This window comes from Salmo trutta, chromosome 30, assembly GCF_901001165.1.
Source record: "Salmo trutta chromosome 30, fSalTru1.1, whole genome shotgun sequence".
NCBI lineage: Eukaryota > Metazoa > Chordata > Actinopteri > Salmoniformes > Salmonidae > Salmo > Salmo trutta.
The window spans coordinates 5,699,791-5,762,067 of NC_042986.1; the positions used below are offsets into that span (position 1 = coordinate 5,699,791).

General features: G+C 42.1%; 3 protein-coding genes across 4 annotated transcripts; all 3 read left to right on the forward strand.

Annotated features, from left to right (window-relative positions):
• Positions 1-14,147: 14,147 nt before the first annotated feature.
• On the forward strand, positions 14,148-26,812 carry renbp (renin binding protein). Of its 2 annotated transcripts, none has more exons than XM_029724587.1 (11): positions 14,148-14,289; positions 16,093-16,198; positions 16,383-16,458; positions 17,843-17,918; positions 22,254-22,432; positions 22,951-23,178; positions 23,356-23,437; positions 23,893-24,068; positions 25,764-25,895; positions 26,168-26,255; positions 26,670-26,812. In XM_029724587.1, the coding sequence occupies exons 2-11, from the start codon at positions 16,098-16,100 to the stop codon at positions 26,744-26,746; spliced, it is 1,215 nt and encodes a 404-aa protein (XP_029580447.1). In that variant the 5' UTR covers positions 14,148-14,289; positions 16,093-16,097; the 3' UTR covers positions 26,747-26,812. The 2 variants fall into 2 exon arrangements, with proteins under 2 accessions (XP_029580447.1, XP_029580446.1); XM_029724586.1 differs by lacking the exon at positions 14,148-14,289 and adding an exon at positions 15,617-15,776.
• A 16,933-nt stretch (positions 26,813-43,745) lies between these two features.
• LOC115168995 (ligand-dependent nuclear receptor-interacting factor 1-like) lies at positions 43,746-54,155 on the forward strand. The gene is made up of 3 exons (XM_029724588.1): positions 43,746-44,491; positions 52,101-53,897; positions 54,010-54,155. The coding sequence occupies exons 1-3, from the start codon at positions 44,421-44,423 to the stop codon at positions 54,032-54,034; spliced, it is 1,893 nt and encodes a 630-aa protein (XP_029580448.1). The 5' UTR covers positions 43,746-44,420; the 3' UTR covers positions 54,035-54,155.
• A 3,023-nt stretch (positions 54,156-57,178) lies between these two features.
• LOC115168996 (pinin-like) lies at positions 57,179-60,457 on the forward strand. Its single transcript, XM_029724589.1, has one exon. It carries the CDS (start codon positions 57,411-57,413, stop codon positions 58,377-58,379), a length of 969 nt encoding a protein of 322 aa, XP_029580449.1. The 5' UTR covers positions 57,179-57,410; the 3' UTR covers positions 58,380-60,457.
• The last annotated feature ends 1,820 nt before the right edge of the window (positions 60,458-62,277 follow it).

Sequence of the window (62,277 nt, forward strand, 5' to 3'; positions counted from 1 at the left end):
TCACGTCACCCCGCTCCTCCGCTCTCTCCACTGGCTTCCAGTTGAAGCTCGCATCCGCTACAAGACCATGGTGCTTGCCTACGGAGCTGTGAGGGGAACGGCACCTCCGTACCTTCAGGCTCTGATCAGGCCCTACACCCAAACAAGGGCACTGCGTTCATCCACCTCTGGCCTGCTCGCCTCCCTACCTCTGAGGAAGCACAGTTCCCGCTCAGCCCAGTCAAAACTGTTCGCTGCTCTGGCACCCCAATGGTGGAACAAACTCCCTCACGACGCCAGGACAGCGGAGTCAATCACCACCTTCCGGAGACACCTGAAACCCCACCTCTTTAAGGAATACCTAGGATAGGATAAAGTAATCCTTCTAACCCCCACCTCCCCCTTAAAAGATTTAGATGCACTATTGTAAAGTGGTTGTTCCACTGGATATCATAAGGTGAATGCACCAATTTGTAAGTCGCTCTGGATAAGAGCGTCTGCTAAATGACTTAAATGTAAATGTAAAAAATAATATTCTTCTCTGTCAAAAGCCTTTTTTAAATCAAGGTGCAATACTACACCTCCCTCAACATTCATATCTCTGATAACATCACTTAAAGTGCTTATAATGTCCGCTATGTCTCTACCAGGAACACTGTAAGCCTGTGTCTCTGAAATAATACTTCCCATTACTTTATTAATTATTTTAGCCACTAAATGAGTCAAAAAAATGACAGTGCAATGACAGAGAAGTTGGGACTATGTTTAGGCGTGCGCCTAGTGATTGAACGGGTTATCACGTCTATATTTTTGAATGGTTCTTGACTGGCTTCAGGGGGGTGAGGGAGGTCCATGCCCAGGTAGGGAACACCCTCTAGGGGGCCCCCACCCCCAGGATTGTCCACAAGAGGGCGCCACTGGGCATTTTAAACTGTTTTTAAGCACCAGTACCTGGGAACCCAATGTAAGTCAATGATAGATTTAAATAGATTTAAATAGATTTGCATAGATGCAAAGACTGTGCCCTGCCCTTGCCACCCAGAGATGGACACAATTGGACGTAGATTAAATCATTCCAGAAAGAGAAGCAACGTAAAGGGTCAGCTTCAGCAATTAGAAGTGGATGGCAAACGTCATCCTTTTCATTGCCCTACGAGACATTGAGGTGCAGCAAGAACTGTTATTTGACTATGGGGCTAAACCCCTTTTTAAAATGTAAAACTGTAATTTCTGCAATATGTTTAGCCATGCATATTTGACTGAAAATGTCAGTTTTGGCTATCATACACTTTAAATTAAACAACACATAAATAAACAACCTGCGTATTGTTTTTATTATAAACAGATAATTAAGAAAGCTGCATTGCTCCTCAAGGGTAATTTTATGATTACCCTTGCAAACTCACCTTCAGTGACAGCTCATCAGGCTACTATAAGGATGACCTTCATTGATTTTCATCTATGGACCTGGAGCCACCGAAAAGGCTCAAATTGTCCCTGCAGTTTTGAATTTATTCCCTGCAGCAAATTGTTGAGAGGCTGAGAGTGTGATTTTTGTAGATTATCTCCCCAGCCTGCCAACATTTAGGTTTCAAATGGAATGAATGCAAATACAGCTTGGGACAAAATCTCCAGGCCTGTCAATAGCTTGTGAAACTCCCACTCAGAGGTGTGATATTCCCTTGATGAGCCTCCAACCTCAGAACAATGACCTAGGCAACACCTTGGGTTGGCAATCTATGCAAACTGCATGTACAGTTGAAGTCGGAAGTTTACATACAAATTCTCTGTCTTAGGTCAGTTTGGATCACCACTTTATTTTAAGAATGTGAAATGTCAGAAAAATTGTAGAGAGAATGATTTATTTCAGCTTGTATTTCTTTCATCACATTCCCAGTGGGTCAGAAGTTTACATACAATTAACTAGTATTTGGTAGTTCAAAATGTTGAGAGGCTGAGAGAATCATCTTTAGAGATTATACTCCCAGTCTGTAAACATTTAGTTTTCCAAAAGATTTCATGCAAATTGAGCTTTGGCCAAAAAATTGCCAGGCCTGCCAATAGCTTAGCTTGTGAGCCTCAAACTTTTGAACAACGGACTTGGCCCCACCTTGGGCACCATTTCTATGTAAACTTCTTTAAACCTTTTAGCCTTTTTTATATGGAAGTACTACATTTATCTAATCAATTCTTTAATATGAAAAACTCTCAGAGAGTTTCCCTGTTTTAAATTATGTGAAAATTCTGTTCCAAAAGAAAACCATTTTTTTTTAATGAAATTGCCCTGAATGGAATATTTAAATGTGGAAAAGGGTTGGGCCTATCTGATTGTATTTATAATGATCTTGTCCAGAGTCTGAACTCATTCACAACAGAACTTCATACTGAGAGAACACACTTCAGGAGCTGATTTGGGATTATTGCCTTTTTCCGTATTCTGAAAACATTTCATTAAGAAATTACTTCCTTCTCCTTGAAGCAAGATGGCATCTGCAACTGCTACTGGTTCAAGGTAAGTTCTCTCTTTAATTATTCAATGAATACTACTATAATTATCTTGCTGTTATTAATGATGTTAGTAGTAGTTCTGCCAGATTTAGGAAGGTTGGCAACAGGCAATGTATTCCTATTTTGAGAGATTTAGAGGTCAAGGCATGCACGCTGTTTTAACTCTTAAGGAGGTCCATAGTTCCAGGGTGTAAGCTGCAAATAGCTTAGCTTGTGAGCCTCAAACTTCACTACAATTGCCAAACCACATCTATAGTAAACCTAATTTAACTCTTTTGGCAACTGTGTTTCTGTCACGCAAAAGCACCTTCATTTTAAGTCAGTTTTCAAATGAGAGTAACCCTCTGTGAAACATGATAGAAAGCAATTGATTTAAGGGAGAGCCAAATGAGTATATTCCTTTTACCCAACCATTAGCAATGAAAGTGTGCAGAATGGTTTTGAAATCACTTGGCAACCCAGTTTCTCTGTACAAATCATGCTGTGTATGTTAAGTAATAACTTCATTACATGTACTTTTTATGCATTCCCTGTCGTACAGAAAACGAAGGATCCCTATTGTGTGCAGATTTTGCATGAAGAACCAGGAAAACATCTCTATGCATCTCAGCAGAGCGTGCATGAAGTTAGAATCAAAACAAAAGATTGATGAGGAAGTTCGTATTTCCCGCGAGTCGATGATAGCGCATCTTTTGAATGGCAGGATCATTGACTATAGATTACTCAGCTGTATTGTTACAACAGGACGCACTCCGACTTCTAATCAAGAATCTTGAACAAACTGGTCATTTTGTTACAAACAAGCCAGAAGACAAACAAACAACTGGGTAAGCTACTATTTTACACTTATAAAATAATATGCAATTTACATACTATTGGAGCTCATTTTAACTGTTGTCCAATTATGTTTGACTGTAATATAAATGTTTTTTTGTTCATCTGTTTGATATTTCAGCCAAGTGGAAGAGGCTCAAGTGTTGGCACCAACTACAGATTAAAATTTAGATGAAGAATCAGACGTAAACATGGAAGATGACCAGTCGGCGTTGTACCAACCGTAAGTAAATACAAATCGAAATCATCTGTCACGGTTATCGTCGGTGAAGGAGGACCAAAATGCAGCAGGACTGTGTTTGTTCATCTTGAACATTTATTAACTCAAAATGAACGAACGATCAACAGACAGTCTGTCAAGGCACAAGGCTAAACACAGAACAATCTCCCACAAACACACCCAACTAATATAGGACTTCCAATCAAAGGCAACACCACACAGCTGCCTTCAATTGGAAGTCCACCCCAATTAACTCAACATAGAAACAGACTACCTAGACTAAACATAGAATACATGAATCTCAAACAGTGCCCAAAAACCCCGGAATACTAAATCAAATGCCCTTACTACAAAAACACCACCCTGAACCACATAAAACAAATACCCTCTGCCACGTCCTGACCAAACTAAAATGACAATTAACCCTTATACTGGCCAGGACGTGACATCATCTCATAAACAAGTACTACATATAAGTATATAAGCAAACATGGATGTATTTTATTTATTGTAATCTGCGTACTAAATATTTTCCAGACCATTGAACCAGTCATGGGACAACAAACTGAGAAAGGGGATGCAAAGCAGTGGTTTATATCAAAAGCACCCTCTGGATTGTGATCTGCTGGCTGGATTTGGGAAATATCTCCGCGACAACAACAACATTCCCAATTTTAAACAGGAGGTATGTTCAGAAATATGAATTTCATTTAACTGTTTACATATTTTAAGGACAATTATTAGATTTTAAAGTAGTTATTAACTATGGAATTAATATTCTTTTCATTTTCATGTACAGGTTGCAAATGTGTCAAGGTTTTTGTTTTACATGGACTCAACCAAACCATCACTGGATTTTGTCAATAACTTGGACAGAAGAAGCAAACCATTGCAAACTACATGAAGAATTTGAAGAGATTTATTCGCTACAACATCACCTCAACAAGCCTATTTAAAAAAAGCCCTGTCCGGAATGTCGCTAGTTCGGCATGACCGGAGAATTTGTTTATGGGTCACGAATTTGAAACATATTTTTCAGCACTTTTTCGTGAAAATGGACAAAAATATATTTTTTAGGCCTTGTCCGGAATGTCACTAGTTCGGCACGACCGGAGACATCGTTTCTGGGTCAAGAATTTGAAACATATTTACCATTACTTTTTTGTAAAAATGGCCAAAAATCTTTTTTTAGGTTGTATACGGAATGTTGCTAGTGCGGCATTATTGGAGACATCGTTTATGGGTCACGAATTTGAAACATATTTTTCAGCACTTTTTCATGAAAATGGCCGAAAATCTTTTTTTAGGCCCCGTCCGGAATGTTGCAAGTTCGGCATGAACGTAGTCACGGTTTCTGTGTCACGTAATTTGCAATTCTTCTTGAAAATGACCGGAAATCTTTTTTTATGCCCTGTCTGGAATGTCACTAGTTCGGCGTGACCAGAGACACCGTTTATTGCTCACGAATTAGATTTTTTTTAGCACATTTTCGTGAAAATGGCCGAAAACCTTTTTTTTTTTAGGCCCTATCCGGAATATCGCTAGTTCGGCATGATCGGAGTCACCGTTTCTGGGTCAAGAATTTGAAACATGTTATTCAACATCTTTTTCGTGAAAATGGCAGAATATATTTTTTTTATGAGGCTACATAACATATTACACATCTTTGCAGCGGAGGAGAAGAAGCTGAGGCAAGCTGCCTTCAAGAACCTCCAGTCGGCCTTCACATTACTTCTTCCTCAGCCACCCTACTGCTACACCTCCATCTGTCTGTCCATTTATAAGACGTTCATCCACCTTCTCCAAATGTACATTGTCGAAGTTGCTCCAAACGTCAAATTTCAAAGTAATTTTGTGGCTCCTGCAGCTCTGTATTGTTTTTCTCTCCAAACATCAAATTTCAAAGGTTAAGTTTAGTCGTTCATTCCAAATGGTTGAGGTTTGAGACAGGGTTAAAACACACAACCTTCTGATTCAGTCATGGGATTATGCCCATCCACAACGCTTTAGCAAAACCCAAGCCTACTTGATTGTAATGGCGCTCACTGTTTCCACTAGTGGACAGTTTTGAAGGCATTTGCTGACGTCCTCAGGACATGGATAGACGTCCAATTTGGGCATAAATCTTGAACGACTTGGCTGCTGTGGTACAATGGATTGGATACATGCTGGAGAAACGTGCAGTGTCAGAGAATAGACCTGTGATGCAATGTATCTCCTGTAGATAAGAATTCTTATGTCATTACTTTACGGTTATGTGCCACTGCTGCTGATTTTAGCTCTGTTTTCTGTCATGACTAAGGGATTGTGAATGAAAATAGGAATGCATTTTTAGTAATATGATGTTGTGAACAACTAGAATTGCATTTTAACTGAGCGTTATTAACTTATTTACTTACCGGTGATTCTGAATTGTGAACTTGTGTTCAAAAGAGGTCTTATATAATCCATTGTGTTACTTGGGACCTGTGATGATTGCGCACTATACATTGTCATTTCCTGTAGGAAGCGCTTTCTGAAAGACACAAGTTTCACTGTATCCTGGATGCTTGGAGAGATAAAAAAAAAAAAAACAGCTAGCCAGAGTTGCATTCCGTATGCTTGGAGAGAAAATACATTTGTGCACAGTTCTTTCCAGGCACTCAATCTCATTCTAACGTAGAATAATAGTTAAGTGTTCAATGCCTAAAATAGCTCTATATTTTTTTATGTTTGTCGGGGTAGATGTTGAGAAAGGTTTGGTTTTGGGGAGGGATGTCTTTGCATGTGGTCATTTTGAGCAGTGTGTTTTGCATGGGCACTTAAGTTCAAGTTCTGACAATCTTATTAACCCCCTAAAATGGCTCCTTGGCTTAAGCCTCAACGGCCCCCTGGTATCAACCAGTCCAACTACTGACTGACCATGTGCTAATTTTAATCCTCCCTACCAGATTCAATTGGACTTCTAGAGTGATTGAATAATGTCTGCTAGTTTGGCTCTGTCTTTCACGAAGCAAGTATAGTAAATTACTATCTATCATTGTTTTTGAACATAGTTGGAGAGCTGCGCAATTTGCACTAATTTGTCCTTTTCAAAGAGTTGATTCAAACAGAGCTTTGATATGCTTCAATTTAACCTTGTTTAATGCAAATACGGATGTAGCTTTATTAAATGTAAAGACTAAATCCCAGTAATTTATTAATACATTTATTGACAGGGGTAGAAAGTAGACTATTTTGTAATACCATTCATGTGAGCCGCTATCCAGAAAATGTTACTCAGGTTAAGTTAAAATATCTACATTTAAAAGGAGCTGAATGGGAATATAACAAAATGAGGGAAATTGTTGTTTTGAATGTTTTCATTATATTTTGCCAGCTTCCAATGTAGTGTTAATAAACAGGTATCAACGGTACAGCTGAGAGGTTGTGTATAAAGATATAATATTGTTTCATGATAATATAACTTTTAGTTTTGTATGGTGAGAGATTCTGTGAAATGTTCTGCATGTGGGTGTTGCCCACAAGTGGGTCTCCTGGTAAAAATGTTATAAAAGTATCCACTGGTTACTCCACTTCCTGGTGATGGGCGGTTGGCCAGTTGTAATTTGACCAAACTATGTCACTCCTCTCCTCTTTCGATGTACCTTTACCCTGTTCTGACTGAGGGAAAGAACGGGGTGCAATAAGCCTGGTCCCAGATCAGTATTAGTTGTATTACCATCACAGTCGGAGTTGGCTAATACAGTGTTTCCCAACCCTGATCCTCAGTACCCCCAACAGTACACAATTTTATTGTAACCCTGGACAAGCACACCTGATTGAACTTGTCAACTAATCAAATCAAACTTTATTTGCCACATGCGCTGAATACAACAAGTGTAGACTTCACCGTGAAATGCTTACTTACAAGCCCTTAACCAACAGTGCAGTTCAAGAAGAAGAACATATCATCAAGCCATCAATGAGTTGAATGAGGTGTGTTTGTCAAGGGATACAATGAAACTGTACTGTTGGGGTACTCGAGAACCAGTGTTGGGAAACAGTGGGCTAATACACTTCAAACAGATCTGGGACCAGTCCAGGGTGCATTGTGAGAGAACAGAGAGGGTGTTGAGTGCACACAAAGCAATGACTGTATGTGAAGGGACAAAGCCATCCATCACGTGACACCATTCATTCCTATGTGAAGACTCAATAGTGCATTGAAGCCAAATGAAGTCAGTTAAGATGGCGTTTCATGGAGACATAAAATGCGCAGTTTGAGCTACTCCAGGAAGTGACATTGCAGGCTAGCTCAGGGCTGCCCCCCTCATTGAGTAACTCCAGTTGAAGGCCAACCAGGGTACTGCAGGCTACCATTAGAAACTTACTATAACGGGATCTTGTTTTCTGTAAACAATGCCTGCAGTATTGTAGTCGGCCTTGAACCTCTGTGGCTTCAATGAGAGGGAATATTCGTTCTCCCCTGGCACAAAGCACACAGTGGCAACCACGCTTGTTTCTGTCATTCATCTATATTTTTATTTTCTCCCATGCCTTGATTTCTTCTATGTTGTGTTGTTCGTCATTCCCATGGGTCCAGGGAAATTGTGCCAAATGTTTTTGTCTACTTACCATTCCACTACTCTCATTCCACTGTCAAGTCAGAGGGATTTTAAAGTTGTCTTCATAACATTAGTGGAAATCATTCTATTGACCGTGAAATAGGAGATTTAGATTTAGCATGGTGAACTGGTGTGATGTTCGGGGTACTGTATAGTAAAGTTACAATGTACCTTACTTTAGGTCCCTTCTTTTGGCCTGTAGTTGTAACACTGCAGTTTGAAAGATTGTCAAATTTAGTTTTTACTTCAACTGGTCATACTTTTTCAAAGTTCCATTTTTTCTAATTATTTTCTGTGATCTTTCTTGCAGGCAACATATCTGTTTTGATTTATTGAAAGTATTATATTGACTTCTTTTAGACTGATGATCAAATGTGTGGCTACTCTATAATACACAATTTTTGGGATTTTGTTACTAAAATGTATGATTCTTGTGGCAATAAAAAAAACATTTCAATTTGAAGCGTGGTTACTTTTATTATTTTTTACTTTGTTTCCCTTTGTCAGTGTATGCTTACTGTGAGTTTTACTATACTCCAATCCAGTGAGATTGTGAACTAACGTTTTGAATTGGCCATTTTATTCATCATGTCTGCCAAAAGCTAATATCCTCTCTGTTAGTGGATTTTAGTGGCCTACTTGTATACTTAAAAACACCTGCCATGTCATATCCTTCATCCTTCCAAATGTTACATTTTCTGTTTTATTACACAGCTCTAACCAAAGCTTGATCCCAACATAAGTGAAACCGTGTCCTTGTGTGACAACAATGAGGATGTACAGATAAAGGACAGCTTGGTAAATGAGTAGCACATTCACTGCTCTCAGGTGACAGCATGCTCGATAGTATCACTGTATATCAGGTAAAGGTGATGGTTACTGTTTTCAGATGAGAGCTTCTTCATGAAGCAGTGGCGCAGTTCAGGTAGGTGGGAATGAACACTTTAGCCTCTTTCTAGGTTTCAAAATTAGTTCTAGGAACTTGTACACAGATTCTGGTACATCCGTGATTGTTGTTGCAGAGTTGGGGGTCAATTCCATGTCAATTCAGGAAGTATACTGAAATTCCAATTCCTTTTTTCCCTTTATTGAAAAGTGTTGAGAAGAAGTTGGATGGGAATTTCAGTTTACTACCTGAATTGACTGAATTGAAATATAATTGAACGCAAATTATGTGTGGTGGTGTTGTGTCATCATGGTTATCATCAAGCGAATGCTAAAAAAGCTTGCGATGCAAGAAATTGTTAGAACTAGGAAGTATTGGAGCAAAGGTCATAAGTCCTACATTGGGCTAAAAGAGGCACTTTTGTGTATGGTGTGTTTTGTCATTACATACTTTTTGTGTACAAAAACAAATGTACATACTGGGTGATTGCTCTGTTGCTATGTTGTGTGGATTGCTAACCAAAATACTTACAATTTGTTGATCTATACAACACAAATGAATGCAGGTTTGACAAATGTATATCTTTGTGTATGCATTGCATAATGCATTGTCATATAGTAGTTAACTGTCCTTGTCTTTGAATTGAGATTAGTGTTGTTGATGTCAGCAGTTAGTTATGATCGGGGTTAGAATATAAACATTTTTTCCTTTTTTTTTTTTTAACTATTTATTTAACATAGTTATGTAAATGTGTATCTAAATCCTCACTCAAAAAATGTGATTTCTACCTCAGATATTATCCTCTCCCTTTCGCGCTCTTCTACTTTTCTAATCAGTAAGATGCCAATATTGCCATCATATCTCCGTCATCAGAGTCATCTCACTGCAACTGTTTTCCATCTCTCCTAACCATCCATTTGGGTACTGCAGTTGCCCACAAGATTGAATGAATAATAGATTTCCACTTTAGGGATACCCTACCTACCTAAACATTTGGAGCACCTGCTCTTTTCATGACACAGACTGACCATGTGAATCCAGGTAAAGCGATGATCCCTTATTGATGTCATTTGTTAAATCCACTTCAATCATTGTAGATGAAGGGGAGGAGACGGATTAAAGAAGTACTTTTAAGCCCTGAAACAATTAAGACATGGATTGTGCATATGTGCCATTCAGAGGGCGAATGGTCAAGACAAAAGATTTAAGTGCCTTTGAACGGGGTATGGTAGTAGGTGCCAGATGCACTGGTTTGAGTGTGTCAAGAACTGCAACGTTGCTCAGTTTTTCACGCTTAACAGGTTCCCGTGTGTATCAAGAATGGTCCACCATCCAAAGGACATCCAGCCAACTTGACACAACTGTGGGAAGCATTGGAGTCAACATGGGCCAGCTTCCCTGTGGAAAGCTTTTGACACCTGGTAGAGTCCATGCCAAATTGAGGGTGTTCTGAGGGCAAAAGGGGGTTCAATATTTACATATACAGTGGGGGAAAAAAGTATTTGATCCCCTGCTGATTTTGTACGTTTGCCCACTGATAAAGAAAGGATCAGTCTATCATTTTAATGGTAGGTTTATTTGAACAGTGAGAGACAGAATAACAACAAAAATATCCAGAAAAACGCATGTCAAAAATGTTATAAATTGATTTGCATTTTAATGAGGGAAATAAGTATTTGACCCCCTCTCAATCAGAAAGATTTCTGGCTCCCAGGTGTCTTTTATACAGGTAACGAGCTGAGATTAGGAGCACACTCTTAAAGGGAATGCTCCTAACCGCAGCTTGTTACCTGTAAAAAAGACACCTGTCCACAGAAGCAATCAATCAATCAGATTCCAAACTCTCCACCATGGCCAAGACCAAAGAGCTCTCCAAGGATGTCAGGGACAAGATTGTAGACCTACACAAGGCTGGAATGGGCTACAAGACTATCGCCAAGCAGCTTGGTGAGAAGGTGACAACATTTGGTGCGATTATTCGCAAATGGAAGAAACACAAAAGAACTGTCAATCTCCCTCGGCCTGGGGCTCCATGCAAGATCTCACCTCGTGGGGTTGCAATGATCATGAGAATGGTGAGGAATCAGCCCAGAACTACACGGGAGGATCTTGTCAATGATCTCAAGGCAGCTGGGACCATAGTCACCAAGAAAACAATTGGTAACACACTACGCCGTGAAGGACTGGAATCCTGCAGCACCCGCAAGGTCCCCCTGCTCAAGAATACATATACATGCCCGTCTGAAGTTTGCCAATGAACATCTGAATGATTCAGAGGACAACTGGGTGAAAGTGTTGTGGTCAGATGAGACCAAAATGGAGCTCTTTGGCATCAACTCAACTCGCTGTGTTTGGAGGAGGAGGAATGCTGCCTATGACCCCAAGAACACCATCTCCACCGTCAAACATGGAGGTGGAAACATTATGCTTTGGGGGTGTTTTTCTGCTAAGGGGACAGGACAACTTCACCGCATCATTTGACGGGGCCATGTACTGTCAAATCTTGGGTGAGAACCTCCTTCCCTCAGCCAGGGCATTGAAAATGGGTCGTGGATGGGTATTCCAGCATGACAATGACCCAAAACACACGGCCAAGGCAACAAAGGAGTAGCTCAAGAAGAAGCACATTAAGGTCCTGGAGTGGCCTAGCCAGTCTCCAGACCTTAATCCCATAGAAAATCTGTGGAGGGAGCTGAAGGTTCGAGTTGTCAAACGTCAGCCTCGAAACCTTAATGACTTGGAGAAGATCTGCAAAGAGGAGTGGGACAAAATCCCTCCTGAGATGTGTGCAAACCTGGTGGCCAACTACAAGAAACGTCTGACCTCTGTGATTGCAAACAAGGGTTTTGCCACCAAGTACTAAGTCATGTTTTGCAGAGGGGTCAAATACTTATTTCCCTCATTAAAATGCAAATAATTTTATAACATTTTTGACATGCGTTTTTCTGGATTTTTTGTTGTTATTCTGTCTCTCACTGTTCAAATAAACCTACCATTAAAATTATAGACTGATCATTTCTTTGTAAGTGGGCAAACGTACAAAATCAGCAGGGGATCAAATACTTTTTTCCCCCACTGTATACTAAGTGTACAAAACATTAGGAACAGCTTCCTAATATTTTGTACACTTAGTATATATGTAGACATGCATTTCGCAGATAATGGTGTTAAAGCAGAGTTCAACGACAGAAGCGAGGGCCCCTCAGGGCCATAGTCCAACCCTATCAAGGCATCCAGGACTCACCAGGAGCTGCACAAGGAACTGCTGCTAGCCCACAAAAAGTAGGCCCCACAAAGATGAGTATAAGCATAAGCCCTTTACACAATAAACACTAACTCTGCTTTTATCAGGACACCAGGATTCCAAAGCAGAGTCTGATCATCTGGAAAGACCCAAACAAGTGTTCCTAGTCCAATTTGGAGCTCAAGCGCCCAACGTTCCAGGAGCATTCTGAAGTTCCATGCTGGCCGCTGTTCTAATGTTTTTTGTTGTTGTAGTGGATAAATATCATAAATAGTTATCAACCTAATTTTAAGAGTTTGGCAAACTATGCAGAAGTTGAAGGACATTACCTGAAAACGAATCATGCCTATTACAACAACTCATGATTGAAAACTGTGTAAGAGACATCTAATTCCTAGGTTTGAATATGTTATGTGAGGAGGACTTAGTTGTTGTGTTATACATTTGAAGCAACAAAAGTTTAGATAATTTGTTATGAAAACATGTGTTCCTATTTCTTAGTGTACCTCAAACCTCTCCAATGTCTTTCCATCACCAATAGTGAATCCTCATGTCAAGCACGTCGTGATGTACCAAGCCATACTACTGTATTTAACAACCCGAAATGAACCCATTACACCCAGAGCCACACTACATGGCCAAAAGTATGTGGACACAACTTCAAATTAGTGGATTTGGCTATTTCAACCACACACGTTGCTGACAGGTGTATAAAATCAAGCACACTGCCATGCAATCTCCATAGACAAACATTTGCAATATTAGCTACCGAGTTCCAAACTGTCTTTGGAAGCAATGTCAGCACAAGAACTGTTCGTTGGGAGCTTCATGAAATGGGTTTTAATGGCCGAACAGCCGCACACAAGCCTAAGATCACCATACGCAATGCCAAGCGTCAACTGGAGTGATGTAAAGATTGCCGCCATTGGACTCTTGTGCAGTGGAAATGCGTCCTCTGGAGTGATGAAACAAGCTGCACCATCTGGCAGTCCGACGGACGAATATGGGTTTGGCGGATGCCAGGAGAACGCTACCTGCCCAAATGCAGTGCCAACTGTAAAGTTTGGTGGAGGAGGAATAATGGTCCCTGGCGGTTTTTCATGGTTCGGGCTAGGCCCCTTAGTTCCAGTGAATGGAAATCTTAACGCTACAGCAATACAATGACATTCAAAATTATTCTGTGCTTCCAACTTTGGGGCAACAGTTTGGGGAAGGCCCTTTCCTGTTTCAGCATGATAATGCCCCCATGCACAAAACGAGGTCCATACAGAAATGGTTTGTCGAGATTGGTGTGGAAGAACTTAACTGGCCTGTACAGAGCCCTGACCTCAACCTAATCAAACACCTTTGGGATGAATTGGCACGCCGACTTCGAGCCAGGCCTAATCGCCCAACATCAGTGCACGATCTCACTAATGCTCTTGTGGCTAAATGGAAGCAAGTCCCTGCAGCATCAGTGCACGACCTCACTAATGCTCTTGTGGCTAAATGGAAGCAAGTCCCTGCAGCAATGTTCCAACATCTAGTGAAAAGCCTTCCCAGAAGAGTGGAGGCTGTTATAGCAGCAAAGGGGGGACAAACTCCATATTAATGCCCATGATTTTGGAATGAGATGTTCGACGAGCAGGTGTCCACATACTTTTGTTAATGTATTGTACATGATGTGTACACCCACTTAGTTCTTCCAAGGTTACCCGTTTTGACTGAAAAGGACGTGTCATTCATCTCCTAGCTATGTCCTTCATGCTCTCCTTTTCCCTGTCTCCTCCTCCTTTCCCCTCCCTCTCCCCTCCCTCCCTACCGGTCCTTTCACGCTCTCCTCCCTTCCTCTCCTTCTCTCCCCCTTCCTACTATCCCCCTCCTCCTCTCTCCCTCTCTTCGTCTATGGGCCTAGGGGTAAGGGCCTGTGCAGTAAGCCTGAGCTGCAGCAGGTGCTTGAAAGGCATAAGAAGGAGCAAACCCAGAAAGAGGAAAGAGACCAGGCCAGGACTCCCCTGGAGGAGGTGCTTCTGACGCGCCAACAGAAAAACAGGTGAGTGGGGAACGCTACGGTATCCTATCCCATCTCACACAGCCCACACCTGGGTCATGTTTATTAAGCAAGGGTTTCCTCCATCTGTTGGAGTTTGTCCGAGTCCGACAGAACCTGAAGAAGATCCAGGCATTCCACAAGGCTACAAACTCTTGAGTTAGTTGTGTGGACAGGCTCAGAATAGACTGACACAGAATAGACTGTTGTACTGTACGATGCCTGGGAAAGGCCATGAATCAGCATTGGCTCTCTCCCAACTTTTCCAAAATGGCTTCCTTCCACTTCCACAGTCCCACACATTGACAATACTGTGTTTGTGTGCAGAGACTAGTCAGAAACTCATACAACATCACTGATACGATTTGAAAGCACAAGGATATCGTGAACTTGGAAATATTTTAAACCAAGGACAAACATCGACAAATATTCACATTGAACTAGCTGTGGGGGAATGAAATACTATATTGCTGTTCAATGGGTCAGTCAAAAGGGTGTGGATCTATGGTTGCAATGTTAGGACTCTGGACAGTATTCAGTCAATTGCGGAAATAAAATGGTACATTAGAATGGAGGCACACATAGTATAAAGAAGGTATACTTGTAGATATTGTCCTTTGAATTTGATTATGCATAAAATTACTTTATATTTTTATTTTGACAAATTAAACATAACTTATTTGACATATTTTGTAAACCATGAGCAGGGGCTACTGTATATCAAATCAAATTTAATTGGTCACATACACATATTTAGCAGATATTATTGCGGGTGTAGCGAAATGCTTGTATATAATTCATATGTCATGAAGTAACTATATGTTCCTAACACGTCTTATCTAAATCTCGAAATAATGCTATATTTTGTGTTTCTTTATTTCCATGTATAATATTAGAAACATTTAAGTGTTAACTGTATTTTTCATGCTTATGAACGGTACTGTATTTAAAAGTAGTTATGCATCCGAGGATGTTTCTAAAGCATTGCACAGTATACAGTATGTTGACATTAAATGTTAACACTGTAGACAATAGAAATACATTACAAGCTAAATAGCAAATATGAAATACAAGTTTTTTGTATTAGAAGTTAGAAAACATTGTCATTGAAATGTAGCCCATAACTAAGTTTCGTGATCCTATATGAATTGTGTGTCTTTATTCATAGGTACCAGCGGGGGTATGCTTAGGTTGAGAGGTTCATTGGTTTAGCCTCCTACTACATCCTACCATTGAATAAAAGGGGTTTGCTTTTATTTTGTAATTCTCCCTGCTCCTCACGTGACCGATCTAGGGAAGCACATGACCCCACATGACAAGCAGTCATATGATAAGACTTTAAACGTCCTCTTGAACTAACCAGTTATTCTTGTTGTGTGAACACTGTGTTGATCTACGGTTGCGTTCGCGTCTAAGACGGCATACGTCTGCATTTATCGAATGAAGCTCCGTTACAAGAGTGAAAATCTAAAACTACGTTTGGGAAAAAGGTAACTAAGCGCAGCGCTTTAAAATAATCTACTTCTCTATAGAGCAGAAGTGGGCTGAAGTGTATAGACGAGCCCAACGTAAGGTATCTATTAGAAAGTACATAGTACATTGATATGTCTAACTTGTCACTTGTTCAAAAATAGGATTCACACCATAGCCATAAACCGTTATTATGCTTTCCTGAACGGGTCCTGCAAGATTAGTATTTAGGATATCTGAATAACGGCATTAACATTAGTGTTCTACAAACGTGTAGACCTAAGACCTACCAATTTTCATCTGGCTTGATGATCGATTCAGTCTTGTTTTTGGAAGGTGCGATGTCTGTCGAGAAGTTGCAGCGGTATCGAGAGCAGATGCGCACAGAGCTGGACAAAGTGGTGGAATTCTGGCAGAAATACTCTCATGACACACAATATGGGTAAAACCGTTTGATCAGATATTCACAAATATTTGTCGAAATGTTTTGTTATTTTAACATTTTCTTTATCATAGTGACTTTTTACAAAAATAAAAAGTGTAGTTTTGTCTTGCTGTAGGATAGTATGTATGCCATGTCTGTGAGATGAGATCAATTGACCATGTTAAACAATGTATTTTTCCAGTGGATTTTTCACTTGTATAGGGAAAGATGGAAAAATCTACGATGAGCTGAAATATGTCTGGTTGCAGGGGAGACAGGTAAACTCATCCAAAATGTTCAGTGATTGCCTTACTGCTCAACACCAAACAGCCAGACCAATGAAAAGGGCTGCTAATAACATTGATGTGCATATTCTGCTGAATGTTGCAGTGCACCTTGATTTGATTATTGGGTGGGTTTTCCTATGAATGTACTTTGTAAAAAGCAATAGTCTTTTTGTTTGGCCTTGAGCAAATTTCAGGTCTGCTGAGCGCAAACTTGAACATTGTTAAAATTCAGTGCAACTTCCAGCGCGCATTAACTGTGAACACTGAGGCTGTACCTGCTTTAAGTTACCGTTGTAACAGTGGTCAAGTAGTCTGCTGTGGCTATTTGATCATAATGTAGGCCTACCAGAGTGAAGAAAATGCATCCCATAACATTTGAACACGGAAATAGATGTTCTATCATTCAGCCGACAGTTGCAGTCAATGCGTGGTCTTCAGTGTAGGCCTGACATTAACCGGTCTATCCACTTGTCCTTCAGACAAAGAGGTGACTGGAAATGTTGTGGTGTTTGATGCAAGAAACCACTTTTCAAAATAAAATGCATAATTATTCCCATACCAATATTACAGAGAATCAGACAAATTATGCTGCCCTCTGCCTATTGGCTCCTTAGCTTATTCAAGCCTGTCTCAAAATACAACACTGCCCCTTTTTAAGACAAAAAAAAAGCTCTTTCATTTACTCACTTTTCAAAGATGGCTAGAAATGCACACGTTTTGTGCTTTTGTAGGAAGCAGTCACTCCCCCATTTCTGACTACAAAGTATCTACATCTGGGCTAATAACTCACTAACTAGCAAAGGATATGAACAAATGTGCACACGTGGTTACATGTAGCTCTTGCTTTGAACTCAAAACAAGCGTATCAACTCATGACCCCTCATGCTGTAAACACAATCTAGTTCAAAGTGAAGGGCACAGATCCATATATGGCATTGATCGATTTGCATATAGGCCTACTGCAGCTCTGATTGGTTATGGAGTTCAGGTCTGTGTAGAGTACGGCCCTGATTCAGGCCTCTCAATGCAATAGAATCCTACTCCGATGTGTTCTGCCAACATCATCTCTTGCATAGTTAGTTTTGCACACTAAGTCTTGCATAGTTTATTTTGGTTCAGTATGTTGCATTGAAAGTGGCTAATATTGCATGGATCTGATCACATTTCTAACAGTAAAGGGGAGCTTTGATAGTGTTAACTAACAGGGAAAACTCTAGAAAGTGAACTTCAATTAAATCTTGTGCTTCTCTGCGCTGGCTGATATTTCTTCTGCATGGCAGTAATGGGCTGCACGCCCGCACACTTGCGCAGCTTAGAGGGAACATTGCTCACAATATAATTTCACATTTTCACTTGGATCAATGTATCTTTGCAGGTGTGGATGTATTGCCGTCTATACAGGACAATGGAGCGCTTCAACAAGCCTGAGATCCTGGAAGCCGCCAAATCTGGTATGGGGGTATGGTGGTTGCACAGCATCTTTGTCAGTAATTGGGAGTGAAAATGCATACATATTCAGACTGTTAAAGCATTTTAGAGTGGATTTCCAAACACTTATCAGGTTGTTTCGTTGTTGTGTCCTGTCAGCTTTGCAAGGAATTTCCCAAGTAAGAATTTAGCTCCAAGCTTTTTCCAAAGGTGGTAGATGGTGAAATGTTTTCTGTTAGTGATTTAGTTGATTAATGCGAGTCCTTTAAAGAGGTCACCTCACCTGCTGTGCCAGTATTCTGACTCATTTAACTGATGCAAAGTAAAAACAAATCCAAGATGGTGTAGCAGTGCAGACGTTGTTTGTTCTCCCGTGTACATTTTGTCTTTTTTGTTTACATTTCAATTTATTTTCAGTCTCCTTTCTCCATTTTTAAATTGTGTGTATATATGTCTTCCGGCAACCCGCCTCACCCAATGTGATACTGATCTGCTATTTTTAGACCTTATTGCCAGAACCTCCATCAGAGCTAACCAGCTAATTAGTTACTAGCTATTTAGTCATTGTTAGCCACTGCTAGCGGCCTTTACAGACACCAGCCACTTTTAGCCTGGATAATACTTCCCAGCCTGCCAGTATCGGACTGTTTTCTCCACTACAACACCGGATTCCTGCCAAAAGCCCTGGACCATTTCCTGATTATCACAGCTAGCTAGTTGCCACCGAGTGGCCCAGCCCCGAAGCTAGCTTTGAGCCAGGCCCACCTCCCGGCCTGCTCAGTGATCACTCGGCTACACAGCTGATGCCTTCCGGACTCTTCACTAACACAATTAGAATCCACTACTCTACCGGATTCTTGCCGTAAGCTCTGTAGTGGCTAACACCCTTGTCCCGAATCTAACACCAGTTAGCCGCGAGCCAGGCGCACCTCCTGGCTAGCAAACAAAGATACTCCAGCTACAATACCACTTGCCAACTGGCCTGGACCCTTTGTTGACACGGAGCCCCGCCGTTCCATTGTGACTGGTCTGCCGACGTAATTCCATCCGTTGTGCCCTCAACCGGCCTTTGCCAGACGTCGGAGCAGACGCTTCTACTACCCGGCCTGCTAACTTTTTTGAACGCTGTGTCTCCCGCTTGCTAGTGTAGTAACGACTACCCAGCGGCTTCCCTGTTTCATCTATTGCTGTTCACTGGACCCTATGATCACTTGGCTACATAGCTGATGCCTGCTGGACTGTTCATTAATCACGGTACTCCATTTTAGTTTATTTTTACCTGTTGTTGTCTTAGCTGATTAGCTGTTGTCTTAGCTAGCTCTCCCAATCAACACCTGTGATTGCTTTGTGCCTTGCTTTGTCTCTCTCTAATGTCAATATGCCTTGTATACTGTTGTTTAGGATAATTATCATTGTTTTAGTTTACTGCGGAGCCCCTAGTCCCACTCAACATGCTTCAGATACCTCTTTTGTCCCACACATGCTGTGACCTCACCCAGCATAACGAGTGCGTCCAGAGATGCAACCTCTCTTATCGTCACTCAATGCCTAGGTTTACCTCCACTGTACCCACACCTTACCATACCCCTGTCTGTACATTATGCCCTGAATCTATCCTACCATGCCCAGAAATCTTGCTCCTTTTATTCTCTGTCGCACTAGATGACCAGCTTTGATAGCCTTTAGCTGTACCCTCATCCTACTCCTCCTCTGTTCCTCTGGTGATGTGGCGGTTAACCCAGGTCCTGCGTGTCCACAGGCGCTCTCATTTGTTGACTTCTGTAACCGTACAAGCCTTGGTTTCATGCATGTTAATATCAGAAGCCTCTTCCCTAAGTTTGTTTTACTCACTGCTTTAGCCCACTCCGCCAACCCCTGATGTCCTTGCCGTGTCTGAATCCTGACTTAGGAAGGCCACCAAAAATTCTGAGATTTCCATACCCAACTACAACATTTTCTGACAAGATGAAACTGCCAAAGGGGGAGGAGTTAACCTGCAAAGTTCTGTCATACTTTTAAATCTGTAAACATGGGCACCCTCATAGATATTATCCTGACCAACTTGCCCTCCAAATACACCTCTGCTGTTTTCAATCAGGATCTCAGCGATCACTGTCTCATTGCCTGCATCCTCTATGGGTCCGCGGTCAAACGACCACCCCTCATCACTGTCAAACTCTCCCTAAAACACTTCTGCGAGCAGGCCTTTCTAATCGACCTGGCCCAGGTATCCTGGAAGGATATTGACCTCATCCCGTCAGTAGCGGATGCCTGGTCGTTCTTTAAAAGTAATTTCCTCAACATCTTAAATAAGCATGCCCCTTCAAAAAATGTACAACTAAGAACAGATATAGCCATTGGTTCACTCCAGACTGCCCTCGACCAGCACAAAAACATCCTGTGACGCACTGCACTAGCATCGAATAGTCCCCGCGATATGCAACTTTTCAGGGAAGTCAGGAACCAATACATGCAGTCAGTCAGGAAAGCAAAGGCTAGGTTTTTCAAACAGAAATTTCCTACAAATCCTTGACTTCGACGTCATTTACAAAATAGCCTCCAACACTCTACTCAGCAAACTGGATGCATCCGTTTTGTCAAGCCCCATTTACCACCCACCACTGCGACCTGTATGCTCTCGTCGACTGGCCCTCGCTACATATTCGTCGCCAGACCCACTGGCTCCAGGTCATCTATAAGTCTTTGCTAGGTAAAGCTCTGCCTTCTCAGCTCACTGGTCATAACACCCACCCGTAGCACGCGCTCCAGCAGGTATGTCACTGGTCATCCCCAAAGCCAACACCTCTTTTGGCCGCCTTTCCTTCCAGTTCTCTGCTGCCAATTACTGGAACGAATTGCAAAAATCGCTGAAGTAGGAGACTTATCTCCCTCACTAACTTTAAACATCAGCTATCTGAGCAGCTAACTGATTGCTGCAGCTGTACACAGCCCATCTGTAAATAGCCCATCCAATCTACCTCATCCACATATTGTTTTTATTTACTTTTTTGCTCTTTTGCACCCCAGTATTTCTATTTGCACATCATCATCTGCACATCTATCACTCCAGTGTTAATTTGCTAAATTGTAATTACTTCGCTACTATGGCCTATTTATTCCCTTACCACCTCACACCATTTGCACACACTGTATATAGACTTTTATTCTATTATGTTATTGACTGTACTTTTGTTTATTCCATGTGTAATTCTGTTTGTTGCACTGCTTTGCTTTATCTTGGCCAGGTTGCAGTTGTAAATGAGAACTTGTTCTCAACTGGCCTACCTGGTTAAATAAATGTGGGGGGAAAAAATAAGTCAGTCTTTGACAACCTGAGCGAAGACGGTACTTAACCTGAGCGAAGACGGTACTTAACCTGAGCGAAGACGGTACTTAACCTGAGCGAAGACGGTACTTAACCTGAGCGAAGACGGTACTTAACCTGAGCGAAGACGGTACTTAACCTGAGCGAAGACGGTACTTAACCTGAGCGAAGACGGTACTTAACCTGAGCGAAGACGGTACTTAACCTGAGCGAAGACGGTACTTAACCTGAGCGAAGACGGTACTTAAGCAACAGAGAAAATGGCTGTTTTGAACCACTTAGTATGGTGTAGGCTAAATACAGGATATGAGCAAATACAAAATACAGGTGTCATGAAGACTGTAAAAGCAGAAAGAAGCGCATCCAATGTTATCAACAGCATGAAGATGCGCGCGCGCACACACACACACACACACACACACACACATTTCCAGTAGAAGACACAAAGATGTAATAAAACAGAAAAAACACCAATAGGATTTACTCCAATGTTAGTTTCAGGCTTTTGCAGATCTAGAACACAACCTTCTCCTATGAAATTAGTCTGGGCACGCAACACCTTATTTGCCTATAAAAACCAAACTCGTACTGCTTTTTATATATTTTTTTTTAGATATATATTTTTTAATTTAACCTTTAACTAGGCAAGTCAGTTAAGAACAAATTCTTATTTACAGTGACGGCCTACCGGGGAACAGTGGGTTAACTGCCTTGTTCAGGGGCAGAACAGATTTTTTACCTTGTCAGCTCGGGGATTCGATCCAGCAACCTTTCGGTTACTGGCCCAACGCTCTAACCACTCGCCCCCACTCGCCGAAGATGGTAAACATTGAGTGATCCTCTTTGTTTTTCCGGTTTGCTATTCAATGTGTCATCGGAACTTAAAAATGTATACCACATTTTGAATTGGCTGCAGAAAACAAACAGGAGTGAGGTAATAACCGTTTGTGGTCTCTCTAGGGATTTTGGGACACAATTCTAGTTGTGACAAGCAAACTTTGTTAATGTTTTTTTTCTTCTTCTGTTTTCTTAGGAGGTGCATTTTTGCGACGCTTCGCTCGCATTCCCAATAGTGGCAGCCCATGGAAGTGTGCCTTTTGTTTGACCAGGGATGGTAAAGCCCTGAAAGTGCAGAGGACCATCTTCAGCGAGTGTTTCTATGTCATGGCCATGGATGAGCTGGCTAGGGTCACAGGAGACAAAGACATGCAGGTAAAACAGCCCGGGGCACTAAACACTTCCACAATAAAGTTCTCTGTTAAAGTGGCAATCTGTGATCGATACAACCATGTTTTTAATGTATTATTAATTAGTTTAACTGTTGAGCCCATGAGAACCCAAAATATAAGCTTTTTTTACATGGTTAAAACTATCATTTTGAAATCATGGAATCAACCTTCCATCCATAGTGCTGTCTCTGAATTATAGACAGATAATATTTCTCCAGCCCCATCATTTCGCTGTTTACCAACACAGTGGCGGGGTCACCACTTTGTTATTGTTTTGAAATGCAGATTACCCCTTTAACCTAAAGTGAACCAAATCTTTACTTTTTGTGGGGGGGGGGGGGACACTTCCGGTTTGGCGAAAAGGGCCATGCATCAAAGACCCAGTCAAATTTGAGATGAATGGGGGCAAATATCTGCTAGCCAATCAGAACACAGAACCCTTAGTGGGTTTTGCCTGTATTATGGCCTATTTTATTTCTCATATGCTCTCGTTGTTACTAGGCGGAAGCAGCACAAATGATGGACCAGCTGGTCCACTGGGTCAGGGTGGACCCATCAGGCCTGGGCAAGCCCCAGCTTTCTGGAGACACCCCGGTCTGCAGCATGGCTGTCCCCATGATGCTGCTGTGTCTGGTGCAGCAGCTCACGGAGGCCCGCAGCGGGGAGGAGGTAGACAAGTATAGGGAGGTTGGAGGCTGGTGCGTAAAGCAGATCCTCCAACACCTTCAGGTAAAGAACTGTAGGCCTACTAATATGAAACAGCCAGACCTAGGTTCAAATGTGTGTGTGTGTGTGTGTGATTGATTGATTGATTGATCCCGTTTGGAGTGTCAGATGGGAGGCGTTTGCACTTTTTGTGGCATTTCCATTGGTTCCATTGAATTGTCTATGACTGTCTTTGTACAGAGAGGTGGTACGGCCATTTTGGAAAGTGTCTCATCGGAAGGAAAGGAACTTCCTGGTTGTGCGGGGCGACTGCAGAACCCAGGTGATACCCTTTGTACTCCACTAAAGGAGATTTCTCTAGATCAGGGCTGTTCAATTCCAGTCCTGGAGGGCCAAAACACTTCTGGTTTTTGTTTCTACCTGGTTTTTAATTGCACTCACCTAGTGTCCCAGGTCTGAATTAGTCCCTTATTAGAAGGAGAGGATGAAAACCAGAAATGTTTTGGCCCTCCAGGATCGACATTGACAGCCCTGCTGTAGATAATGTTTGATAAGCTCCATATTACTTATGTCTAACATAGTGGTATATATTACAATGTATTACCTTATTATCCCTAATACTATACGTTTTGTGTAATAACACTAGTTACTTAGTTAGACTGGATACTGCACATGTAGTGATATCGAAGATGACTGGGTTGTTACCATTGTATTGCCTGCCTGTTCTTTCTTCCCTTTCTGGTTTCCTTATTTCCTTTATATATACATTTGCCATAGGCCATGCACTGGAAGCAGGCTGGTTCCTGCTTCAGTACGGTTTGGAGAATGGGGACCAGGAGCTCCAAAGGACAGCAGTGGACAAGTTCATGGAGATCCCCTTTCTGACAGGCTGGGACAAGGAGCACGGAGGACTCCTCTACTTCCTGGATGTGGACGGTTACTGCCCCACACAGGTACATCCTGTGAAAGTAGACTTAATTTATTTCCAGTATGGGCCTCCTATGTGTGCACCAAAACATTTTATGGGCCTAATCATAGAAATACATATAGAATCCCTATTAATTCAGTAGGCTCTCTGTGGGCCTAGTCTTAAAAGAGTTGTCATTTAACTTGTATTATTTTTCATTTTGGCATAAACACAACCAGTCATGTTTATTTATTTGATTGTCAATGTTTTACCGATACTGCGTACCCCCACTATTTATTTTGCTTCGATGCTGTATCGGACCGTAACGCCTTACTTTCACCCCTGCATACTGTTAGTTTTCTAAATAAACAGAGTAAAAAACTGACAGACACTTAGAAAGCTCAAAACAAGTTGATTCACCCACTGGGTCATACAGCTGCATAAGACAAACATATTCACACAAGAACTGGTATTTAACCCTTTCTCCTATGCTGAGCCCCTCCTTATACATCTGGACAGCCAATTGCTGGATTTGAATCCTTGAGCTGACAAGGTAAAAATCTGATTCTGCCCCTGAGCAAGGCAGTTAACCCACTGTTCCCTGTGCGCCGACGACGTGGATGTCAATTAAGGCAGTCCTCCGTACCTCTCTGATTCAGAGGGGTTGGGTTAAATGTTGAAGACACGTTTCAGTTGAAGGCATTCAGTTTTACAACTGACAAGGTATCCCCCTTTCCCTTTTACACGTCTGTTGCTAGACAGAACCTTAGTGATTTATGTTCTTCCTCACTTCATCTGACAGTACTACGTAGAGCCATGACTACATGGAACTCTATTCCACATCAAGTAACTGACGCAAGCAGTAAAATTAGATTTAAAAAAAAAAACTGATTAGAAAAAATAAAATAAAAAAACACCTTATGGAACAGCGGGGACTGTGAAGCAACACAAATGTTGGCACAGACACACAATACACACACACAAAATGTTTGTTGCTTCACAGTCCCCGCTTTTTTTTTTTTTAAATCTTTTTTTTTTTTAAATCTAATTTTACTGCTTGCGTCGGTTACTTGATGTGGAATAGAGTTCCATGTAGTCATGGTAACATTCGCACTATAACACGATAATATACGCACTATACATACACATGGATTTAGTACTGTAGATATGTGTTAGTGGTGGAGTAGGGGGCTGAGGGCACACAGTGTGTTGTGAAAGTATTGTAATGTTTTTAAAATTGTATAAACTACCTTAATTTTGCTGGACCCCAGGAAGAGTAGCTGCTGCTTTGACAGCAGCTAATGGGGATCCATAATAAATACAAATACCTGACCTCGGCCCCAACTCCTCACTTCTCCACATAGGATCCCTGAAGGCTAACATTAACACATCTTGACAGGATGTAAACATTCTACATTTCCCTCTCCCTCAGTAACATGAATAAGTATATTTCATATTAAGTTTGGAAGTCAACCCATCTATAAAACACTGCGCTTGCTGCAAATGCATGAGTCGTTCAACCAACTATAGCATAAAAATCAGTGTGGGAGTCATTTGGCAGCTCAAACCCACACTCGTCACAAAGGGTTGAATGGGTGAAAGTAATATGGATGAAATGGCAACTGAGGGTATCAAACCTTTTGTTTGTCCAACCCTTTTCAAGGCCTTTATTAATTGACTAAATATGGGAACAAAGTACTATAGAAATTTGAACCAGGGCCAATGTGTTCTGTTTTCACAGTTGGAGTGGAGTATGAAACTATGGTGGCCGCACTGTGAGGCTCTCATCGCATACCTGATGGCCTACAGCCATACCAAAGAGCCAGCCCTGCTGGAGCGATTCTCTCAAGTGTACGACTACACCTTCAGCCATGTGAGTGAACTCCAGTCTAATTGTGTGTTTTATTTTTTTTTATTTGCTATCGTTCTGCTAGAAATAGACAATACATGGAAATGGCATGAATATGGGTGTCATTTTATATGTAGAGAATAAATAACACATATTAGATATTGCAGCTAAAATTAAGCTTAACTGCTTTGAGGAGCTAACCTTTTTCAATATGGTGTGCTGTTTGTTTACATTTACGTCATTTAGCAGACGCTCTTATCCAGAGCGACTTACAAATTGTCTGCCTGTTTATGCAGTTTTCTGATGCTGAGAATGGCGAGTGGTTTGGATATTTGACCCAGCAAGGGAAAGTGACACTGGATTTTAAAGGAGGGCCTTTCAAAGGTGAGAATGTTAACAGGCCAGAGAAGGGGTCACTCAGAAACCACGACGGACACAAATAATTCTACCTCCTGTTGTTTGGTTACATTGGTTTGATATATACTCAATCTGTAATATTTGATGTTTTGCCCTTGTTTCTATATGTCCATATCACCCACTCTAGTGGATATAGTAAATACAATGTGGTTGTATTTGATTAAAGTGAATGCAAGGCTTCCTTTCCCCCAACCAAAAAGTGGTGGAGGCGCGACACTCTTCTATTTTATTATGAATCAATTAAAAACAGACGTTTCGGTCATGGTGGACCTTCATCAGACTGGTTTCTTTCCCCAAAATAAATGCATCAGAGAAAATGTTTTGACCTTGTGTACGTCTGTGATTACACTGACTATTAATCTGCCTTTCGTTTTATTTCAGGTTTCTTCCATGTGCCTCGGTGCCTTTATATGTGCGAGAAAATCTTGGACTCTATACTGAACAAACAGGAATCCTGAGGTCACCAACTAGCATGACCTGGACAATGTAATTTTATAATCATTATTTACACTGAGTATGCAAAACATTAAGAACACCTTCCTAATATTGAGTTGCATTTCCCCCTTTTGCCCTCATAACAGCCTCAATTCGTCAGGGCATGGACTCAACAAGGTGTCGAAAGCGTTCCACAGGGATGCTAGCCAATGTTGACTCCAATGCGTCCCACAGTTGTCATGTTGACTGGATGTCCTTTGGGTGGTGGACCATTCTTGACACACACGGGAAACTGTTGAGCGTGAAAAACCCAGCAGCGTTAAAGTTCTTCACATAAACAATATCCCGTTCAAAGACACTCAACCTTTGATTGGCACACACACAATCCTTGTCTGAATTGTTTCAATGCTTAAACATCCTTCTTTAACCTGTCTCCTCCCCTTCATCTACACTGATTGAAGTGGATTTAGCAAGTGCCATCAAAAAGGAAGCATAGCGTTCACCTGGTCAGTCTCATGGAAATGTTTTGTACATTCAGTGTAGGTCTATATTGGACAATGGTGTCAATTTCCAGAGATTCTGGAGACAGTTTTGAAAGCAAAATTGCAGATTACTGCATATGTTCTTAAAGTGAAGATGGCATACATTTTATTAGTAACGGTGAAGGGTAAAGAAAATGGCTATAGAAATAGGGGACACACACTGCAAAGTTTTGTACTAAGATGATTACATTACATCAGCTCAACTGTTTGTGTTAACTAATAAGCCCATATGTTTGGCATCTTGAAATATGAAACACAATTTAATAAATTAATGAAATCATAGGCAAATAAGGGAAATATTGTTATCACGTAAGGTCAATATAAAGGTGACCCAAAATCACTTTGTTATTTACCATAGAGAATATTGCAACAAGTTATTGTGTGTCAAAGCCTGCAAGCTGGAAAGACAGAACATGACCATCTATAACATTATTGTCAGGAGGTCATGTACCGGTGTGCAGCTCTGCATCTCTCACCAAGAGAAGCTTAGACTAATTACACATAATGGCAACAAGGCTCTTGCTTAATTTGAAGTAGTGTTTGAAACTTAAAATCATTTGAACTTTGAGCGCAGCAAGCAGCACCACAAAAATGCCCCAGAACCCTTTTAGACCCAAGACAACTTGTTGTAGCTGTTCTATGATAATTGTATCACATGTAAATTGCGCTTTTATGATCCATAACCCAATTAATATTTTAAAATTGTATACTGTAGTTATATTGTGATTTATTTTCTTTCTATTTTTTCATTTACCGGTATGTTAATTTCATCATTTGTAGTGATTTTTTTTAAGTCTAGGATCTGTATAGTTATAAGGAAATAACAATTTACAGTAACTCATATCTGGTCAATGATTAAATTAACCTACATGCAGCCAAATGTTCTATGACTGTCATTGAATAATGTAATTATATTCTGTGTTATGTCCTATCTGTGACACTTATATTTTCATAACAACAATGGACGAAGTAGAACCGACTGGGACACAAGGCAAAAACATTGTGGCTCATTTCAAGTAAATACTAGGTTTATACTGTAATGAATAATGTTTTAAAATATAAACTCAGCAAAAAAAGAGAGGGTCCTGAAAAAAAGGATGTCTTTCAAAGATAATTTGTAAAAATCCAAATAACTTCACAGATCTTCAATGTAAAGGGCTTAAACATGGTTTCCCATACTTGTTCAATGAACCATAAACAATTAATGAACATACACCTGTGGAACGGTTGTTAAGACACTAACAGCTTACAGACAGAGTTATGAAAACTTAGGACACTAAAGAGGCCTTCCTACTGACTCTGAAAAACACCAAAAGAAAGATGCCCAGTGTCCCTGCTCATCTGCGTGAATGTGCCTTAGGCATGCTGCAAGGAGGCATGAGGACTGCAAATGTGGCCAGGGCAATAAATTGCAATGTCTGTACTGTGAAACACCTGAGACAGGACGGACAGCTGATCATCTTCGCAGTGGCAGACCACGTGTAACAACACCTGCACGATCGGTACATCCAAAAATCACACCTGCGGGACAGGTACAAGATGGCGGCAACAACAACAACTGCCCGAGTTACACCAGGAATGCACAATCCCTCCAGTGCTCAGACTGTCCGCAATTGGCTGAGAGAGGCTGTATTGAGGGCTTGTAGGCCTGTTGTAAGGCAAATCCTCACCAGACATCGCCGGCAACAACGTCGCCTATGGGCTCAAACCCACCGTCGCTGGACCAGACAGGACTGGAAAAAAGTGCTCTTCACTGACGAGTCGCGGTTTTGTCTCACCAGGGGTGATGGTCGGATTCGCGTTGATCGTCGAAGGAATGAGCGTTACACCAAGGCCTGTACTCTGGAGCGGGATCGATTTGGATGTGGAGGGTCCGTCATGGTCTGGGGCGGTGTGTCACTGCATCATCGGACTGAGCTTGTTGTCATTGCAGGCAATCTAAACGCTGTGCGTTACAGGGAAGACATCCTCCTCCCTCATGTGGTACCCTTCCTGCAGGCTCATCCTGACATGACCCTCCAGCATGACAATGCCACCAGCCATACGGCTCGTTCTGTGCGTGATTTCCTGCAAGACAGGAATGTCAGTGTTCTGCCATGGCCAGCGAAGAGCCCAGATCTCAATCCCATTGAGCACGTCTGGGACCTGTTGGATCGGAGGGTGAGGGCTAGGGCCATTCCCCCTCAGAAATGTCCGGGAACTTGCAGGTGCCTTGGTGGAGAATGGGGTAACATCTCACAGCAAGAACGGGCAAATCTGGTGCAGTCCATGAGGAGGTAATGCACTGCAGTACTTAATGCAGCTGGTGGCCACACCAGATACCGACTTACTTTTTTTTGTTGACTCTTATGTTCATACATGTTAAGTTTGCTGAAAATAAACGCAATTGACAGTGAGAGGACGTTTCTCTTTTTTGCTGAGTTTATACATAGATACATACAGTTGAAGACGGAAGTTTACATACACCTTAGTTTACATTCACGGGCCTTCCCTGTGGCTCAGTTGGTAGAGCATGGTGTTTGCAACGCCAGCATGGTGTGTGCAACGCCAGGGTTGTGGGTTCGATTCCCATGGGGGGCCAGTACAAAAACAAATGCATGAAATGTATGCATTCACCACTAAGTCGCTGTGGATAAGAGCGTCTGCTAAATGACTAAAATGTACATTTAAACTCAGTTTTTCACAATTCCTGACATTTAATCCTAGTAAATTTCCCTGTCTAAGGTCAGTTAGGATCACCACTTTATTTTAAGAATGTGAAATGTCAGAATAAAAGTAGTGATTTATTTCAGCTTTTATTTCATTCATCACATTCCCAGTGGGTCAGAAGTTTACACACTCAATTAACCTAAAACAATTTAAACTTTGGTCAAATGTTTCGGGTAGCCTTCCACAAGTTTCCCACAATAAGTAGGGTGAATTTTGTCCCATTCCTCATGACAGAGCTGGTGTAACTGAGGCAGGTTTGTAGGCCTCCTTGCTCGCACACACTTTTTCAGTTCTGCCAACAAATTTTATATAGGATTGCGGTCAGGGCTTTGTGATGGCCACTCCAATACCTTGACTTTGTTGTCCTTATGCCATTTTGCCACAACTTTGGAAGTGTGCTTGGGGTCATTGTCCATTTGGAAGACCCAATTGCGACCAAGCTTTAACTTCCTGACGGATGTCTTGAGATGTTGCTTCAATATATCCACATAATTTTCCTGCTTCATGATGCCGTCTATATTGTGAAGTGCACCAGTCCCTCCTGCAGCAAAGCACCCCCACAACATGATGCTGCCACCCCTGTGCTTCATAGTTGGGATGGTGTTCTTTGGCTTGCAAGCCTCCCCCTTTTTACTCCAAACAGAACAATGGTCATTATGGCCAAACAGTTCTATTTTTGTTTAATCAGACCAGAGGACATTTCTCCAAAAAGTATGGTCTTTGACCCCATGTGCAGTTGCAAACCGTAGTCTGGCTTTTTTATGGCGGTTTTGGAGCAGTGGCTTCTTCCTTGCTGAGCGGCCTTTCAGGTTATGTCAATATAGGACTCGTTTTTACTGTGGATATAGATACTTTTGTACCTGTTTCCTCCAGCATCTTTACAAGGTCATTTGCTGTTGTTCTGGGATTGATTTGCACTTTTTGCACCAAAGTACGTTCATCTCTAGGAGAGAGAACGCGTCTCCTTCCTGAGCAGTATGACGGCTGCGTGGTCCAATGGTGTTTATACTTGCATACTATTGTTTGTACAGATGAACGTGGTATCTTCAGGCGTTTGGAAATTGCTCCCAAGGATGAACCAGACTTGTGGAGGTCTACAATTTTTTTTTATGAGGTCTTGGCTGTTTTCTTTTGCTTTTCCCATGCTGTCAAGCAAAGAGGCACTGAGTTTGAAGGTAGGCCTTGAAATGCATCCACCGGTACACATCCAATTGACATCAATTAGCCTATCAGAAGCTTCTAAAGCTTCCAAGCTGTTTAAAGGCACTGTCATCTTAGTGTATGTAAACTTCTGACCCACTGGAATTGTGATAGTGAAATAATCTGTCTGTAAACAATTGTTGGAAAAATTACTTGTGTCATGCACAAAGTAGATGTCTTAACCGACTTGCCAAAACTATAGTTTGTTAACAAGAAATGTGTGATGTGGTTGAAAAACAAGTTTTAATGACTCCAACCTAAGTGTATGTAAACTTTGAAGAATCTAAAATATATTTGGATTTGTTTAAATCAAATCAAATGTATTTATATAGCCCTTCTTACATCAGTTGATATCTCAAAGTGCTGTACAGAAACCCAGCCTAAAACCCCAAACGGCAAGCAATGCAGGTGTAGAAGCACGGTGGCTAGGAAAAACTCCATAGAAAGGCCAAAACCTAGGAAGAAACCTAGAGAGGAACCAGGCTATGAGGGGTGGCCAGTCCTCTTCTGGCTGTGCCGGGTGGAGATTATAGCCAAGATGTTCAAATGTTCATAAATAATAATAATAATCACAGTAGTTGTTGAGGGTGCAACAAGTCAGCGCCTCGAGTAAATGTCAGTTGGCTTTTCATAGCCGACCATTGAGAGTATCTCTACCACTCCTGCTGTCTCTAGAGAGTTGAAAACAGCAGGTCTGGGACAGGTAGCACGTCTGGTGAACAGGTCAAGGTTCCATAGCCGCAGGCAGAACAGTTGAAACTGGAGCAGCAGCACGGCCAGGTGGACTGGGGACAGCAAGGAGTCATCATGTCAGGTAGTCCTGAGGCATGGTGCTAGGGCTCAGGTCCTCCGAGAGAGAAAGAAAGAATTAGAGAGAGCATACTTAAATTCACACAGGACACCGGATAAGACAGGAGAAATACTCCAGATATAACAAACTGACCCTAGCCCCCCGACACATAAACTACTGCAGCATAAATACTGGAGGCTGAGACAGGAGGGGTCAGGAGACACTGTGGCCCCATCCGATGATACCCCCAGACAGGGCCAAACAGGAAGGATATAACCCCACCCACTTTGCCAAAGCACAGCCCCCACACCACTAGAGGGATAACTTCAACCACCAACTTACCATCCTGAGACAAGGCCGAGTATAGCCCACAAAGATCTCCGCCACGGCACAACCCAAGGGGGGGCGCCAACCCAGACAGGAAGACCACGTCAGTGACTCAACCCACTCAAGTGACGCACCCCTCCTAGGGACGGCATGGAAGAACACCAATAAGCCAGTGACTCAGCCCCTGTAATAGGGTTAGAGGCAGAGAATCCCAGTGGAGAGAGGGGAACCGGCCAGGCAGAGACAGCAAGGGCGGTTCGTTGCTCCAGAGCCTTTCCGTTCACCTTCACACTCCTGGGCCAGACTACACTCAATCATAGGACCCACTGAAGAGATGAGTCTTCAGTAAAGACTTAAAGGTTGAGACCGAGTCTGCATCTCTCACATGGGTAGGCAGACTATTCCATAAAAATTGAGCTCTATAGGAGAAAGCCCTGCCTCCAGCTATTTGCTTAGAAATTCTAGGGACAATTAGGAGGCCTGCGTCTTGTGACCGTAGCGTACGTGTAGGTATGTACTGCAGGACCAAATCGGAAAGATAGGTAGGAGCAAGCCCATGTAATGCTTTGTAGGTTAGCAGTAAAACCTTGAAATCAGCCCTTGCCTTAACAGGAAGCCAGTGTAGGGAGGCTAGCACTGGAGTAATATGATCACATTTTTGGGTTCTAGTCAGGATTCTAGCAGCCGTATTTAGCACTAACTGAAGTTTATTTAATGCTTTATCCGGGTAGCCGGAAAGTAGAGCATTGTAGTAGTCCAACCTAGAAGTAACAAAAGCATGGATGAATTTTTCTGCATCAGTTGTGGACAGAAAGTTTCTGATTTTTACAATGTTACATAGATGGAAAAAAGCTGCCCTTGAAACAGTCTTGATATGTTCTTCAAAAGAGAGATCAGGGTCCAGAGTAACGCTGAGGTCCTTCAGTTTTATTTGAGACGGCGGTACAACCATCAAGATTAATTGTCAGATTTAACAGAAGATCTCTTTGTTTCTTGGGACCTAGAACAAGCATCTCTGTTTTGTCTGAGTTTAAAAGTAGAACGTTTGCAGCCATCCACTTTCTTATGTCTGAAACACAGGCTTCTAGCGAGGGCAATTTTGGGGCTTCACCATGATTCATTGAAATGTACAGCTTTGTATCATCCGCATAGCAGGGAAATTTAACATTATGTTTTCGAATGACATCCCCAAGAGGTAAAATATATAGTGAAAACAATAGTGGTCCTAAAACGGAATCTTGAGGAACACCGAAATTTACAGTTGATTTGTCAGAGGACAAACCATTCACAGAGACAAACTGATATCTTTCCAACAGATAAGATCTAAACCAGGCCAGAACTTGTCCGTGTAGACAAATTTGGGTTTCCAATCTCTCCAAAAGAATGTGGTGATCGATGGTTTCAAAAGCAGCACTAAGGTCTAGGAGCACGAGGACAGATGCAGAGCCTCGGTCTGACACCATTAAAAGGTAATTTACCACCTTCACAAGTGCAGTATCAGTGCTATGATGGGGTCTAAAACCAGACTGAAGCGTTTTGTATACATTGTTTGTCTTCAGGAAGGCAGTGAGTTGCTGCGCAACAGCTTTTTCTAAAACATTTGAGAGGAATGGAAGATTCAATATAGGCCGATTAGTTTTTTATTTTCTGGGTCAAGGTTTGGCTTTTTCAAGAGAGGCTTTATTACTGCCACTTTTAGTGAGTTTGGTACACGTCTGGTGGATAGAGAGCCGTTTATTATGTTCAACATAGGAGGGCCAAGCACAGGAAGCAGCTCTTTCAGTAGTTTAGTTGGAATAGGGTCCAGTATGCAGCTTGAAGGTTTAGAGACCATGATTATTTTCATCATTGTGTCAAGAGATATAGTACTAAAACACTTTAGTGTCTCCATTGATCCTAGGTCCTGGAAGAGTTGTGCAGATTCAGGACAATGGAGGAATACGCAGATTTAAAGAGGAGTCCGTAATTTGCTTTCTAATGATCATGATCTTTTCCTCAAAGAAGTTCATGAATTTATTACTGCTGAAGTGAAAGCCATCCTCTCTTGGGAAATGCTGCTTTTTAGTTAGCTTTGCGACAGTATCAAAAATAAATTTCAGATTGTTCTTATTTTCCTCAATTAAGTTGGAAAAATAGGATGATCGAGCAGCAGTGAGGGCTCTTCGATACTGCACGGTACTGTCTTTCCAAGCTAGTCGGAAGACTTCCAGTTTGGGGGGGCGCCATTTCCGTTCCAATTTTCTGGAAGCTTGCTTCAGAGCTTGTGTATTTTCTGTATACCAGGGAGCTAGTTTATGACAAATGTTTTTAGTTTTTAGGGGTGCAACTGCATCTAGGGTATTGCGCAAAGATAAATTGAGTTCCTCAGTTAGGTGGTTAACTGATTTTTGTCCTCTGATGTCCTTGGGTAGGCAGAGGGAGTCTGGAAGGGCATCACGGAATCTTTGGGTTGTCTGAGAATTTATAGCACGACTTACGATGCTCCTTGGTTGGGGTCTGAGCAGATTATTTGTTGCAATTGCAAACGTAATAAAATGGTGGTCCGATAGTCCAGGATTATGAGGAAAAACATTAAGATCCACAACATTTATTCCACAGGACAAAACTAGGTCCAGAGTATGACTGTGGCAGTGAGTAGGTCCAGAGACATGTTGGACAAAACCCACTGAGTCGATGATGGCTCCGAAAGCCTTTTGGAGTGGGTCTGTGGATTTTTCCATGTGAATATTAACGTCACCAAAAATGTGAATATTATCTGCTGTGACTACAATGTCCGATAGGAATTCAGGGAACTCAGTGAGGAACGCTGTATATGGCCCAGGAGGCCTGTAAACAGTAGCTATAAAAACTGATTGAGTAGGCTGCATAGATTTCATGACTAGAAGCTCAAAAGACGAAAACTGTGTTTTTTTTTTTTGTTGGTAAATTGAAATTTGCTATCGTAAATGTTAGCAACACCTCCGCCTTTGCGGGATGCACGGGGGATATGGTCACTAGTGTAACCAGGAGGTGAGGCCTCATTTAACACAGTAAATTCATCAGGCTTAAGCCATGTTTCAGTCAGGCCAATCACATCAAGATTATGATCAGTGATTAGTTCATTGACTAATTGCCTTTGAAGAGCGGGATCTAACATTAAGTAGCCCTATTTTGAGATGTGAGGTATCATGATCTCTTTCAATAATGGCAGGAATGGAGGAGGTCTTTATTCTAGTGAGAGTGCTAAGGCGAACACCGTCATGTTTAGTTTTGCCCAACCTAGGTCGAGGCACAGACACGGTCTCAATGGGGATAGCTGAGCTGACTACACTGACTGTGCTAGTGGCAGACTCCACTAAGCTGGCAGGCTGGCTAACAGCCTGCTGCCTGGCCTGCACCCTATTTCATTGTGGAGCTAGGGGAGTTAGAGCCCTATCTATGTTCGTAGATAAGATGAGAGCACCCCTCCAGCTAGGATGGAGTCCGTCACTGTCACGGTTGTCGTCGGTGATGGAGGACCAAAACGCAGCAGGTATGTGTATGCTCATCTTGATGATTATTTATTTTCAAAATGAATACAAAAATAACAAAACACGAGAACTAACGAACGAACAACAACAAACAGTCTGGCAAAGCATAAGGCTCAACACAGAACAATCACCCACCAATCACAAACACACCCCAATATATGGGACTCTCAATCAAAGGCAAAGAGAAAACACCTGCCTTCAATTGAGAGTCCCAACCCCAATTAATCACCCATAGACATACACTCACTAGACTCCACATAGACATACATAAACCTAGACCATAAACCAAAACCCCGGAAATACTAAATCAAACACCCTTTAAACAAACACACCACCCTGAACCACATAAAACAAATACCCTCTGCCACGTCCTGACCAAACTACAATACTAATAAACCCTTATACTGGCCAGGACGTGACAGTACCCCCCCCTTAAAGGTGCTAACCCCGGAAGCACCTTTAAAACAAAAAACAAAAACAAAACAACAACCCCAAACAACAAAACAAAAATTCCCCTCTACTAAAGGGAGGGAAGGGAGGGTGGCTGCCGTCAACGACGGCACTGTGCTACACCCCCCCCTCCCCAACCCACCTATATCAGGAGGTGGCTCCGGTTCTGGCCGTTCGGGGCAGTCTGGCCACTCTGGCAGTTCGGGGCAGTCTGGCCAGTCTGGCAGCTCGGGGCAGTCTGGCCAGTCTGGCAGCTCGGGGCAGTCTGGCCAGTCTGGCAGCTCGGGGCAGTCTGGCCAGTCTGGCAGCTCGGGGCAGTCTGGCCAGTCTGGCAGCTCGGGGCAGTCTGGCCAGTCTGGCAGCTCGGGGCAGTCTGGGCAGTCTGGCAACTCGGGGCAGTCTGGCAACTCGGGGCAGTCTGGCAACTCGGGGCAGTCTGGCAACTCGGGGCAGTCTGGCAACTCGGGGCAGTCTGGCAACTCTGGGCAGCCTGGCAACTCGGGACAGTCTGGGCAGCCTGGCAACTCGGGACAGTCTGGGCAGCCTGGCAACTCGGGACAGTCTGGGCAGCCTGGCAACTCGGGACAGTCTGGGCAGCCTGGCAACTCGGGACAGTCTGGGCAGCATGGCAACTCGGGACAGTCTGGGCAGCATGGCAACTCGGGACAGTCTGGGCAGCCTGGCAACTCGGGACAGTCTGGGCAGCCTGGCAACTCGGGACAGTCTGGGCAGCCTGGCAACTCGGGACAGTCTGGGCAGCCTGGCAACTCGGGACAGTCTGGGCAGCCTGGCAACTCGGGAAAGTCTGGGCAGCCTGGCAACTCGGGACAGTCTGGCAACTCGGGACAGTCTGGGCAGTCTGGCAACTCGGGACAGTCTGGGCAGTCTGGCAACTCGGGACAGTCTGGGCAGTCTGGCAACTCGGGACAGTCTGGCAACTCGGGACAGTCTGGGCAGTCTGGCAACTCGGGACAGTCTGGCTAGTCTGGCAACTCGGGACAGTCTGGGCAGTCTGGCAACTCGGGACAGTCTGGGCAGTCTGGCAACTCGGGACAGTCTGGGCAGTCTGGCAACTCGGGACAGTCTGGGCAGTCTGGCAACTCGGGACAGTCTGGGCAGTCTGGCAACTCGGGACAGTCTGGGCAGTCTGGGCAGTCTGGACAGTCTGGCAACTCGGGACAGTCTGGGCAGTCTGGACAGTCTGGCAACTCGGGACAGTCTGGGCAGTCTGGCAACTCGGGACAGTCTGGGCAGTCTGGCAACTCGGGACAGTCTGGGCAGTCTGGCAACTCGGGACAGTCTGGCAACTCGGGACAGTCTGGGCAGTCTGGCAACTCGGGACAGTCTGGGCAGTCTGGCAACTCGGGACAGTCTGGGCAGTCTGGCAACTCGGGACAGTCTGGCAACTCGGGACAGTCTGGCAACTCGGGACAGTCTGGGCAGTCTGGCAACTCGGGGCAGTCTGGCAACTCGGGACAGTCTGGGCAACTCGGGACAGTCTGGGCAGCTCCGGCAGTTCAGGGCAGTCTGGTCGCTCCGGCAGTTCAGCGCAGTCTGGCCGCTCCGGCAGTTCAGCGCAGTCTGGCCGCTCCGGCAGTTCAGCGCAGTCTGGCCGCTCCGGCGACTGTTGACTGGCGGGCAGCTCCGGCGACTGTTGACTGGCGGGCAGCTCCGACGACTGTTGACTGGCGGGCAGCTCCGACGACTGTTGACTGGCGGGCAGCTCCGACGACTGTTGACTGGCGGGCAGCTCCGACGACTGTTGACTGGCGGGGCTGGGTTTACGCACTTGAAGGCTAGTGCGGGGAGCGGGAACAGGACGAGTCGGACTGGGTTGACGCACTTCCGGGTCCGCACGAGAGACAGGAGCTGGAAACCCAGGGCTATGGAGGCGCACAGCCGGTCTAGATCTTACCTCCTGCACAACCCGCCTTGGCTGGATGGAACTAGTAGCCCTGTACGAGCGGGGTGCTCGTACAGGGCAGACTGGGCTGTGCAGGGGCCTGATGGTAGCCGTGCGTAGAGCGGGAGTTGGGTAGCCTGGTCCTCGGAGGCGTACCGGCGACCAGATGCGCTGCGCAGGCATCCTCCTACCAGGCTGGATGCCCGCTCTAGCACGGCACCTGCGAGGGGCTGGAATAACTCGCACCGGACTGTGCGTGCGTATGGGTGAGAGAGTGCGCTTCTCAGCGAAACATAGCGCTCTCCACCCCATACGCTCCTCCATATAACCACGGGTAGCTGGCTTCCGGCTCTTCCTACGCCTAGCCAAACTACCCGTGTGCCCCCCCCAAAAAAATTCTTGGGGGTGCCTCTCGTGCTTCTCCCTCAGCGCGTCCATGGCCTCGTACCTCCGCCTCTCTGCCTTGGCTGCCTCAATTTCCCACTGCGGGCGGCGATAATCCCCAGCCTGGTGCCAAGGTCCGGCCCCGTCCAGAACTTCCTCCCAGGTCCACTTCTCCCGCCAGTCCAACTCGAAGTCCCTCTGCTCCTTCCTCTGCTGCTTAGTCCATAATTGGTGGGTGATTCTGTCACGGTTGTCGTCGGTGATGGAGGACCAAAACGCAGCAGGTATGTGTATGCTCATCTTGATGATTATTTATTTTCCAAATGAATACAAAAATAACAAAACACGAGAACTAACGAACGAACAACAACAAACAGTCTGGCAAAGCATAAGGCTCAACACAGACCAATCACCCACCAATCACAAACACAAACACACCCCAATATATGGGACTCTCAATCAAAGGCAAAGAGAAAACACCTGCCTTCAATTGAGAGTCCCAACCCCAATTAATCACCCATAGACATACACTCACTAGACTCCACATAGACATACATAAACCTAGACCATAAACCAAAACCCCGGAAATACTAACTCAAACACCCTTTAAACAAACACACCACCCTGAACCACATAAAACAAATACCCTCTGCCACGTCCTGACCAAACTACAATACTAATAAACCCTTATACTGGCCAGGACGTGACAGTCACTCCTCAACAGGCCAGGCTTGGTCCTGTTTTTGGGCAATTAAATAACTGAAATAACTAGAAAATTACCTTCCCTAAAGAAAATGTTTGTTTGTTAGATTCTTTAAAGTATTTATATTTTTCAAATAAGTTCTATTAGTGGTTGTGACTGCAGTAGTAATCGTAACTGGTTAGAATTGAAACGGTAGGTAGATGACAAGATTGGTTGGTTGATTGATTGAGTTGATCGATAGGAAAGCCTGATCATGTGAAAGTTGGTTTGGTGTCTAGCTTGAACAGTTCAAGATTTACCATTATTGTTGATGGATATTATATGCTAATTTATGCCAATTTAAATAGTTATAATTTATAATGTTTTGAAATTGTTTGTTTTTTGTTGTTGGTTGAAATGGTTAAAGAACAGTAGCATTTAAAATGTCTACCACGGTGTTCATATGTTTGGCATTGAATCCATGAAGTGTTATGCTAATTAACATTGTTTATAGTTTATAAAGGTTTTAAGGAATTTGAAGTTCGGATAGCCTGCAAGTTTTAAAGTTGGTCTTGTAGCATTGGCCAAAGAACAGGCGATTTTGAATACCAACTACTGTATACTTATAGTTGGATCAGTCTGCCCATTTGGAGGTTGCTTTCTTGATAATAGCTTAAATCGTTTAAGCTCTTGAGCAGAAGGAAGAAGTCAAATAATACTAGAAAAGTACATTTCCTGAAAAAAATGGGGTGTGCTAACTAGTCTGTTATTATATGGCTGGTTATGACACCTACAAAAGAGTGTCAAAACCTACCACACAAGGCAAAACATTCCATTACACCACAAACTACATGTCAACAGTAAGTTTTTGTTACTTTTTTTTAATTGACCATATTAAATTATCATTGTAATTGCACACACATTGATGTCAGGCATGCACCTACCCCAATGCACTATTGCTGATGACTGAGATGAATGCAGGATTAGATTTCAAGAGCAGGACAAGACACCCTCTTTTTGACTGATGACTGATATACTGGGCTATCAATCTGGAGTGCCAGAGCTCGCTCAGAACATTGTCATATTGTCAGTTAGTAAATTCTGAGCATTTTGCTCTCGGAGTGTTCAGAGCGCCAACTGGACGCTCTGGCCGAGGAGTAGGGTTGATCTGAGCGTTCTGACCTCACAACAGCAGTCAAGCTAACTGCCTAAAGTTAGCTAGATTGCTAGCTACTTACAGACATAAATGAGAGAACACCTCCCTCTGACCATTTTGCTCACCCTAGCAGAGATGGTTAGACTGTTTTCATGTTATCCAGAGCGTTGGTGACTGTAACTTTGCTGCTGGCAACATTTTAATTACGCTTTTTTTGCTGAGGTTTACTGGCACAGGCCATATTCAACAAGTGTTGAGCATTTGTAAATTCATGAGTTATTCTGCGCTCTGGCACACTCAGACGAGAGTGCGGAGTAGATGGCAAGAGCGAATTTACGAACGCACCTACTGTAATGCCATGTACATGATAGCCCTATCTGGCGTTATGATGGTCATAATGCTTCTTTACAGTGTCATAAAGTGTATTTTCTTAGTCCAAGTAAAGTGACACACGATGGTCATAATGTTTCATGGCAGTGTCATAAACTGTATTTTCTATACATTTTGTAAAATATGGTGAAAAAAAACACGACTGTAAAGAATTCATTACAACTAAGGAAACAAACTTTCAAATGAAAGGAAACTTCTTGGCAGGGAAAAAACTAATTTGAATAAATGTGGGATTTGACATTCTTAAGTAGGTGTCATAATCAGCCATAAAATAATGCAATATATGTCACAAAAGGTGTACATATATGGGTCTTGAAAGTGTTATGACAGATTATGAGAAGTTATAATATATTATGACATGGCTATGACAGTGTTATGACACGGTGTCAAGTAAAGTGTAACCGAAATATCAACGTTGGTTTGGAGTTGATAGCTTAAACGGTGAAAGAGGAGATATGTCTAGATTATTATAAAAAAAACATATACCATTCTATGGCCCTTTTTTCCTCGATTGAAATGCATTGGGAGACCGTTTAAATATTGTTATAGTTCAAAAAGTATAAATGCTATCAAAAATATTTTCTCAAGCATCCCGAGTTGGGGCAGTCTGTAGATTTGGAAGTTGGTTTTGTGTTAGTTGCTTAAATCGTTTAAGATCTATGGCAGGCTAAAGAAATCAAATAATAAATAAATATATATATATATATACATACATACATACATACATACATACATACATACATACATACATACATACCCATCTATCTATCTATTATTTCACCTTTATTTAACCAGGTAGACTAGTTGAGAACAAATTCTCATTTACAACTGCGACCTGGCCAAGATAAAGCAAAGCAGTGCGACACAAACAACAACACAGAGTTACACCTGGAATAAACATAGTCAATAACACAATAGAGAAAACGTCCATATTCAGTGTGTGCAAATGAGGTAAGATAAGGGAGGTAAGGAAATAAATAGGCCATAGTGGCGAAATAATTACAATTTAGTAATTAAACACTGGAGTGATAGATGTGCAGAAGATGAATGTGCAAGTAGAGATACTGGGGTGCAAAGGAGCAAAAAAATAAATAACAGTATGGGGATGAGGTAGTTGGATGGGCTATTTACAGGTGGGCTATGTACAGGTTTAGTGATCTATGAGCTGCTCTGACAGCTGGTGCTTGAAGTTAGTGAGGGAGATATGGGTCTCCAGCTTCAGTGATTTTTGCAATTCGTTCCAATCATTGGCAGCAGAGAACTGGAAGGAAAGGCGGCCAAAGGAGGAATTGGCTTTGGGGGTGACCAGTGAAATATACCTGCTGGAGTGTGTGCTACGGGTGGGTGCTGCTATGGTGACCAGTGAGCTGAGATAAGGCGGGGCTTTACCTAGCAAAGACTTATAGATGACCTGGAGCCAGTGGGTTTGGTGACAAATATGAAGGGAGGGCCAGTCAACGAGAGCATATAGGTCGCAGTGGTAGGTAGTATATGGGGCTTTGGTAGTATATGGAGCTTTGGTGACAAAGCGGATGGCACTGTGATAGACTGCATCCAATTTGCTGAGTGGAGTGTTGGAGGCTATTTTGTAAACGATATCGCCGAAGTCAAGGATCGGCAGTATAGTCAGTTTTACAAGGGTATGTTTGGCAGCATGAGTGAAGGATGCTTTGTTGCAAAATAGGAAGCCGATTCTAGATTTAATTTTGGATTGGAGATGCTTAATGTGAGTCTGGAAGGAGAGTTTACAGTCTAACCAGACACCTAGGTATTTGTAGTTAGAACCGTCCAGAGTAGTGATGCTGGACGGGCGGGCAGGTGCGGGCAGCGATCGGTTGAAGAGCATGCATTTAGTTTTATTTGCATTTAAGAGCAGTTGGAGGCTACGGAAGGAGAGTTGTATGGCATTGAAGCTCGTCTGGAGGTTAGTTAACAGTGTCCAAAGACGGGCCAGAAGTATACAGAATGGTGTCGTCTGCGTAGAGGTGGATCAGAGAATCACGAGCGGCAAGAGCGACATCATTGATGTATACAGAGAAATGAGTCGGCCGAGAATTGAACCCTGTGGCACCCCCATAGAGACTGCCAGAGGTCTGGACAACAGGCCCTCCGATTTGACACACTGAACTCTGTCTGAGAAGTAGTTGGAGAACCAGGCGAGGCAGTCATTTGAGAAACCAAAAACCAAGGCTGTTGAGTCTGCCGATAAGAATGTGGTGATTGACAGAGTCGAAAGCCTTGGCCAGTAAGAAATAAGAAATCTAGAGTTGTGCTTTGCCTTCACTAAGTACACCTAATAATAATAGGAAAATATAAGAAATCTAGAGTTGTGCATTGCCTTCAGCAAGCACACCTAATAAAGAAAAGTAAATTTCCTAAAGAACATGTGGTGGCTTGCTAGCATGTTTTAAAGTATTTATGGTTGTGAAATAAGTTATATTAGTGGTAGTCACTGCAGTAGTAATGTTAGTGACTGGTTATAGTTGTAAAAGTAGATAGATGGAAAGAGTCATTGATTGGATGAATGATTAGACATGATCGGATAGCCTGAACATATGAACGCTGGTTTGTTGTCTCTAGCTTGAACGGTTCAAGAGTTACTGTTGGTGGGTTGTTTTATACAAATGTATGCAAATGTATATAGTTATAGTTGATCAAAGGGGGGGGGGGGGGGGGGGAAGTATGTAAGAAATCTAGAGTTGTGCTTTGCCTTCAGCAAGCACATCTAATAAGAATATGAATATATATAAGACATCTAAAGTTGTGCTTTGCCTTCGGCAAGCACATCTAACTACAAATAACATAAGCATTATTTTAGATTTTACTAAACCCTAACCCTTTTCCTAACCTAGTTCTCCTAAACTGCTACGCTAATACTCAAAACCTGCAGTAAATTATCATAAACCTGCTACGAAAAGTCAATTTGGACAAAAGCTGTATCCCTTCTAGACAAAACCGAGGTCTCCAAATCCCACCGGAAATTGTATATTGTCCCCGGAAGTTATGCTTTCTTTTTGTAGCCGTCTCAAGTGGGGATTCAAGATCATCAATGTTTTTTTTATGCTGTTAATGTTTTGATCTATTCTGTTCGCTCTCTGCGTTGGAAGGAGATGAGAGAAATAGACTGAAACCTTGATTAATACCGTTTTAAACAGATACGGGTCTCAATGAGCCTGCGCACAGTTTTGAGCGGAATTCTGAAGCCATTGACAAACTTGAATTATTCAATTTCTTGAACGTGCACCATGGTAACGTTTCGCGGAAGTGTAACGCAACAAAAAAGGAAATCCACGGAAATAGTTTTACGATAGCTAACAGAGAGTTTTGGAAAGTGAAACTATTTTCCAGTAGAAAGTAGTGCCTACCAGTGATGTAATATAAATTAAGTGAGTTAGTTGACCAGTTTATTAGACAGTCATACAGGGCCATAGCAACGTAGCTAACGATACTCTGAGCAGCACGATGCCTCTAGGCTAGCTAACTTTCGATGGCGCAGCCGTCATCAAACGACGTTACCACCAGACATTAGCTAGCTAGCCTACGACGTTGCCAGTAATTTCGGTTAGGCATGCATATGCTTTATATAAATTGTTAAGGGGTGCCCGCTGCTTTTCGGCGCTTCAAACTGATAGGCAAGCTAACTCATTGGATAACGATGAGTAACTTGAATATCGTGTCATACAGTACTCAAGGTAAAACAATGGCATCTCAAGGCGCGTGTCTCAGGTAAGATTAAACGAAGAAAATCTGATAATCTCTGTGTATCAAAAAAGATGTTAGTTGGAATGAGGGCTGTGGTCTTAAACATTTGGAATATTTGACATCAATTGAATTGAGGAAAGGATTAAACTGGAAGGTAAGGAAAAAGCAAATCTATTCAAATGATCATTGCTATCCGGGATCCTTTGGACGTAGCCACCGGTAGACAGTGTCCTTCGCCCCCGCCTCTCAGGCACGGTTTTCTACGGCACACGGGAGGCGGGTGCGACGCCATGTGCTAGCTAACGACAAGCATGGTGTCGCCCCAGCCTATGCTGTGCTAGTGGAACGCGGGGGCGGAAAAAAGTGGTGGGAAAAAGTACCTAATTTTCATACATGTTAATAGAAAATGATAAAATACTACTTCAGTAAAAGTTTGTTTTTAAATATACTTAATTATCAAAAGTAAATGTAATTGCTAAAATATACAAGTATCGAAAGTAAAAGTATATATGTCAAACTCCTTATATTAAGTAAACCAGAAGGCACAATTTTATTTAAAAAATATATTTACAGATAGCCGGGGGCACTCTCCAACACTCAGACAAATTACAAACAAAGCTTTTGTGTTTAGTGAGTCCGCCAGATCAGATGAAGTAGGGATGACTGCAGTAGAAATGTTCTCTTGATAAGTGCGTGAATTGGACCAGTTCCCTGTCCTGCTAATCATTCAAAATGAAACGAGTACGTGTCGGGGAAAATGTAAAAACTGCATACTTTTCTTTAGGAATGTAGTGGTGTAAGTTGTCCAAAATATAAGTAAGTACAGATACCCCAAAAAACGACTTAAGTAATACTTTAAATAATTTTTGCTTGAGTACTTTACACCACTGGGGACCGGTAGACAGTGTCCTTCGCCCCTGCTTGTCTGGCACTGTTTTCCCGCAGTTCTGTTAATGATGGTGAGGGCAGGTAGGAGCGAAGGACACTGTCTACCGGTGTTGCTCCTATCAGCTAGCAAGGAGGACTCCGGGAGGTGGGGGTGAAAACTCTGATAATACTTTGGGGGAGGGGGGGGTTTGTGCAGATGCAGGAACGCTCACATACAGGAACACCTGAAATTGCGGGCTGCAGTTCAAATCACATTTTATTGGTCGTGTATGCGAAATGCTTGTTTCTAGCTCCAACAGTTCAGTAATATCTAACAATACACACAAACCTAAATGTAAAAGTATTAGGACGGCAATGTCGGAGTCCGGTGTGTGTGTGCGATGGGATGTATAGACATTATAGTCTGTGTGGATAGAATATGTAGTACATCTGAAGAATACATGGGTGGGTTACTGTTTTAAGGCCCAATTCAATTGTTGTACAAAATGGGCATGTAAATAGCCTATTGAATAATGAGTTAATTATCATAAAACTCAACAAGATTCAACCTGTCTCAATATTCTCTGAGGAATTTGTTTTGGTTTATCAGTTAAACCACAAGTTCATATGTATTTTAAATTCAGTGCGCAACAGGCTTAAAATTAATCAAGGTTTACAGTGAAAACTAAACTTAGATTAGAGGAATGATTTAATTTAACTAGGATTCATTTTTAAATTGAACAATTATTTAACTAGGCAAGTCAATTAAGAACAAATTCTTATTTACAATGACGGCCTACCGGGGAACAGTGGGTTAATTGCCTTGTTCAGGGGCAGAACGACAGATTTTTACCTTGTCAGCTCTGTGATTCGACCTAGCAACCTTTCGGTTACTGGCCCAACCACCTGCCGCCCCCAATTAATGTAAAACTAGGTTTAAAATTGAGTGCAACAAGATTAATCCATGTTGGTGCAACCCAACCTATAGGTACAGCAATAGTTGAATAGGATGGACTATAGTTACAGTGTACATATGAAATGGGTAAAACAGTATGTTAACATTATTAAAGTGGCCAGTGTTCCATATCCACAAGCATTTCTCTACACCCGCAATAACACCTGCTAAACATGTGTATGTGACCAATAAAATGTGATGTCTATGTACGTAGGGCAGCAACCTCTAAGGTGCAGTGATGAGTAACCGGGTGGTAGCCGGCTAGTGATGGTGACCTGGATATATAAGGTCCCACGGTTGACAGTGCATGTCAGAGCAAAAACCAAGCCATGAGGTCAAAGGAATTGTCCATACAGCTCTGAGACAGGATTGTGTCGAGGCACAGATCTGGGGAAGCGTACCAAAACATTTCTGCAGCATGGAAGGGCTTTGGTTAGGGAGGTGACCAATAACCTGATGGTCACTGACAGAGCTCCAGAGTTCCTCTTTGGAGATGGGAGAACCTTCCAGAAGGACACTCATCTCTGCAGCACACGACCAATCAGGCCTTTATGGTAGAGTGGCCAGACGGAAGCCGCTCCTCAGTAAAAAGCACATGACAGCCCCCTTGGAGTTTGCCAAAAGGCACCTAAAGGACTCTCAGACCATGATAAACAAGATTCTCTGGTCTGATGAAACCAAGATTGAACTATTTGGCCTGAATGCCAAGCGTCACATCTGGAGGAAACCTCGCATCATCCCTACGGTGAAGCATAGTGGTGGCAGCATCATGCTGTGGGGTTGATTTTCAGTGGCAAGGACTAGGAGACTGGTCAGGATCGAGGGAAAGATGAACAGAGCGAAGTACAGAGAGATCCTTGATTAAAACCTGCTCAGGACCTCAGACTGGGGCGAAGGTTCACCTTCCAACAGGACAACAACCCTAAGCACACAGTCAAGACAACGCAGGTGTGGCTTCGGGACAAGTCTCAATGTCCTTGAGTCGCCCAGCCAGAGCCCGGACTTGAACTTGATCGAACATCTCTAGAGAGACCTGAAAATACCTGTGCAGCGACGCTCCCCATCCAACCTGACAGCTTGAGAGGATCTGCAGAGGATGGGAGAAATACCCCAAATACAGGTGTGCCTAGCTTACCCAAGAAGACTCAAGGCTGTAATCGCTGCCAAAGGTTCTTCAACAAAGTAATGAGTAAAGGGTCTGAATACTTATCTAAATGTGATATTTCAATGTTTTATTTTTAATAATTGTGCATTTAAAAAAAAAAACTGTTTTTGCTTTGTCATTATGGGTATTGTGTGTAGATTGATGAGGGGGGGAAAAAACTAATACATTTTAGAAAACGTCTAACTTAACAAAATGTGGAAAAAGTCAAGGGGTCTGAATAGTTTCCGAATGCATTGTAAATTGCACGCGCACCAAAAAACATGTTTTTACAGGTGGTATTAAATCACTATGAATTAGGGGGGAAATCAGTTTGCATGCGCTGTTGAAACTAAAACAATTTATTTATTTTTTTTAACACTTGGAAACTGGAGATTCTTTACATCACTGGTTAGAGAACAGCCTGCAAAAGACGGGGAGCCACATTTTAGAGTGATACATTTTGATTTGAGGGTCGCCAAAACAATGAGAAATGCAACACTTATTAGTCAACTCATATTGATTTATCACGTTGAAATCAATTGCGTTAAAGAGGGGGGAGATGAGGTTGCACATCCTGTTAATAAATATCAAGGCTCAAAAGCAAACCCGTTGTTACTATGACAATTTGCGTAGCCATGTCAGCAAATGACTGCTGTCTAAAAACACACATCCGATTTGATAACTTGCTGTTTGGACTGTCTGTATTCCAAAACTGATTTGAAGAACAACCTGGATTTGAACATTAAGGCCTTTAGTGTGAAGGCTTTCTTCTAAACCTGAAAAGGGACAACTTGTAAATGTTATGCTGCAAGAACAGCCAAATATATCCAAATTGGACTTTTGTGGGCCTGTTACAATATATCAATCATTTTTATATCTTTTTATTTGAGCTTTAACTAGGTAAGTCAGTTAATCAAGATAATTCTTATTTTACAATGTACAAAGTACAAAATTCGTAATATTAAACATTCATGAAAATACAAGTGTCTTACGTCGTTTAAAATCTTAACTTCTTGTTAATCCAGCCGCTATGTCAGATTTCAAAAAGGCTTTACGGTGAAGGCACACCATGCGATTATCTGAGGACAGCGGCCCGCGTACAAAAGCATTAAACATTTTTCAAACAAGCGTCACGAAAGTCAGAAATAGCGATAAAATAAATCACTTACCTTTTGAAAATCTTCCTCTGTTTGCAATCCCAAGGGTCCCAGCTACATAACAAATGGTCCTTTTGTTCGATTTAAGTCCTTCTTTATATCCCAAAAAAGTCACTTTAGTTGGCACGCTTGACTCAGTAATCCACCGGTTTCCCTCGTTGAAAATGCATACAAGTGAATCCCGAAAGTTACCAATAAACTTCGTCCAAACAAGTCAAACAACGTTTCTAATCAGTCCTCAGGTACCCTAATATGTAAATAAACAATACAATTTAAGACAGCGAATAGTATGTTCATTACCGGAGATAAATAACGAAGTGTGCGCAGTCACCGTCGCGCACCACAATACTACAGCCAAAATGGGAGCCACCTAGAAAAACTACTACTTCTAGCTAATTTTTCAAAAAACAAGCCTGAAACAATTTCTAAAGACTGACATCTGCTGGAAGCCCCAGGAACTGCAATCTGGGAGGTATTCCATTGATATTCCCATTGACAGGCATTTTAAATGGTGTCACCATTTAAAAAAACAAAATCCGTATGGATTTTCCTCGGGTTTTTGCCTGCTATATCAGTCCTGTTATACTCAGACATTATTTTAACGGTTTTGGAAACTTTAGAGCGTTTTCTATCCAATACTACCAATTATATGCATATCCTAGCTTCTGGGCCGGAGTAACAGGCAGTTTACTTTTGGCACCTCATTCATCCAAACTTCCAAATACTGCCCCCTAGCCTTAAGAAGTTTTAACAAGAAATTTGTGGAGTGGAAAAACGAGTTTTAATGGCTCCAACCTAAGTGTATGTAAACTTCCGACTTCAATATATATATATATATATATATATATATATATATATATATATATATATATATATATATATATATATATATATATATATATATATATATATTACATAGACTTAGGTTGTTTTATATGGATATATTGAAGTAGCATCTCAAGACATCAGTCAGGAAGTTAAAGCTTGGTCGCAAATGGGTCTTCCAAATGGACAGTGACCGCAAGCATACTTCCAAATTTGTGGCAAAATGGCTTAAGGACAACAAAGTCAAGGTGTTGGAGTAGAGGTCGACCGATTAATCAGAATGGCCGATTTAATTAGGGCCGATTCGCAAGTTTTCATAACAATCGGTAATCGGCATTTTTGGACACCGATTATGGCTGATTACATTGCACTCCACGAGGAGACTGCGTGTCAGGCTGACTACCTGTTATGCGAGTGCAGGAAGGAGCCAAGGTAAGGTGGTAGTTAGCATTAAATGTATCTCATAAAAAACTATCAATCTTAACATAATCACTAGTTAACTACACATGGTTGATGATATTACTAGTTTATCTAGCTTGTCCTGCGTTGCATATAATCGATGCGGTGCCTGTTAATTTATCATTGAATCACAGCCTACTTTGCCAAACGGGTGATTTAAAATAAATATATGTTAGCGGGCAATATTAACTAAATATGCAGGTTTAAGAATATATACTTGTGTATTGATTTAAAGAAAGGCGTTGATGTTTATGTTTAGATACACATTGGTGCAACGACAGTGCTTTTTTCGCGAATGCGCTTGTTCGCTAGGGAAATTGTGGCACTTCTCTTGCGTTCTGTGCAACAAAGTCAGAGTATATGCAGCAGTTTGGGCCGCCTGGCTCGTTGCGAACTGTGTGAAGACCATTTCTTCCTAACAAAGACAGCCAACTTCGCCAAACGGGGGATGATTTAACAAAAGCGCATTTGCGAAAAAAGCACTATCGTTGCACGAATGTACCTAACCATAAACATCAATGCCTTTCTTAAAATCAATACACAGAAGTATATATATTTTTTAAACAGCATATATATAAATTCATGTTAGCAGGCAATATTAAACTAAGGAAATTGTGTTACTTCTCTTGCGTTCATTGCACGCAGAGTCGGTATATTCAACAGTTTGGGCCGCCTGGCTCGTTGCGAACTAATTTGCCAGAATTTTACGTAATTATGACACAACATTGAAGGTTGTGCAATGTAACAGCAATATTTAGACTTATGGATGCCACCCGTTAAATAAAATACGGAACGGTTCCGTATTTCACTGAAAGAATAAATGTTTTGTTTTCGAAATTATAGTTTCCGGATTTGACCATATTAATGACCTAAGGCTCGTAATTTCTGTGTGTTATTATATTATAATTAAGTCTATGATTTGATAGAGCAGTCTGACTGAGCGGTGGTAGGCAGCAGGAGGCTCGTAAGCATTCATTCAAACAGCACTTTCCTGCGTTTGCTAGCAGCTCTTCGCAATGCTTCAAGCATTGCGCTGTTTATGACTTCAAGCCTATGAACTCCCGAGATTAGGCTGGCAATACTAAAGTATCTATTAGCACATGTTAAACAATTTAAAGGCAATGCTACCAAATACTAATTGAGTATATGTAAACCTCTGACCCACTGGGAATGTGATGAAGGAAATAAAAGCTGAAATAAATCTTTCTCTCTACTATTATTCTGACATTTCACATTCTTAAAATAAAGTGGTGATCCTAACTGACCTAAGACCGGGAATTTGTACTAGGATTAAATGTCAGGAATTGTGAAAAACTGAGTTTAAATGTATGTAAACTACCGATTTCAACTGTGTGTGTGTGTGTATATATATGAAATGTGAATACAATACAGCTCAGTATTTGTATTATTTATATTACAGTCTTTTTTGATCATCTATATCAAGGGTCCCAATAACATTTCTGTCATTATTGCATATACTACATTTCTTAGCTCTCCATCAAATGACGTGGCGGACTGAGCTTTTGAATTTAAAGGTTATGACGTAGATGCAGACAATAAACATAGTGGGTCAATTTCCGCAACAACTAAGAGTGTTGAAGGGTGAGGCTCATCTTCTCTGCTGTTTTGGTCCTCTTGCGCAGATACTGTGTGTGACTGTGTGAGAGTGAAGTCTCAATATCTGCGGTGCTGCTCGTGGCGATGTCTTTTCACTAAGTCTACCTGTTAAGTGCCTTTTTTATAGTGTGGGCCGTTCAGTTCTGGGATTGGCTGTTTTTACTTGTATGTCCATTTGTCTAACTTTTTGACAATCTGGGCTTGAGATGCAAGGAGAATCACACAAAAACATTAAGGCTTGGAGCTTTAATAATAAGAATACATGGGATTTATTTAGTAATTTTCAAGGCCCCTAAGATATTTAGTATAAAAAAACCACAAGAAACAGAAATCTATACAAAAACAATGCCAGACTAAAGAAAGAGAGAAATATTAAAGAAAAAGTAGGGAGTAGGGCTTTCAAGGAAAGGGTGTGATGTGTCAGTGAGTGACTGTTGTATTGAATACAACCAAATCTAACTGCATTGATTTGTTCTCAATTAATAGGTGGCCTGTATTGTATTGAACACAGGCCTAACCTTCTTAAGGAAAGATTTACCAGTCTAAAGTTTTGAATTACCTGGTGTCTTACTGTGAAATGTTTATATATATTTTATTTTTCCTTTTCAGTGGGACAGGTGTCTTTTACCAAGCGATGCCAGCTGTGGGAACCGATGGGAGAAATGTTATGAAACTAATCCCTGTTCAAAAAGTCAACGGACAGTTTGTTCGATCACCAACGGGCACTATAAAGGACATTGCTGAACCTAAACGAGATGATACCTCGAATGTTCCATCAATTTCGAAGAGTAACATATCTATTTCGGGACCCACAGCTAAAGAACACTTTGTGAATAAAAGGCCATTTTACGTGAGTACCTCTCCAAATCCAGCCAATCTGACAGGAATTTATCCTTCAGTGCGCATCCAGACTCCCATAGTAACAACAAAAGTTGCCCAAAGTGCAGGATCCTTGACATCACCTGAGTTTACCTGTGGGAACACATTTGGCCTAACACTTATAAATAAGAAAAAGCTGCCAGTCGCTGTGAAATCCCCAGCGCTTCCAAATGGACAATACCTTCAAATTCCCCCTAATGCACAAGTCAAAACCCTCCCAGCATCCGCACTCCCCCCAGGCATAAAGAGACAGATATTTACTTCATCAACGACCTGTACCTCAAATTTGCCAATGGTTCTTTATGTGTCCCCAGTCCAAACCATGAAGCATAGTTATGTACCAACATCTCCGAAGTCAGCCCCCTCACTCAGCCGACTTCCAAGGTCATCTGGCCAAACACTTTCTACATGCTCTTCAACAGACTCAAGACAGTGTTCTACTACTGCCAAGGATGGCAAAAGACTGGTCACTCCTATTAAGTGGGTGATTGAGGATGCAGATGGCTTACCTGCGCCATGCCTTGTTCCTGTGAATTCATCTTCTATGACCTCAGATATCCTGAAAACTCTGGCAGAGATGGAAACAGCCAGCAAAATGTGTGATCACACAGCAAAAAACTATTCACCTTCCCAAGAGGGTCAGACAAAAAATGGACAAGAGAAGGACAATGCCTTAGTGATGTACAATGGGAAGGTGTATTTTGTGGCCAACAAAACACCTGAGCTTTGTAACAGACCATCAAAACCCTTGGAGGCCAGTAGGAACATGGGTACCTCCTCCACGCAGGCAAAGCAAAATGTTGGATTCAATCAGGGAATCAGCTTACCGCCCTCCCTACCCTTGTGCTCCTCATCTGGGTCACAATTGTCAAATAAAACCAGACCAGACCCAAAACACATTGTCATACCAGATGAAATCATTGACCTCTGTGACGATGATTCCCAGGATGACCTCACATGCCAGGCAATATCAACAAAGGATGTAACAAGGCAACTTTTCAGACAGTCTGAAGTTGATGAGGACGAAGACTCCAATGTAATATTTGTCTCATACCTTCCACCCAAAGCGGTGCCTAAAGTATGTGAAGGAGAAATGTCTCATATGCTGGATGATTTCGAAGCTGAACAAGAAATGGTACGTAGTCAAAAGAATTTGAATGGCCAGGTAGTGGATAGTCAGAACAATGTATCTGGCCTTTCATTAGAAAGGTGTCAGAATGTTGGTACTGCCCAAGACATGGCAGACTGTCAAGGTATTGCAACAGGCCAAGAGTTGAACTCCCGTCAGCAAAACATCACTGGTCAGGATTGGAAAAGACTGCACATGGAAGGATTTTATGGCAGTACAACTGGACTCAGAATTGAGAACATTCGTAGTGGTGCCACCATCCAAGAAATGGGGAACATCCAGAATGATGCCACTGACCAAAGCATTGGAAATAGTCAGCACAATGTCTCCATTCAAGAAATGGAGAACATTCCTGGGAGCACCGCTCTCCAAACAGAAATGGAGACACACAAAAAAAAGGTAAGACAACCCACTACTCACATTACTACATGATCAGTAGGATGGCTAATAAGGTAAACTCTCAAGGGCCCAGTTTTTCTAAACTTTTAATCTTGATCATTCCCAAATTTCAGAGTTCATCAGATCCCATTCCTGAGCAGCAGACTTCCATGTTGGACCAAGAATCCCTGGAAACTTGTGATCGCCTGCTGAAACAGATGTTTGGGATCACATCTGATGTGCAGATATGTTTGAAGAGGATAGATTCTAAGCCCAAGGCTAACCCTAAGGTGTTTCCTCAGATTGGGACCACAAACAAACGTACCATAGAGGCTATTCGCAAATTGTTACAGGGATCAATATTTGTGACAAAAAAGAGGGTACATAATGAAACACAGGTAAATGATAATTTTCAACTTTTCTAAAGCTTTCTAATGGATTTTGTACTGTATATTGATGTTGCCTATTAGATTGTCTCCAAACTCAACTTTGGCAAAGTCCACATTGTTTTACCATTCATTAGAACAGTATTTTCCAAGATGCTAAACTCAGCAAAAAAAGAAACTTCCCTTTTTTAGGACCCTGTCTTTCAAAGATAATTCGTAAAAATCCAAATAACTTCACAGATCTTCATTGTAAAGGGTTTAAACACTGTTTCCCATGCTCAGTGAAACAAACAATTAATGAACATGCACCTGTGGAACGGTCATTAACCTGTTAGGGCTAGGGGGCAGTATTTACATGGCCGGATAAAAAAACGTACCCGATTTAATCTGGTTACTACTCCTGCCCAGTAACTAGAATATGCATATAATTATTGGCTTTGGATAGAAAACACCCTAAAGTTTCTAAAACTGTTTGAATGGTGTCTGTGAGTATAACAGAACTCATATGGCAGGCAAAAACCTGAGAAGATTTCATGCAGGAAGTGGCCTGTCTGACAAGGTGTTGTTGTTCTTGCCTCTGTTTATTGAAGACTAAGGATCTTAGCTGTAACGTGACACTTCCTACGGCTCCCATAGGCTCTCAGAGCCCGGGAAAAAGCTGAACGATATCGAGGCAGCCCCTGGCTGAAACACATTATCGCCTTTGACAAGTGGCCGATCAGAGGACAAAGGGCTTAGGCGCGTGCCCGAGTCGACCCCATGCTTTATTTTCTTTCGTCTGTTTACCTAATTGCAGATTCCCGGTCGGAATATTATCGCTTTTTTATGAGAAAAATGGCATAAAAATTGATTTTAAACAGCGGTTGACATGCTTCGAAGTACGGTAATGAAATATTTAGAAATCTTTTGTCACAAAATGCGCCGTGCGCGTGACCCTTATTTACCATTCGGATAGTGTCTTGGAACGCACAAACAAAACGCAGCTGTTGGAACATAATTATGGATTATTTGGGACCAAACCAACATTTGTTATTGAAGTAGAAGTCCTGGGAGTGCATTCTGACGAAGAACACCAAAGGTAATCAAACTTTTCTAATAGTAAATCGGAGTTTGGTGAAGGCTAAACTTGCTGGGTGTCTAAATAGCTAGCCCTGTGATGCCGGGCTATCTACTTAGAATATTGCAAAATGTGCTTTCACCGAAAAGCTATTTTAAAATTGGACATATCGAGTGCACAGAGGAGTTCTGTATCTATAATTCTTAAAATAATTGTTATGCTTTTTGTGAACGTTTATCGTGAGTAATTTAGTAAATTCGCCGGAAGTTTGCGGGGGGTATGCTAGTTCTGAACGTCACATGCTAATGTAAAAAGCTGGTTTTTTTATATAAATATGAACTTGATTGAACAAAACATGCATGTATTGTATAACATAATGTCCTAGGTGTGTCATCTGATGAAGATCATCAAAGGTTAGTGCTGCATTTAGCTGTCTTCTGGGTTTTTGTAACATTATATGCTAGCTTGAAAAATGGGTGTCTGATTATTTCTAACTGGGTACTCTGCTGACATAATCTAATGTTTTGCTTTCGTTGTAAAGCCTTTTTGAAATCGGACAGTGTGGTTAGATTAACGAGTCTTGTCTTTAAAATGCTGTAAAATAGTCATATGTTTGAGAAATTGAAGTAATAGCATATATATATAAAAAACCAGCTTTTTACATTAGCATGTGACTAGCATGTGACTAGCATTCCCACCGAACACTTCCGGTGAATTTACTAAATTACTCACAATAAACATTCACAAAAAACATAATTATTTTAAGAATTATAGATACAGGACTCCTTTATGCAATCGCTATGTCCGATTTTAAAATAGCTTTTCGATGAAAGCACGTTTTACAATATTCTGAGTAGATAGCCCGGCATCACAGGCTAGCTATTTTGACACCCACCAAGTGTGTCACTCACCAAACTAAGATTTACTATAAGAAAAATTGGATTACCTTTGCTGTTCTTCGTCAGAATGCACTACCAGGACTTCTACTTCAATAACAAATGTTGGTTTGGTTCAAAATAATCCATAGTTATATCCAAATAGCGGCGTTTTGTTCGTGCGTTCAAGACACTATCCGAAGGGTAAAGAAGGGTGACGCGCCCGACACGTTTCGTGACAAAAAAATTCTAAATATTCCATTACCGTACTTCGAAGCATGTCAAACGCTGTTTAAAATCAATTTTTATGCGATTTTTCTCGTAAAAAAGAGATAATATTCCGACCGGGAAACCCTGTTTTAGTACAAAGACGAAAAAATAAAAACATGGTGTCGCCTCGTGCACGCACCTCAGTCTCATTGTCCTCAGATCGACCACTATCCAAATGCGCTAATGTTTTTCAGCCATGGCCTGCAAAGCCACCATTCATCGTTCTGGCGCCTTCTGAGAGCCTATGGGAGCGTTAGAAAATGTCACGTTATGCCAGAGATCCCCTGTTTTGGTTAGAGATGATCAAGAAAACCAAGAAATAGTCAGAGAGAGCGCTTCCTGTTTGGAATCTTCTCAGGTTTTGGCCTGCCAAATGAGGTCTGTGAGTATAACAGAAACCATTCAAACAGTTTTAGAAACTTTAGGGTGTTTTCTATCCAAATCAAACAATTATATGCATATTCTAGTTACTGGGCAGGAGTAGTAACCAGATTAAATCGGGTACGTTTTTTTATCCGGCCGTGCAAATACTGCCCCCTATCCCCAACAGGTTAATGCAGCTTGTGGCCACACCAGATACTGACTGTTACTTTTGATTTTTGTTCAGGGACACATTATTCAATTTCTGTTAGTCACATGTCTGTGGAACTTGTTCAGTTTGTCTCAGTTGTTGAATCTTGTTGTGCTCATACAAATATTTACACATGTTAAGTTTGCTGAAAATAAACGTAGTTGACAGTGAGAGGACGTTTCTTTTTTTGCTGAGTTTATTACTGTATTTCCCACTCTGAAATTAAAAATCTTGTTTTCTCACAGGTCTCTGCCACAAGGAACAGTGATAGTTGCCTAAAAGATGCTAAAAGGCTGAAAATAGAAAAAGTTGAAAATGCATTTAAAAGTTCAGAAAACCCAGAGCCCCTTACCAGTCCAACTCCTCAGCTGGACATGCAGCCCCTTACCAGTCCAACTCCTCAGCTGGACATGCAGCCCCTTACCAGTCCAACTCCTCAGCTGGACATGCAGCCCCTTACCAGTCCAACTCCTCAGCTGGACATGCAGCCCCTTACCAGTCCAACTCCTCAGCTGGACATGCAGCCCTTTACCAGTCAAACTCCTCAGCTGGACATGCAGCCCCTTACCAGTCAAACTCCTCAGCTGGACATGCAGCCCCTTACCAGTCAAACTCCTCAGTTGATATTGCAGCCCCTTACCAGTCAAACTCCTCAGCTGGACATGTTATTTGATGGTGAACAAATATTTGTTCATGAGGAACCGACTGTCAATGATTTTATTTCAACCACAGATGAAACAGTTGTCCCTTCCAAACCTCTGCCAGATCTCGATCTGGTGCATTTTTCAAAACGAAGCTCAAACTCACCCGTTTCATCTGTCCACCCACAAATAAACACTGAAGCTATGGATTGTGCTCCTAGGCCCTGCTGTGGCACAGCAAGCAACATAAAGCCAAACTCTAGAAGAAGAAGAAGAAGAAGAAGGGGAAAAGGGAGAAGATGCACTGCATGTCCATGTGAGGTGACTGGAACACAAGTACAAGTCAAAGCAATGAGCACATCATCCACTTCACAAAAGGAGCCTGATTCATCTAAACCACCAAACACCAGGTCCTCAGAGAACCGTACCAGTGCAGTTGCAGAGTCGACTAAACAAAAAGGGAGAAAGTCCACAAAGGCTCAAGCGAAAGATAAAGAGCCAGCATCTATGGAGAGCCAATGTCCTTCAACTATGAGTGAGCAGGGAAGTAGTACAGCTGGAGAGATCCCAACCAGTTATCTCTGCTCTACAGCACCCATGGACCCTGAAGAAATCGAGCGTCATGAGAGAATCAAACGACTGAAAGGACTCTTAAAGGAGAAGGAAGCTGCTCTTGAGATGATTAGAAAGAACATGAGCTGAGTTGGAGAGGGACGGAATCACTTTCCAAATTCCATAATGTATTTCACAACTTTAGCCTTATAGAACTCTCATCCATCATATTTATGTAATTTAAGTTTTATTCCCTGCAGGAAATTAACTTATTTTCAGTATTGAATGTTTAATTCCAAAATACAATAATTCCAATATTGAAATGTAACTAACTTTGTTTTCCTTGTGGATAAGTGTAGTGAGAGAATGTATTGATGCATTGACTAAGCATCTTAAGATGTTTTTGAAAATATTAACATTTTACAGACTAGCATTTTCTGATGTTTGTATTTCTGTTTCATCAAGCTTTTGCTGTTTTCTATATTTGTTCTGCAAAGATGGATCACAATGCCATCTTCAAACTGCATACAGATACTTGTTGGCTTCCTTAAGAGTCATTTATTTTATAATGTAATTTCTACATTTGGTTAGTAGGCATAAGTGTTTTTCTGTCTGTAAATGAAAATACTGTAACTCAAAACATTTAATAAGTCATGTGTACTGCTCTTGAGATGAGCAATTGCATGCTCTTCTCTCCTTGTCTCCTCCAAAATCCATTGGATGAAAAAGGCAGATGTCCCTCCCCTCTGAGCTTCTGCTCCAATGGGTTTTGAGAAGGAGACGAGACTTCGTCTCCAAGGACATCATCCTGACAATTTACCACACTCCAGGGGTGCACCACAGCAGCAGTCAAAGCCTATGACCAATGGGACTCGCACCTACTGGCACAACCCTTTGCAAAAAACATGGCAGTCTGCAGGTCTTTGGACCATTGTACTGGAACAAGCTGGACTTATCCACACGACAGCTAGCTAGCATGTCCACCTTCAAAAGAGCAGTACATATAGCTGTAATGTGAGTGTGGTTTTGTATGTAGGCTACCGCATATGATGTGTATGCTGTGATTTTAGATGTGCTTTTGTATGTATCCCTTTGTATGTATGCCAATGGGTATGCTGTATATGGTTTTTATTGATTCTATGGAACCCAGGACTCCCTGGAAAACACTGGCAATTGCTACGGAGTGGCTTTTTGTAATGATATTGCATTTGTAAGCACTATCAAAATAGTGTACAGAGAATGCCCCCAAAAAATCTGAAGCAATGCACACAAGTTTAGGGCTAAGCTATACAGTTTCACTGCCTCTCATTTTGAAAACAGCCTTTCTCATGGTCACAGGAAGTTACCACAGCAGTGAATTAGCTGTGTGAAGCCAGCATCAATAAGGAACATTAAGGCTTGGATTAAATTGGTTATAACATGAAAAAAAGCACATACCAAGATGTGTGCAATAATACCATTTGATTAGAATCAGAAGCAACTGTGGAAAATAAGGTGATATCCCATTATCTCTATTTTGCACTATGGCGAAGACCATCTGTATTTTATTTCATAACTGGGTTTATTATACTATACACAAGTAGTATCCAAACCACAGTGCCATTGAGGCAACCTCCATTTTGAAGTACTCCATTTTCTTCTTACTACTTCTATGAGTTGGCAACATGGAGAATGATAGAGGCCTTTAGTGGCCAAAAGGCTGTATTAGCATGGGCAGTGGCATTGAGGGTTTCCACCATTTTAATGTAGTCAACTGGGTGGGACTTCCAATTTCATTGGCTGATCCCTCCTGGTAACCCTGTTGGAGTCATGTTCAACCGGGTCAACCAGAGGGATCAGACAATCGTGAAGAAGAAAATTGACTACTTAAAAATGGAGATTGCCTCAATGGCACTGCCCATGCTGTCAAAGACACTATAATGTCACAGATACAAAGATGAGTCCTCTATCTGTATGGTTTGCAAACAAACAATGGGTATAATTCATTGGATGATCCCTCTGATGGAATCGTGTGATCCTTCCTTAACCCATAGGAAGTCCCACCCAACTGACTACTTTAAAATGGTGGAAGCCCTCAATGGCGATGTCCATGCCAAAATGGGTTTTAGCCATCTAGAGTCCTTTAACTATGGTGATACCCGAGTTTCCCACTTGGAAAGTATCATAGTCAACCAATGGGAAGCATTTCTGACTTGTAATAAAAGTAGCAAGTGTTGCTGAACAATATGTGAAATTATCACTATGTTTTCACTATATGCACAGGAATGTGGTCCCGTGTGACTCAGTTGGTAGAGCATGGCGCTTGCAACGCCAGCTTTTGTCGGTTCGAGTCCCATGGGGGTCCAGTACGAAAATGTGTGCACTCACTACTGTAAGACTGTCTGCTAAAAGACTGAAACATGAATGGTTGGAGCATACATGTTGGGCAATACAAAGTTGCCTGCATAGACACTATATCTATGATTGCATGTACCAGAGATTTTCTGGACATGATGTCTCAATAAAGGGCATTTATTCCATAGAATTAGGAATTTGATTAAATGTAACGGGATCTCTGGTTCATTCATCTCGATGGGTAGGGATATTGAACCTTTTCTTGAACAGTGTAGTTGTGGCCAAAAGTTTTGAGAATGACACAAATATTAATTTTCACAAAGTCTGCTGCCTCAGTTTGTATGATGGCAATTTGCATATACTCCAGAATGTTATGAAGAGTGATCAGATGAATTGCAATTAATTGCAAAGTCCCTCTTTGCCATGCAAATGAACTGAATCCCCCAAAAACATTTCCACTGCATTTCAGCCCTGCCACAAAAGGACCAGCTGACATCATGTCAGAGATTCTTTCGTTAACACAGGTGTGAGTGTTGACAAGGCTGAAGATCATGCTGTCATGCTGATTGAGTTCGACTAACAGACTGGAAGCTTCAAAAGGAGGGTGGTGTTTGGAATTATTGTTCTTTCTCTGTCAACCATGGTTACCTGCAAGGAAACACGTGCCGTCATCATTGCTTTGCACAAAAAGGGCTTCACAGGCAAGGATATTGCTGCCAGTAAGATTGCACCTAAATCAACCATTTATCAGATCATCAAGAACTTCAAGGAGAGCGGTTCAAATGTTGTGAAGAAGGCTTCAGGGCACCCAAGAAAGTCCAGCAAGCGCCAGGACCGTCTCCTAAAGTTGATTCAGCTGCGGGATCGGGGCACCACCAGTACAGAGCTTGCTCAGGAATGGCAGCAGGCAGGTGTGAGTGCATCTGCACGCACAGTGAGGCAAAGACTTTTGGAGGATGGCCTGGTGTCAAGAAGGGCAGCAAAGACGCCACTTCTCTCCAGGAAAAACATCAGGGACAGATTGATATTCTGCAACAGGTACAGGGATTGGACTGCTGAGGACTGGCGTAAAGTAATTTTCTCTGATGAATCCCCTTTCCGATTGGGGCATCCTGAAAAAAGCTTGTCCGGAGAAGACAAGGTGAGCGCTACCATCAGCCCTGTGTCATGCCAACAGTAAAGCATCCTGAGACCATTCATGTGTGGGGTTGCTTCTCAGCCAAGGGAGTGGGCCCGCTCACAATTTTGCCTAAGAACACAGCCATGAATAAAGAATGGTACCAACAAAACATCAATATTTTGGGTCCATGGTCAGGAAACTCCCCAGACCTTAATCCCATTGAGAACTTGTGGTCAATCCTCAAGAGGCGGGTGGACAAACAAAAACCCACATATTCTCACAAACTCCAAGCATTGATTATGCAAGAATGGGCTGCCATCAGTCAGGATGTGGCCCAGAAGTTAATTGACAGCATGCAGGGGCGGATTGCAGAGGTCTTGAAAAAGAAGGGTCAATACTGCAAATTTTGACTCTTTGCATCAACTTCATGTAATTGTCAATAAAAGCCTTTGACACTTATGAAACGCTTGTAATTATACTCAGTATTTCATAGTAACATCTGACAAAAATATCTAAAGACACTGAAGCAGCAAACTTTGTAGAAACTAATATTTGTGTCATTCTCAAAACTTTTGGCTACGACTGTACAGCTAG

What these genes read in the sequence shown, in the direction of transcription:
- LOC115168996 (XM_029724589.1), top strand. Translation starts at nt 57,411, where the DNA reads ATGCAGCCCCTTACCAGTCCAACTCCTCAGCTGGACATGCAGCCCCTT.
- LOC115168995 (XM_029724588.1), top strand. Translation starts at nt 44,421, where the DNA reads ATGAGTAACTTGAATATCGTGTCATACAGTACTCAAGGTAAAACAATG. An exon ending in TCTCAAGGCGCGTGTCTCAG is followed by an intron (nt 44,492 to 52,100) that starts GTAAGATTAAAC and finishes TTTCCTTTTCAG; the next exon opens with TGGGACAGGTGTCTTTTACC. An exon ending in ATGGAGACACACAAAAAAAA is followed by an intron (nt 53,898 to 54,009) that starts GGTAAGACAACC and finishes TTCCCAAATTTC; the next exon opens with AGAGTTCATCAGATCCCATT.
- renbp (XM_029724587.1), top strand. Translation starts at nt 16,098, where the DNA reads ATGTCTGTCGAGAAGTTGCAGCGGTATCGAGAGCAGATGCGCACAGAG. An exon ending in TCTGGTTGCAGGGGAGACAG is followed by an intron (nt 16,459 to 17,842) that starts GTAAACTCATCC and finishes GTATCTTTGCAG; the next exon opens with GTGTGGATGTATTGCCGTCT. An exon ending in ACGGTTACTGCCCCACACAG is followed by an intron (nt 24,069 to 25,763) that starts GTACATCCTGTG and finishes CTGTTTTCACAG; the next exon opens with TTGGAGTGGAGTATGAAACT.